Here is a 72,089-nt window from a genome sequence, read left to right on the forward strand (position 1 = left end):
CTAAGCTTCAATACTTGACGACCTCTGCTTCAGTTCTGGGTGTCAAGAATAATGCTAAATTGAGCAGTTCCAAAATTATGTATATAAATGAAAACATGGTTCGGACTAGGGTAAAACTAGATTGTGGTATGGGGTCGATGTGACCCATTCTTTCATCTTTATGGAATTACCAAGGGATGCAACTGGCCTGCGCCCCAATGTAAGGCCAACATTACTGCCTACGCCTCAGTCCATTGCAGTTTGACCTCCAGTTGACATATTGTGGCGTCTGCCATCTAGCCTATGGCCTCCTACAAACAAGCTATGAGCCTGATACTCGTTCATTGCTTTTTTTCTCAGCATTTGTGCTTCTGCCAGCAATGCAAAATGTAATAGACACCAAAGTGGCACAAGGGCTAAAGTCTATAGAGCTGACATACTCTACCCTGCCTGGATTAATAAGAGTGTTTGTAACTTTTACTAACTTTCGAATGTCAGCAGAAGAATGTTTTTGCAGTACATTCACTTGTCTACTAATATCAGTCTCCTAGAAACTCAAAGAGGAAGTCAAAAACTAAAATAGAAATAAGCTAAAACTAAGAAGAACAAGCATAATATTTTTTCAAGAAGCTAATAAGCTCTGTTATTCTACCTTCAAAGCCTCCACAGAAATATGCATGTTAAACAAACTCTGCAGTGATAGCCACCACAAAAATAAAATATCAAGTACAGACAGTAGCAGCATATGATTAAAAAAAATGCACAAAATACTCCCTATATCACTGTGTGGCAGCATACTAATACATAAATAACGATGGAGGTAAGGATCAGTATTTAATACCCTGCAAACATCTTTTACTGTGGAAAATAGGCCATTGGCACCCATAAAGTCTCTAAGATGGAGCATCATTTGTGTCTGTTGATAAGCCTTTTGCTTTTGGTCTCACCATCTCTAACAATAGATGAACTAATATTTCCCTTGTAGCACTATGTGGGCACAGGTTTAATAGAAGTCTTTGCAGCAGCCCTATAGATGGTAGATAATTTTTCTGCATCAGGTAAACAATAACAATATCAGGTAAACTGGAAGTAAGGTCATTAGCATGCCTAATGACTGAAGGATTTAAATTTTCAAATCTAGGAATAAAAAAATGCAGGTGGCACACTGCTGAGGTTCATAACTTTGGAAATCATAAAGCATAACAGATGTTCAGCATTGGTGATCAGTACTACATGTTATTACTATAATTCCAGGTATTATGAGTTACTCGATTGTCCAAAGAAACTCCAGCTTCAGCACACTAAGAAACGATATAGAATGCTCAGAGGGGAGGGGTAAAAATATGGAAAAATGGTCAAGATACAAACACTGATCTATTTGCTGCAGACACAGGGGCCATTCCAATGATCCGACTAAAGGGGCCTGTAGGATAACCATTGATTACATACTCTTCATCATCCTCCTGTATAGAATACACCTAAACCTACAGTATGCCATTATTTCAACACAGCCTACAATAGAAATTAAATAATGATTGCACAATCTACGTCTGGAATTAACTTTAGGTTCTATACACCATCATGTCATATCCTGAAATCATAGGACTAGTATCCAATGTCCATGAAGATTAACAAAAAATGCCAAACGCATCCAGGTAATGTCTCCAAGGGTGAACTAGAGCCTGTTGGAAGAATCAATTTTCAGTTGATTAAAGGCCAGAACAAGACTTCAGTTATTCTTTGTAAACAAATGCACCAAGAAGAATATTGACCTGAAAACTAAATAATGAGGATGACTTGATCCTCATGAATTTGAAGAATTGCAGTGTGCAGCAACCCTGCATTCAATTCTTTATTTTATAGCTGAGACTTCAGTTCAGTAGCACGGTTTAGAACAATTCCTAGTTGATCTCACGTTTCTGCAAATTAGCACGATCTCACAAGGTACTTTAGGGACACAGAAGAAGTTAAACACGTAAATCAACTCTGGCCAAAAGAATGTTACCTGCTTTGTTTACTCTACAGAGAATGTCAGATGTTTGTTAGATTCATTAATTTTGAAGCATCAAGTGCAATTATTTGGAAATATTCCTGTTTATGACAAGTATCCCAAGTTCCGTTGGCATGAGCTACATAAAAACTACAAAATGATCTGTGATGGCTTTATCTACAAGGTCATTTTCTATATGAATAGGGGAGCCTACTATGCACACCAGCTGGATAGAATGCAATAGAGTATATGGCTGCTGTGATTCCTCCAAATGGTGCTTTCTCAGATGCCTTCGTCTCTGGTGACTGTGCCCCTGCCTCTAATGCCTTTGCTTTAGCTGATGGGTAAATAACTGGTGCTTCGGTTTCGAATATTTTTTTCATGAACAGCAGAGAAACCTTGCCCCGTTAGAACATATTTATATCTCCAAATTCAGAAGTTGTATAATTTGAGGAATATTCACATGCCACTTTGTCTCATTGATTCACAACATTGTCGGATAGATCGCTGAAAGGAGAATTTACTGTGGTCTTGACACTGTGTATTCTTCATTACCTTCATAGGGTTCATTGAAACATGAGATTCAAACCCTAGTACAACATAAAAATCAATTGTTCAGGTTTCAGTTATTGTTTAGTTCCCTTAATTTTAGTTTTGGCATGAATTCCCTGTTATACCAATCGCAAAACACTACCACATTTATTCATTAATTTATCAGAGAGAGAAGTGGACAATCAATATAGAATAATTCACATGCCTCCTGGTAAAAATTCTGCAATCATTCACATTTGAATAAGCTCATGACAAGAGGAATTGATTAAAAAAAGAGGTTTATGAAATCCTTGAAAGTACAATACAATTACTGACAACATTGTTAACATACTAGTGATAGCATTGTTAGCATAATAACTCCTAGATAAACTTACAAGTAAAGATTCACACTATTGAACTGTTTGCAGGAGTTTCTCCACCATGATTTTTGGCTGAAGCCCACTCAAGCATTCTACATTCATAATAGCATTTGAAACAAGAATAACTGTCGAATGAGATGGAGCATTCACCTAAAATTGAATAAAAAAAACACAAGCTATTAAATGACACTAACTATTTTAATCCCAAATTGAAAAAAACATTAGCAGGTGAATGTTCCAGCAAAAATGTTTGTTGTAAGTCGAATTGTTGGATACGAAGAAAAGAAGGAAACCAATATATTCGAATAAATATATTTTCTGTATGATTGTAATTTGTATACCCTAATTGTATTATTAGACTGCTCAGTACATTATAATTATAATAGCTATGAATTTATTTGAAGGATCCATGGATGTTGTTCTTTTTTAGTACGTGTTGTCACAAGAAACATGGTATATGGTTAGCAATCTCAACAAAGGATCTCACTCTGCTGCTTCCAAGCATACACTAGGAAGATTCCCGTAGTACAGGCAACAAATGCATCTAGCCTGGAGGGTTTTCAATGGAAATGTTGAACCCTATTGTCGGTAGCATAGGTAAGAAAACATTTTTTTTATAGAAATTGTGGTCCCAAAAATCCAACGAGATGAAGAAATTCCACCAACCTTGAGAAGAATTTAGTTTGACCCATAAGTAATTAGAAAAAGAAACCTTGGTCACATCATACTCAAATCTTAGACCAGTGAGAGATGGATACGTGCATCCAAGAGTATACAGGAAAAGAAAAAGAAAACGCGGTAAGAATCAAATCCTTGAATGAAGGTAAAGACTAGAAAATGAGAAACCATTAAGAGGCTAAAATAGGGACGTCAACCATGTTACCTATGAGAAAATGCAGGAATCAGAGATAGAGCTTGGCGCCATCTTCGGATATGCCCAGAACAAGACGAGAAATGAGTTAGTATGAAAACCATGTACAGAAAATTATGCAGTTATACAAAAACCACCAAACCAAAAGATACAGTTGGTACCTGTATATTCGGCATAAAGAAATCAAAACCCATTTGTAAACACTGGAGATGAGGCCACCCCACAGTGCCAGAAACTTGTTTAAAATTAATCCAGCGCAAGGAGGAAGGATAGAATAACTTGATTTGACTATACACAACCTGTGCACAAATAAGAGCATGAAATAAGTTTTTATATCCAACCTGTGACTGAGCATTTTCAATCTCATTGTTAAAGGACAAAGCATAGCAAAATTAAAGGACAAGTTCAAAATACCATCAAAAGATGCAGAAAACATGAATTGGGCCAAAGGGCATCTTAGCTACTTGTTATGCATCCTTATTTTTGGTGAAAACCGCAGAAGTTAGTGAAAACAATAAGCCTCTCAACAAACTGAACATAGATATTCCTACAGAGTCGATGTTGCATTATTCAATTCGCCTATTTGCCCTTAATACTGCAGATTTTGGAGAGGGGAAAATGTAATTGTGTAAATTCTGGAGGGGAAACTGTAGCTGTGAACAACTTGTGTAGAATTTGGAGAAGGAGAACAATCGCTGAGAGTCTACCAAGTCATTAAAGTGACTTTTAAACACGATGATGGTCGAATAATGAATTGTAAACAATGCTTGGAATAAAAAATAAATTAGAAATGACCATGATAGACCATGTGGCCCTTTACAATTCACATGAGGGGCACCTGTCCTCACCGCTCTGACACCGTTCAATCTCCATAACCTAGTGTGTAAGCCTCAAGGACACCAGTTAATGTTGCGTTATGTTAATTTTCTTGGCATGTAGTGTGTGTCAAATTGAAATGACTTCTTAATTGGCGGATCCATGAGAGAGAACTGTCCAGTTTCATTTTGCATTAAAAAAATGCCCCAAAACCATGAAAATTGTTTGTCCCAGCGGGTCGCAGCTTGCTATGCTTCTGTTATCATCGCAACTAGGACCAGGTGACAGGAAATCAATCTTCCAGTATATCAAGCAAAGGTGACAGGAGCTCGATCATCCAGTGCAGGAGTAGAGTCAGTTGATATGGGAGTTATTGGAGGAGATTAAGAACCAGAGATGCATCCCCAAGGTTACAAGAATGCCTGTAGCAAGGCAGTGTTAACCCAGAAAAACTATTTGTAAATAGCAACAGGAAAAGTATGTTTTTTATGGTCATTTTAAGCAATTCGATCTTGGCAGTGTTTTTCTTCTGGGTTCTCCACAGTTTTTGTAATTTACAGACTCAAAGCACCATTTCTTGTTTTGATACATAGAGAACTTGCATTTTTAAATTTCTTGTTTTGATACATACAGAACTTGCATTTATGTTTGTTGGTGTTGTAAACAATAGGACATGAGAAAATTATGCAACTCGCAATTTAGACTTAGCAGCTATTGATCCCATCTTCTTTTCTGCTTTAGCTTCTATCGATCCCATTTTCTTTTCCGCTTTAGCTTCTGGCCATCCTTCAGATTCATGAAAGGAGAGGTAGCACAACTCATGATGCTGGTCCTGCTTAGTGCAAAAGAGGCATTTTTACGAATTCATTTGCAAGCAAGACTGTATTGCGAGGCATTTCTATGAATTCATTTGCAAGCGACATTGTATTGCCTGCTCCGATCCTGGTAGCCACTTCCACTGCTGTTGCTACATCCATTAGTGCACCTTCTTGAAACTCTCTTCCCCTAGGGAATTTCTGGATGCGCCTTCTTGAAACGCCCTTCGCCCTAGGGAATTTCTGGATTCTAGTTAAATTAACCTATGATTATCAAATTAGAATGGATTCTCAGAGGCAGTTACATGAACTAAATTTCAGTAATGTTGTAAAAAAACCAAATATTAGTAATATCATAAAAGAGTATTGAATAATAACCATATATTCAGTTATTTCCTAAAACATTGCGAAATTAGCACCTGAAATTCTGTTGATTGTGAAATTAGCACCTGAAATCGGTCTTCCCATTGCATATTTGCAGATTAGAAAGTACTAACGTAAATTTCAGTTCTGCTCACATAGCTTGTAGCGCAAGCAGGCGAGACCAAAGACGCGAGAGCAATTACGAGGAGATGAGAGTCCTTTGCTACTAATAACTGGTAATGGTGTACTCGGCTACTCGGAGACTGGTAATTTACAGATGTTGTACACCTAGTAATGAATGGTAATGGTGTACTCTAGCTAGAGAAAGACGCTGATACATTCTCCCAAGTAGAATGTTGCAGGGTGGTTGGGCGTTGCAATCAGCCACTTGGAGATAACAGAGTGTGGTTGCACATGCAATCAACCACCTCACAATCATCGATGAGAGAGTTGATCATAACATAACCTATGATAATTCTAACATTAATACCCTATATGATAATTCTAACATTAATACCCCTGAACTAATGCTAACATTAATTGACATTTCGAAAATATGAACCAAACAAATTCAACTTAATATATAGTTTTTGCCTCTTCCTCTCGAGAAGAGGCCAAATAAGATGATCAAAAAAAATTTAATATGGTCATTGTTAAAATTTAGTATGGTCAATACAATGCATTGTTAAAAGGTTTATGTTAATTATCACACGAATACGTAAAATAATGCTAAAACCACTGTAAAGTAATGCTAAAACAATCGTTTCCAATTACTATAGTCCCTGGTCATTGCCAGATGGCAAGGACTAATAATTGATAAACAAGATGGCAGGGACTAATAATTGATAAACAACTTTATTTGTAGACGTAAAGAGTATTTCCTTTCTATGAAATTGTAATGACCATACGCTTAAAACCTTTGTGGTTATGCCCTACTCATCATATTTAACCTTTGAATAATATAGTTTTAATCATGCCATCTCAATTACATTTTACACCATTCTGCTAAAGACCCTCGTTTTTCAGAATGATTTTCTGCTGAAGAGTTGATGTCGTAAAGAGAAATTGCTCAATGAGGAAATGTCTAATTTTTTTTGCTGACACCATGTTGTAGTTGTCAAACTCGTAAGTATATCAATACTATAATAATAATTAAAACTTTCAAAACATGTATGCACGGTAGATATAAACACGTTGTGGCAATGCATAACTTTTTATAATGTATAATTTCCTATGTTGATATAAAAATATAAAGTGCAAAACGATGCAATGAATAACTTTTTATAAGGTATAATTTTCTATGTTGATATAAAAATATAAAGTGCAAAACGATGCCCGATAAGTCTTAGAATTTTAGATATAAAAATATAAAGAGCAAAACGATGCCCGATAAGGTTTAGAATTTTAGTTATTTTAGGTTAGGTTGAATTTAAGTTAGTGTTATATTTAATGTTATAGGGAAGAACGATCTTCTCATGTGAGATATTGTAATAATTATGTAAATATTGTCAAGATTGTTGAGCCAGGAGCATGGAAAATTTTAGGGGCTAATGTTTGCTCAATGGATTAATTTCTATGATTTTTTCACAAAAAATATTGGTCAATTTCCAATTTTTATAAAAGATGATTCGCCCAAATTTTAAAATATAAATGTATTTTACCTTTAAAATCACCAACATTATATAGAGACTATATATAAAATCATTATAAATTTGAATAATTTTACAAATATATCAATAAACATTTTATAGTTTACATATTAGGGATTAGTAGGTTCGCCAATGTTTTTAAACTTCAAGAAGCTTTTCCATCTTATTTTTAAACTTCAAGAAAAATTTTCATCCTTAAAATTACCTCACTAATCCATAATATGTAAACTTTAAAATGTTTATTGATATATTTGTAAAATTATTCAAATTTATAATGATTTTATATATAGTCTCTATATAATGTTGCGATTTTTAAGGTAAAATACATTTATATTCTAAAATTTGAGGGAATCATCTTTTATTAAAATAGAAAATTGGCGAATATTTTTGTGGAAAAATCATGGAAATTCGCCGACTGGGCCAACATTAGCCCCTAAAATTTTCCATGGAGGTTCGTCAATGTTTTTAAACTTCAAGAAAATTTTCCATCCTTAAAATTTTCCTTAGCCAGGAAACTCTCTACAGCTCAATATGGGGTAGATCTCACATTCAAACGTTTAACATTTAACATATGAGGTAGATTTCACGTAAATGTAAACATTTAACATTTAATATTTTTAATCTAATACCGTCCATATTTAAAAACCAATCAAATTATTATTATGTTTAAACACAATATAAATTTAAAAGAGAAACAGGCTGCTTAAGAACACTCAAAGTAAAGCATGGTAAATAAATAAAAATATAAATAAATTGGAGGTATGGTAAATAAATAAAACCTCTTTTTATACTTATAGAGATATGGTAAATAAATAAAAATATAAATAAACTAGACGTATGGTAAATAAATAAAACTTGTTTTTTTATTTACTCCATAAATCTCTTTATATTTAAGAATACTCAAAAAAGAGATTTTATTTAAGTGAAGTCTATGGGCCAAATACCATTTTAATACCATGGGCTAAATACCATGGGCCAAATACCATACTTATAAAACAAGTATGGTAAATAAATGAATATAAAAGAGGGATAAATATGTATGCTAAATAAATAAAAATATATCAAATAAAATTAGAAATCAACATTTAATTATATACCAAGCCTATAAGCCAAATACCATGATAAATAAAAGAGGTATCATAAATAAATAAAAATATAAATAAACCACAGATATGGTAAATAAATAAAGTTATTTTTATATTTACTCCATAATCCTATTTATATTTAGGAAGGCTCAAAAAAAAAATTATTCAGGTGAAGACCAAATACCATGGGTCAAATTATTATTAATACCATGCCAAAAAAAAACATTAATAACTTCAATATTAATATTAAAAGATTATTATTATTATTATTATGAAATCTAATATTCATCTTAATATATTATGATATTATTGTTATTAAATTTAATAACTTTGGATTAATACAATATTAAATTTGTTATATTATAATATATTAATATATTATGATATATATTAACTCTAGATATATTGGAGGGAAGAACAACGACATAGATTCACAGACGTGGAGAGATAGGGGGAGTGACAAAGGAGGGATGGAGATAAACTGAAAGAGAGGGGAGAGGAGTGAGAGAGGAAGAGGGAGACACAAAGATGGAGGGGGAGAGAGAGAGAAGGAGAGAGGGAGGGAGATAGTGAGAGGATTGGAGGGTAGAGAGAGAGAGAGATGGGGAAAGAGAGAGGGAGGTAGGAGAGAAAGGGAGAGAGAGGAAGGACGAGAGAGAGGACTTTGGAGAGAGGAGGAGAGAAGGAGGGATAGATAGATGGATTTGAAAGGGGGGGAGGGACGGAAGAAGAAAGACATAGAGTGAGAAGTGGAGAGAGAGAGAGGGAGTGACAAGGAGAGATGGAGAGAGAGTTTGTATGCTTAGGGGTGAGATAAGGAGACAAAGAAAGAGAGATGGAGAGAAGGAGAGAGGGAGGGATATAGTAACATAATTGGAGAGAGAGAGAGGGAGAGTGATGGGGGAAGCGAGAGGATTGGAGGGAAAAGAGAGAGAGAGTGTGTGTGTGATGGGGGAAGAGAGAGGGAGGTAGGAGAGAAAGAGAAATAGAGGAAGGACGAAAGAGAGGACTTGAGAGAGAGGAGGAGAGAGGGAGGGATAAAGAGATGGAGTTGGAGGGGAAGAGAGGGAGGGAAGAAGAAAGACATAGAGAGTGAGAAGTGGAGAGAGAGAGAGAGAGGGAGGGAGTGACAAGGGAGAGAGAGAGGGAGGGAGTGACAAGGGAGAGATGGAGAGAGAGTGTGTATGTTTGGGGGTTAGATAAAGAGACAAAAAAGGAGAAGGGGGTAGAGAAGGAAAGAGGGAGGGCTATAGTAACAGAGTTGGAGGGTGAAGAGAGGGAGGTGGGAGAGAAAGGGAGAGAGAGGAAGGAAGAGAGAGGATGTAAGATAGTGGAGAGAGGGAGGGAAAGAGAGATGAAGCTGGAGGGGAGAGGGAGTTAATAAGAAAGACATAGAGAGAAAAAGGTGAAGAGAAAGAGGGAGTGATAAGGAAGATGGACAGAGAGGGAGAGAAGAAAACGGGAGGAAAGAGAGAGAAGTGAGGGAGAGGGAGAGAAGGGGAAGAGAGAGAGAGGGAGGGAGAGAAAGACGGAGGGATAGATAGATAGATTGGAGAAAGAGAGTGTATGTTTTGGGGGTGATATAGAGAGACAAAGGGAGATAGAGATATTGAAGGAAGCTGAAGAGAGGGAAGAAGAGAGAAATTGAGAGAGGGAGGGAGGGACAGAGGGATTGATAGATATGGAGCGAGAGAGTGTGTGTGTGTTTGGGGGGGGTGAGATAGAGAGACAAAGAAAGAGAGATGGAGGGAGATATAGATATCTAGGGGGGAGAGAGGGAAGAAGAGTACGTGCACTAGATGCATTGATTTCAGTGTAGATGGTGATTTCTAATCCTATTTGATTACTTGCACTAGCTGCACTACTTTTAGTGTAGATGTTGATTTCTAATGATATTTGATTGCTTGCACTAGATGCATTGATTTCAATGTAGATGATTTCTAATCCTATTTGATTGTTTGCACTAAATGCATTGATTTTAGTGTAGATGGTGATGTCTAATCCTATTTGATTACTTGCACTAGATGCATTGATTTCAATGTAGACAATTTCTAATCCTATTTGATTGCTTGCACTAAATGCATTGATTTGAATGTAGATGGATATTTCTAATCCTATTTGATTTCTTGCACTAAATGAGTTGATTTCAGTGTAGATGTTTGTTTCTAATCCTATTTTCTTACTTGCACTAGATGCATTGATTTGAGTGTAGATGTTGATTTCTAATCTGACTTGATTGCTTGCATTATATGCATTGATTTCAGCATAGAAGTTGTTTTCTAATCTTATTTGATTGTTTGCATTAGATGCATTGATTTCAATGTAGATGTTGATTTCTGATTCGATGTAATTGGATGTATGATGGTAAATTAATTTTAAAGTGATTAGATTAACAATGCGTATTGATTTCGGTGCAAACACAAAAAATTATTGGCAATGTACATTGATTTTTGTGTTATATTAATTCAGCCTATTAATATTGGAGAGCAAGAGAGACAAGGTATTTTTTTACTACAACAACTCAAGCTAAAGATTGAAATGGTTTACGATTTCAACTATCCTTTTCATATAATTGGTATGAAAAGATGACAAAACTAACAAGGGTGACAAGAAGAATAGTAGAAGAAAATATTTTGAGATTGATCACGATTTAATTGACTACATTCTTATTATTCACATTTTCTATCATTCAACACTATTACATTGTCACTTTGCATTCAAAAATTTTATTTCATCATTGTCATCATTAAAGTTATTAACAATATTTATTATCTCAACAAACTGAGGTAACTAAATAAATTTAAAATTAAAATGACCACATTAATCTCACACATACTTAGCATATTTAATATGATTATATTAATATTAGATGTATTTACATATTATTTATAAAATTAATCATATCTTCGATAGATTTTCCTTGGCCGCACATGACTGAACCCGGCCTAAATCCATCTTAACTCGGGGTCTATCAAGCGCCGAGAGGGATCAAATATCTCGAGGTGCAAACCTTTCCTCAAGTTTTGCACTCAAAAAAGAGGTTTGCACCTCAAGAGATTTGATCTCTCTCGGCGCTTAATAGATCCTGAGTTAAGATGGATCTAGGTTGGTTTTATGCTCAGAGGTGTTATTATATCTTAAAGAGAAATTGTTCAATGAGGAAATGTCTATTTTTTTGCTAACACTATGTTGTAGATGTCAAACTCATAGGTATATCAATACTATCATAATAATTAAAACTTTCAAACCATGTATGCACTGTAGATACAAACATGTTGTGACAATGTATAATTTCCTATAACACCATGTGTTGATATAAAAATATAAACTGTAAAACAATGCCCACCGAGACTTAGAATTTTAGTAATTTATGGGTATTATTTTTAAGTCTTTTTAAAAGGAGTAGTCGTGAAAAAGTGCAATGGCTTGCATAATTTTATTTGTTTAAGTAGCGCAACACATACCATGATATTGTAGTGCACAAATATAACCAATCTAGATCCATCTTAACTCCAAATATATCAAGCACCAAGAGGGATCAAATATATCAATGTGAAAACCTATGTTTTGAGTCCAAAACTTGAGGAAATGTTTCCACCTCGAGAGATTTGATCCCTCTAGATGCTTGATAGATCGGGAGTTAAGATGGATCTAGGATGGTTTAAAATGTGCATGGGGGGATTTAAAATATATAAACAATGGAAAAACCATGGGTTATATAAACAATGGAAAACCATGGGTTCTCAAAATCTGGAGCTCAAAAGACACCAATAATAAATTGATTTTATGGCCTAAATTTTACATGAACTATCATAATAACAATATTTATAAGCATTGGTTTATTATAATTTTTTAGTTTTTATTTTATTTTAAACCATTTTATTTTATTTTTATTTTTATGCAATTTGACCAAGTCAAAATGTTTACATAACATAAGAGGACAATACAACATCTCTTTCATACTAGGTTAGAGATCGCTTTAGTACAATTATTAAATTGCACAAATAAAGTTATCAAAATAGATTGCACAGGATAACAAATACATATAGTAAATTACTTATAACAAGACAAATTCATTAACAAAGTCACAAAAAATAATAATAGTAGTAGTAATTGTCCTGAGAAGCTCTCTACAACCTAGTATAGGCTCTCTACAAAGCAGTATAGAGGGAGATGTATAGGCGTAAGTGTTTATAAACATAAGCATTTAAAATCTAACATTTATCTATTGAGTTAATTAAAAAAAATAAAAAAGGTTAAAAGTAATATAGAGCCCATTATGGTGGAGATGTTGTAGCATGGTAAATGAGTGTAAACATTTAAATGTTGGCTCAAATAATAATAAAAAGTAATAAAACTTAATTGTGTATATTTTAATTTTGTTTTGCAAGGAAGCTTAGTCCCGGAAGTCAATCTAAAAAAATTGCTTAAATAATTATAATTTTCATTGGTCAATGGTAAATTAATAGTTGTGGATAATAAAAATCAATTTGTTTGAATTGTAATATTCTTTTTCAAAGAAGCTTAGTCTCTCCAAGTCAATTTAAAAAATTGCATAAATAATTATAACTTTAATTGGTCAACCGTTATTTGAAAAATTGCATAAATAATTTTAATTTTAATTGGTTTGTTAAATTAATAGTTGTGGATAGGCAAATCATCCTATAGTCTTGCTTCGGCATGAAATAATAAATTGAGATGCAAAGTGGATAATTAAATTGTTTGCTCAAACAAAATAACTTGCATAAATTTTGGCGGGTAGTAACCACTAGTAAGTCTACACATTTATAGTTTTACTTCTACATAAGTGCTAAGGAAAACATAAATAATGCTGGGGAAGTCATTTCACAATAAAAAAAAAAATTAAAATGTAAAATAAATTATACCTTACATATATTATTGATTACATAGAATGACAATTCTCAATCATATGGATGAAGAGGGGAGAGAGAGAGAGATGGAGGGGGGAGAGAGGGTGAGTAGGAGAAGGGAAGAGAGAGAGAGTGATGAGGAGGGGAGTGGGCGGGGGAGTTCGGGGATGGAGATGGAGTTGGAGGGGGTAGAGGGGGGGGCAAGAACAAAGATAAAGAGATATAGGTAGAAAGAGAGGGAGTGACAAGGGAGAGATGGAGAGAGAGGGAGAGAGAGAAGGTGAGAGGGAGAGATATAGTGATCGAGTTGGAGGGAAAAGAAAGAGAGAGTATGTGATGGGAGGAGAGAGGCAGAGAGGGAGATGGGAGAGAAAGGGAGAGAGAGGAAGGAAGAGAGAGAGGACTTGAGGGAGAGAGGGAGAGAAGGAACTAAATGGGGAGAGAGGGAGGGGAGGATCAAAGACATAGAGAGATAGAGGAACAATTTTTAGTGCAATCATCAAAACACTTACCTCATAATAGTCACATTACCAAGATTTTAAAAAATCATAAAATTAACTAAATTATATCTTTATTTTAAACAATCTTAGATCCATCTTACCTCTAGATCTATCAAGCACCAAGAGTGATCAAATCTATTGAGGTGCAAACATTTTCTCAAGTTTTACACTCAAACAAGAAGTTTACAACTTGAAAGATTTGATCCCTCTCGACGCTTATAGATCTGGAGTTAAGATAAATCCTTGATAAATCCAGAGTAAAAAGTTAAGATAAATCTGGAGTTAAGATGGAGCTAAGCTAGTAATTATCACCAAACAATTCCACAGCAAAAACAATTTGGCACAAAAAAAAAACTACATTTCTAAAAAAGGAAATAACTAATAACATAACATCACATTTTTCAATTTTACAAAATTATTTTTATTTTTTTTTACTATTTGTTGTAGAGACTTTCTTCCACCTAGTTGTCAAATTCTAACATGTTTATCCTATCAAATTTGTGCAATTTTTTTTTTCTGTGAATTGAAAACCTTCCCAAATAGTCAAGATAGTTTTCCTCACATTCATTAATACAATATTCAATCAAAAGCATACCGGAATGATGTAATGGATTGTGGAACGAGTGAATTGAAGTGAGAAGATGAGGGAACGATATGGTGAGACAGGTTGGACAGTGGGCTCGACATGTGGGTGGCATAACCTGCTAGTTTTATTTTGTATTGTTTGTTAGCATGAAGGATTCAACCAGTGGCCTGAATTGTTGTTTGGAATGGTTGAGAGGAAAAGGAGTTTGGCTTCACACAATGATCCATCATACGAAGTGATCCATTATGTCGACCGATCTCCTAAAGGAGGGAAATGAATTTGCAGAAGCTTGCATCTGATTTGCATTTGACTATTGAAATTTATATTGTCTGGAAGTAGTGTAAATGGAGGTTGCCAAAAGGAGCGGTTGTTCTGAACTGGCAATTGGGGTGACAGTACAGAAACTCTGCGGTGCGGTGTATTGATTTTGTGGTGCAACTGTGTTCTTAACCCCTCGACTGGGCAACTCTCCTTCTTCTGTTATGGTGGCGTGATCCCTTCCTCTGTTATCTGTAACTTTACTTTTGACCTGCCCTTTGAATGCCATGCAGGTGAGTTTTTAAGCTCTCCCCTTATCTTCCCCATCCGCCCGAGCCATTTCAAGATAACGCATATTGAACCTGCTATCACTATTGAATCAGTGGTTATCACTATTGAACCTACGAGAACTCGAGACAATTTTAGGATTGTCTTGGTGGTGATCCAAATCTGCAGTGATCACTAGTGAATTGGCTATAATCTGTAGCGACTTTAGAGTTGTCTCTATGGCGACCCATAGCTATGGTGATCATTATCGAATTGAAAACAATCCACAATGATTTTGGGGTTGTCTGTATGGAAATTCATATATGTGGGGATGGTATGCATTGAGGAGAGGCAAAATCGGTTGTTCGTGGAAACTAAATCAACATTAGGCATTTTCCCATTACTCTTATATGGTCTTGCAACACTCGCAAAGCATTTTTTCAACCGCAATACCAAAACCAATTGATGAATTTTAAAGGAAGGCTTCCATGGATTTAGAAGAACTAGTGGATTATTCTAGTGACCCTTACGAAGGAAGGAAAATTTGGGTAGAGACAGCTGGGAAAACTATGGTTGGAAACCATTCAGAATAATTTAGGTTGGGAGGGACGAGGTATCAACATCTCTTTTTTTTTCAAGATAAAAGCAAAGGTGGTTCTCTAATTTCTGTCTTCATCTAGTATGGAAATTTTTTTGTTTCAGTAGGTCATCATCTATAATCAGAGGAAGAAGAAAGTGGAGCTTTCTAGGCAGCATGGAAGTAAATTCCCTCAGAAGTAGTGTTAAAAAAGGAATCGCTTTTGCCTCCCCTTTAGCCCTCGAAGGAGAAGATGCAATAAACAAAACATCGCCACTCGAAGGTGGATGGAGGACATTAAACTCAAAACCAATTGTGATATGTCAAAACCCTAGTATGGAAGAAGTGGAAGGAGGAGGGTGCATTTAGAAGGTGACATTACAGATCTAAAGGTCATGAATTTGGAAATAAGCTCAAGACATTTTTAGAATCTAATGTTATTTTGATACACTGGTAACATGTCAATGGCATGAGTGCTAATGAACATCGACTTTTGTGAGGATCTAACAGAGGCCATGATAGTCGGCACACTCACTTGGGAGAGTAGACAAATTTTAGATTATGAAGGTTTTCCATTCATATGCCATAGATTCCACCAATATGGGAATCTTTTGAAGATCTATGATCTACGCTTCACAAATAAAATAAATATTCCTCCGAAGAGAAGGGCCACTCCAAAGGTCAAACTTTCTCGCTACCCTATTAGTGCATCAGACGCTTGGGACCAAGGGGCTCATTGAATGAAGGAAAATGAGGAGAATCCCAAGGGGTGCAGTATCAACAAGGTGGGAAACGACAAAGGGAAAGAGAAGATGGATGAGCACAAAGAAGAAGGATGTATTCAAAATCACAAATGCTTGGGACAAAGTGGCTCAAGGAATGAAGGGAAAAAATGAGGACAATCCCAAGGGGTGCAATATCGAAAAGGTGGGTAATGACAAAGGAAAAGATAAGATGGATGAGAGAAAAGGACACAGCAAAGAGGACCATAAAGAACCAAGAAAGCATGTGAAATCCTCTACAGTGGATGCTCCTTGCACCTATTACCTTAAGTTCCTTGTCGAAAATTCCAAATTCTACTTTGGACAATGATGATATAGTCCCATACGCATTGACTACCCTAGCATCTTGATAGTTGCATATACTTATTGCAGCACAATGGCCATGTCCCATGAGTAATCTATGAATCCCACCCCCTATTGTCTCTAGTGAAGGAGAAAATTTGCTAGACTTAGAAGATTGTAGTGGCTTATAACTTGACATTGATAATTATTACAGTAGGGGATGACAATAAAAATAGAGGGCTAGGGAAAGTTCCAAAGACTCCAACATATGGCAAGGGAAGGGGAAGAAAATCACACATCTGGAAAGAAAATGAGAGAACTAAAATAAGATAGTAGTAGGAAGAAAAATGAACATTGATGGGGCCGCTTAGAGAAGCAATGACCCTAGATGGGGTCATCCCATGACAATGCAATATTTCAATTGTAGGGGTTTCGCTGGCCCTTCAAAGAAACTAGCTCTCCAAAGGAATGTGGAGTTAAACAATTCATACATACTCCAATAGATGCATGGGCAAGGGGTGAAATTCCAAAACGCTTGAAGTCATGTTTAGTGGATGTAGATTCATAGGTTTAGACGTTAGGGGAAGATCAAGAGGACTAGCCATGGGGTTGAATTGAGACACATTAAAGATATAGTTATCTCGAGTGTTGAGTTTGGGCTAGGTGCAAAGCTTTTCTATAAATAAATAGGATATCACATTCTAGTGGTCAACATTTACAACCTATATAATGACAAATTTCTTCTAGGACTCACTATTTCAAAAACGCTTCATCTTTAAGGAAAACCTAGTCTTAGGAGGGCACTTGAAATTTTTGTTAGGAGATGCAAAATTTTGGGGACCCCATGGAAGAAGAGATACCCTAGAGAACTATTTAATTAGTTAATGGATCATAAATTACTAGATATAGATATGGTAAGACCAATATCCACCTAGAGGAACAAAACAATTGGAGAAGAGAGAGTAGCCAAAAGGCTTGATAGGTTCCTATTTGCAAAAGAGCTAGTGGAAAAGGTAAGCCTTGTTCAATAATATGTTGGATATGGAGGGGAATCAAACCATTATCCAATACTCATGGAATTAAAAGGAGGAATTCAAAAACCATTCGACCCCTTCAAGTTCAACTCCTTCTGGCTAAAGGATGATAAATTCTAGGAGATCATTAAATTGAATTGGATCACCTTTGACTCTCAAATAGATGGATCTACAACAAAGAAATATGTGAACAATCTCAAGATATGTAAGAAGGTTGTGACTAGATGGGAAAGTTTAAAGTGTAAAATGATGATCAAGATCTTAAGGACATTGAAGAAAAGTTAAGGTTCTATGACTCAAAGGAAGGGGGATTCAAGTCAATCATCCAAGGAACAACTCTTCATGTTGGAATTGAAAAGGAAAAAATTATTGGGTGAAAAAAAGGAACCCTAGAGGCTGAAGAGCAAGGCAATATGGCTAGAATGCATAGATGAGAACTCGAAGTTTTTCCAGGTTTATGCAAAAGGGTGGAAGTCAAGCGATATTATTTGGAGCATGAAGGACCCATAAAACAATGAGGTAAATTCCTTTAAAGGACGTGCAAATATTAATTGTAAGCAAGTCTAGGATGTTTTGTAGTGGTATTTATAATGTATGTACCTGGTAACTCCAAGAATTGGAGTGTGTAATGTAAGCTTGATGAGGCACGTATACCCCCATAAAGTTCGTGGTAATCTTAAACCACTTTGTACTTGCAGTGTTGGTTTGTAACCACGTGTGAGAGTGAAGTGGACAGGGAATCATGTAGGCATGGTTTTGGGTCAGCCGACAAAACCCTTAGCATGGTTGAGGGTGAGCCAAGAAAACCTTGGGCATGGTTAAGTTGGGTTTGTGGTGAGCCTTGGTGGCAGAGTTGAGCCTTCATGGCTATGTGGAGCCTTCTTGGCTAAATTGAGTGCCTTGGTGGCAGAGTTGAGCCTCCATGGATGTGTTGAGCCTTCATGGTTGAATTGAGTGCCTTGGTGACAGAGTTGAGCCTTCGTGGTTGTGTTGAGACTTGGTGGTTGAGTTGAGCCTTGGTGGCTGAGAGCCCTTGTTGGCATGGTTGAGGGTAATCTGATAAAAATGTTTATGGGTAATCCGATAAAACCCATGATGATGATGGAAGGGGATTTGCAGGTACAGGTACATGTATGCAGTTATAATGGTTGACAAAACCATGTATGCGAAGGGCATCCTAGTAGACTGGCGGTTGCAGTGGTTGGCACCCATGCATTCCGGTGGATGGTTGCTCCTTTATATGGACGTCAACATATTCTTTTGTTATGTTTGACCACAACTAGACTTTGCAGATTGAGATCAAGACAAGTAGTCATTAAGGGGGTGACTTGGAAATTGTAATTCCTACTTGTCTCAGTTGTGATTCATTCTATCTATAGGAGTCTATTCCTATTCCTTAGGGTTGTTATATCTAGATGTTCCTAGATTGGTGTGTGGTTGAGATATTCTCTCAACCAAGTGATTGTGTGTCCACAATAGTCTACCTATATTAAGACAGCACTAAATGTATTTATATGTAACCTTATTTGATGTGAATATATAATAAAAGTGTGCATTCTCAAAATTTAACTAGTGACGCAAGACATACCATGATATTCTAGTGCACGAATACAACCAATCTAGATCCATCTTAACTCCAAAACTATCAAGTACCAAGAGGGATCAAATATCTCAATATGCAAACCTCCTTTTTTAGTCCAATACTTGAGGAAATGTTTACACCTTGAGAGATTTCATCCCTCTCAATACTTGATAGATCCAAAGTTAAGATGGATCTAGGCAGTTTAAAATATGTGTGTGTGTGTATGTGTTTTTAAATATATAAACAATGGAAAAACCATGGGTTGTCAAAATCTAGAGCTCAAAAATCCGTCAACCATAAATTGACTCTATGGCCTCAATTTTACATGAGCGATCATAATAACAACATTTATAAGCATTAGTTTATTATGATTTTTTAATTTTTATTTTATTTTAAATAATTTTATTTTATTTTTTATTTTTATTTTATAATAATTTGACCAAGCCAAAATGTTTACATAACATAACATGAAATTACAACATCTCTTCCATACTAGGTTAGAGATGGGCATGACACAATTATTAAATTGCACAAATACAATTATCAAAATATATTGCACAAGATAACAAGTACAAATTATAACAAGACAAATCCATTAACAAAGTCAAGGAAACTTATAAGAATAGTTGTCTAACAAAGTCACTAAAAATAATAAGAATAAGAATTGTCCTGAGAGGTGCTCTACAACACAGTATAGGGGAAGATGTGTAGGTGTAAATGTTTATAAACATAAACATTTAAAATTTAACATTTATATGTTAGCTTAACTTAAAAAAAAAAAAAAAAGGTTAGAAGTAATATAAAGCCCGGTATGGGGAAGATGTAGCATCGGTAAATGAATGTAAGCCTTTAAATGTTGGCTCAAATAATAATAAATAATAAAATTCTATTTTTTATATTGTAATTTTATTTTGCAAGGAAGCTTAGGCCTCCAAGTCAAGTTAGAAAATTGCATAAATAATTATAACTTTCATTGATCAATGCTAAATTAATAGTTGTGGATAGGCAAATCATCCTATAGTCTTGTTTTGGCAAGAACTAATAAATTGAGATGTGAAGTGGATAAGTAAATTGCTTACACAAAAGAACTTGCATAAATTTTGTTGGGTAGTAACCACTAGTAAGTCTACACATTTACAGTTTTACTAGTAAGTATATTTATTTACATGTCATTCTTATCCTTTTTTTATGCAAAGACTTGGTTAGATTATGGTGGGAAGTAATTAATGGTAAAGCTTAAAAATAAACTTAATACTTACAATAAACTTACAATATAACAAAAAAATTAACCATGGATATTATTAGCTTGTTAATAGGTTTTGTTAGAATACCATGGCTTATCAATACCACATGTCCAAAAATCATAACTCATTTCACAATAAATAAATAAATAAAATGTAAAATATATCTTAAATATTATTGATTACACAGAGTGACAATTCTCAATCATATGGATGGAGAGGGCGGAGAGAGGGTGGAAGAAAGAAGGAGAGAGGGAGGGAGATAGTGACAAGGTTCGAGAGAGAGAGAATGGGAGGGAGAGAATGAGAGAGGGGTGGAGAGAGAGATGGAGTTGGAAGGGGGGAGAGGGGAAGGGAAGAACAAAAACATAGAGAGATAGAGATAGAAAGAGAGGGAGTGACAAGGGAGAAAGGAGAGGAGGTAAACATAGATGCACGGTGGAGAGAAGGAGAGAGCGAGAGAGATAGTGATCGAGTTGGAGGGTTGTTATGAAGAATTTGGTATCAACATATAAATACTAATTCCCTAGATAAGTAGCCATATCTAGAACAACAGTTTAAAGCACTTTAACCTTTTTCTATAAACAATAGATAAGACAAAGAGAATGAGAGGACCTACTTGTACTTTTGCTTTCCTCTTGTCTCCTTTGTATCGATCCCATCGCTCCTTCCCGTACTTAACACGCTTGAGAAGAACCTGTAAACATCAATAGAAGACAAAGAACCAATCAAAGCAAAATATCTATTGATTACAAGTAGATGGAATTAGATACATTCACACATATAAGCATTACATATCAAGATAAACATATGGAAAAAGGTGCAATACTTTATTGAATAGAAGGAAGGATTACAACCATAAAGCCTGATTCGAAGTCACTCCTCCAGCTTTGGTTCCATCCACATCACATCATAAGCATGAAAATCTGGCAGCATAACGACACTTACAATAGTCTCAATTCTCAAACTAACAAGTATCTCCTTACAATCATCAAAGTCCAACCCTTGATCACTTAGATGAGTGCTCAATTTATAGGAAGATGGAGGAGGTTTTGTCATCAATGAGGGTATTGAATGGCCTTCCATTCTTAGAATTAGTTTCCATGGAGGAAGGGATGATAGGATAGGAGGTTACTTAACTCATTCCCTATCCAATTTCGAGCTCATAGGAGATGATAAGTGTAAGAATCTTATAAATGGCTCCAGAAGATAAGAATATTACCATAACCCTATGTGAATTTCACTCAATCTCACCCAGCATAGGTCAAAGTGGGCCTAAGTGCTCTACAGAGCACCCTTGCATGGGCCTACCTGTGCTGGTCCCTCTAGGAGTCATTTCAGGATTCCTTCAAGCCATGAAACTATCAGGGAAGGAGGCATTCAAAGTGTTGACTTGTCTAGGGCATGTAGCAACTGAATTAGGGTTTGATGAGCCCTAATATTACTGATCTGCATGATGGGAGTGATATGCCCAAATGGATCTGTAACAGCTGCCCCTAAAGCATGAAGTTGAAAAATGTTAATGTCGAGTGAAATGATTTACAATGTGATGAGAAGGTTTCGAAGTGGATGGTGACCTGCATCAATTACAATACATAATATCATGATATTTTGATTTTTTCATGAATTGTTGAGGGAAGGCATACCCATGCTCATCATATCAACTTTCATTACAAGTACATAGATAGTCGTCTACGGATATAGACCCATGATATGATGACCATCAATGTGAAGCCATTGTACAGATGATTTGGTACATTTCCTGAAATCGCAGCCCGGATGGATGAAACTAGATTCGGAGTCTTTTATCTCATTCAATCATTTGCTCAAGTACGAGTCTAACGATGTGAATATGTGATTTGAAGTCGAACATGGGAAGACACTGTCTGATTACCAGCCAATGATGCAAGTCGTTAACGGACGCGAGAGAAATCATTGATAATGATACTGATCCTCAAGGTACTGCAGTACATTCTGCATGGTGTGAATAGATGTTTTGATGTCGAACACCATACAAAGTCTTTCAGTCGAAGGCCAGTGATGTCAACTTGTCACCGAAAGTGAGAAACTTGCCATTCATGTATGCAAGCCTCAAGGTACTGAAAGGGTGTTTCTAAGTCAACTTCTTGGATAATGTGTTGATGCCGACAAGAAGTGACTCGTCGCAGGAGGGCCTTGATGTATCCCACATCAACGACATGAAACGAGTGTAATGATTTTGGAGATGGAATTTGACTGACGACACAAGGTTCAGGAATGGCGATCATGAAAATGAAGGTTTATGGTATTGCAAAGGATGAAATTTGACTGAATGACTTCTCTTGAACATGTCGGCGACACCGAAATGAATTGGTAGCATTGACCCAAAAAAAAGTGATGGATGGTATGATAATTATCAAGCTAATAACCCAACCCAAATAGTCACTGTGATGAAGTGAAAGTGTCATGTTCAGGAGCGACCTTCTACCAAAAGTGGTTTACTCCTTTTTCCATTTTCCCCAGTCATTGCTGACTGGTACCTCTTTATTTTTATCAAGCTTGAGGAGGATAACATATGCTTGTTGTCTAATTCCACCCTTCCGATGAATCCATTGTTATGTGATGTTTTAACGAGTCTAGAGAAGGTGAAACTCGGTCTTGTCTAGATGGACAAGTTTGTCGCTATTTTATGTTTTAACAAGTTTAACGACAAAGATAACTCGATCCTTTTCATGTTTAGAGAGTTTGAAAAGGGACGAAAGGAAAACTCCACAAGTTATTTTTCATAGATTTGTCTCTCAAGTCCGAAAAAGCGTAAAACAATACAAGAGATAACCTAAAGACCATGTTCGGTCAATGTATTCCTTTTTCGTAAATAATCTATCTCAGCTCGAAAAAGGGTTAAACTTATACTGAGTAGATGTTGTTTCCAATCCGTTAACGAGCTGAAAAGGACAAGTGCTCGGTAATATTTTCATATTTCGAGAGTCTGAAAAGAGCTTGAAGAGGACTCCACTAAGAGGAACAAGTGGTGTCTAGGATAGCAACTGGTTCCAGTGATGTTGGAAGTTTTCAAAACATGTTGATTAATGTGAAAAGGTCGACTAATAAGACCAATCATTACAACTGTTCCTCAAAAAGGTAAAACAACCAAGTGAAAGTGTATGATCGACCAAGCATATAGTGACGATGGAAAGAGAAAAACCAAGACTGATAGAATGGCAATCATGAGGGTTAAATTGGAAATGGGTTCATTTTTACACAAGCTTGAAACGAAAAACTATGCTTGGATTCAGTTTCATTTTTAGACAAGCTTGAAATGAAGAACTATGATTGAACTCAGTTTCATTTTAACACAAGCTTGAAATGAAGAACTATGCTTGAATTCAGTTTCGTTTTTACACAAGCTTGAATCATGAAAAACTATGCTTGAGATTAGTTTACATGCCCCCAACATGATGACTCGATTCTAGGTGCATGCCCCCCAAGCTTCATTACATTCACCTAAGTAGACTACTCATGGCTATCAGGTGGATGGAATGAAGGTTCATTTACAAGATCAAGTGAAAGACTTGACTGGGATTTTACGAGATCTAATCAAAGACTCGAATTGGAACTTTGCTCCAGGGGACCTTGTTTCATTTTTTAATGAGCTTGACACAAGACAAGGAACTCTGCTCAGATTCCTTGTTTCATTTTTTAACGAGCTTGACACAAGACAAGGAACTATGCTCATGGACCTGTTTCATTTTTTTAAGAGGTTTACACAGTAAAAGAACTATCCTCATATTCCTTGTTTCATTTTTTAACGAGCTTGACACAAGACAAGGAACTATGCTCATACCCTTTGTTTCATTTTTTAACGAGGTTGACACAAGACCAAGAACTATCCTCATAGTCCTTGTTTCATTTTTTAATGAGGTTGACACAAGACAAAGAACTATCCTCATATTCCTTGTTTCATTTTTTAATGAGGTTGACACAAGACAAAGAAATATCCTCATATTCCTTGATCATGACCCATAAGAGGTCATGACTTCCAAGAGGTTCTCATCAGATGGGAGAACAATGCTCTGGAAGGGATTCATAGCAAGGAATCCATTAGAGAGATCTGGTTCCAATGCCCCTAGTACATAATGTACAACATCGCGGAATTGATCATCAGTTGATGTAGGCATGGAACGGCTTGCCACATAATTGACCTATCGCAGGGAAGATACCATTGGGACAAAAGGACCATTTAGGGAAGATGGTTGACTGGAAGCCATATTTGGACCAGGAAATGAAAGTTGGTAAACAGTGACAATTCTGCCTTCCTACAGGCAACAAATCACTCGAAAGAGTGTTGAAACAATAGCTCCCATGTCATAAACATAGTTGCGCCTAAGAAGTAAATTATAATCTAAAATGCTTGGGACTGCCATCACATTGATATAAACAATTTTTCCTCCCAAAGTAATAGGCAATTGATGAAGGATCCCTAATGGTTGACTGGTTCCTTTGTTAAAAGTCAACAGATTCTGGGTAACATGCACAAGTGGCAGTGAACTGAGCGCTTTCCAAGCAGTGGAGGAAAGGATACTCACAGATGCACCTTCATATATAATAATGTTGGGTACAATCATATTACAAACCTGTACTATGATCTGGAAAGGCACATAAGAAGGGAGACGACATCCTACGAGTCGATTCCAATCAAAGGAAGTGACTAGACTACTTGGAGGGGATACCGTAGAAATGGGAGTATTATCCCCTTGTGTTACGAGAACCGGAGGATTTTCCTCCCGTCTTGATGGAACAGGAGGGTTGCCTTCAAGCTCATTGGAATCTGAAGAAATGAAAAGAACATGAGTGGTATCATATTCACTCTCTTCGGGAAAGGTACGATTAATTGAAGGTGAAATTGGGTCAAATGTTTCCTCGACTTGTTGATTTGGGTAGGGTATAGACTCATAGGATTCACTTTTAGAGAGAGTGGGTTTGACCAATGGTTGATTTGAGTCAATCAATTCATCAACTAGTGAAGGATTAAGGGAGAGTCTCCTGTAACCAGATGGAAGTCGATGCGGTGAAGCAAGACGGTTATCCAACACTTTTTTGGCTTCATCCAAATAGGGACAAAGGTGAATGGGGTGATTCCCTTCACATAACCTACTGGGAAACTTAACTTTACCCTTCTTTCCATGAACTTTACTACCACTAGTTGATGGTGTGTCACCGGCATGATCTCCAAAAGTTGATGGCACAGGATGATGCGAACGGGAAGACCATTCTTCTAAGATTTGAGGAGTACCAGAACAATTTAGAAGAAGATGGTCTCCCGTACAAAGTTTGCAAGGATATCAAATTTTGCGGGGCTTATCGGACGGTTTCTCATCAGAAGTTGCATTCAAAGCAATGGTTGCTTGGTTGCCCCCTTGCTGAATTTTCTTCTTCTTCTTCTTCTTCTTCCCTTCTTCTTCTTAGCCACCTGGTTACTAGTGTCAATACTTTCACCAGTCGAAGAGGAAGAAGGGGAGGAACAAACAATCGAGGAAGAAGGCAAAGGGTCAACTTTGTTATCAACTGGAGGTTGATTTTGTCCAGTTGGAGGAGTACTCAATGGCGAAGAAATCACGACATTTTGAACCAAGGAGGTTGAAAACAACCATACTGGTAGGCCAATGGTAAATCCTGGTAGGGATAATGTAGCCATATAAGGAGCACCAATATTTCCAAAGGATGAAAAGGACTAGGATTCCCATCAAAAGGAATTCCTCGATTGGTGGACTCTGAATTTGTCGCCATATATCTCAACCTAAGATCAACTAAGGAGTGAGCGTGGAGGATGTTCTCTACAGTCAATTAAATTTATTTTAATCAAAGTAACATAACAAAACAAAAGAGGGATAAACTAGGCAAAAGGATTACCATGTCACTGTGAACTGCAGAATACCTCCCGGCGAACCGAGAAGTATGGGCAAACAAACTCCCCGAATGTTGTGTTCGGTGTATCACAGTGTACAAGGCGGCGGACTCGGTTACCTAAGGATGGATAGAAACCTAGTGTTTTCCTCCCATATATACCCAAAAATACGTGGAGGCCCAATCCGTATTAGCGTTCTCTAATACAAAACCGCACAATGAGAGCATTCCCATATACTTTATGTACTATAACAACGCCCTATATACCCGAAGGTACGTGGATGAGCTACGATATACTCACGTACGTGGAATGAGGTATCACACTCGGGCTGTATTGCAGACACGTTAGGGACAGCTACTATGTTTTACAACACCGGAACACGTATCTAGCCTAGAACCTCTAAATGTTATGCGTTAAGTTACAATGCTCCATTAGGTCAATTCAGAGGAATTTTAAGTTGATCTTCTTTAGAATTTATCTTTCAAGGTCCACACGTGATGTATGTTTGCAATTCCTAGAATGCAACTATCATGAGAAACAAACTTTTCATTTAATTTGAACAATGAAAACCTTAGTTAGTATGGATAGAGCAATCAAATCTTTGGCAAAGAGCAAAGAGCACAATCTAATGCAATTTCCCTAAACTATTCCTATGAGCACACACAAACTTTTCAATGCACGATGCATGTTTTTCTTTTCAATTCCCTTAATTTTATTATGAACAAAAGGAAACTAATGCACATACAACCAATCAATCTTTTTACAAGAACGAAGACTTTACGACAATTCTCTTTCGAAGGAAAAGAAGACTTTTACGACACTTTCTTTCGAACAAATATTAATCAACTATAATCTAACTTTGACAATGAATCGATAATGACAAAGAAATCATTTAAGAAACATTAATCAATCAAAGCCAAAGTAGGGCTAGAAAAGGAAATACAATCTTGATTTCAGAGACATAACAATCATTGATCTTTCAGCAAACCACTTCAGAAGGAAATTTGGAAAAAATCAAGCCAAAGGTAGAATTTTTGGCTTAAGGAGGATTAGCGCAGCCCTGAATGGGAGACAGTGCACTACAGAGCACTGTCTCTAAGCCAAGGGTGCTCTACAAAGCACTGTCCCCTGACCAAGGGTGCTCTGGTTACAACACATTCCTAGAATAGATATTTTAGTGTAAATTTTGACCAAAAACACTTCAAAAAGGTTGAAACAAGATCAATGCAGGCAAGTAAAGTCTACCAGGGTGTACTAGGATGTGGATAAGCTACTTGGAACGATGATTGTCCCCAGTGGAGTCGCCAATTTTTTATGAAGAATTTGGTATCTACGGATAAATACTAATTCCCTAAATAAGTAGCCATATCTAGAACAACGGTTTAAATCACTTTAACCTATTTCTATAAACAATAGATAAGACAAAGAGAATGAGAGGACCTACTTTTACTTTCACTTTCCTCTTGTCTCCTTTATATCGATCCTATCACTCCTTCCTGTACTTAACACGCTTGAGAAGTACCTGTAAACATCAACAGAAGGCAAAGAATCAATCAAAGCAAATGATCTATTGATTACAAGTAAATGGAATCAGATACATTCACACATATAAGCATCACATATCAAGATAAACATATGGAAAAGGGTGCAAATACTTTATTGAATAGAAGGAAGGATTAAAACCATGAAGCCTGATTCGAAGTCACTCCTCCAGCTTTGGTTCCATCCACATCACATCGTAAGCATGACAATCCGGCAACATAACGACACTTACAATAGTCTCAATTCTCAAACTAACATTATCTCCTTACAATCATCAAAGTCCATCCCTTGATCACTTAGATGAGTGCTCAATTTATAGAAAGATGGAGGAGGCTTTGTCATCAATGAGGGTATTGAATGGCCTTCCATTCTTAGAATTAGTTTCCATGGAGGAAGGGATGAGAGGATAGGAGGTTACTTAACTCATTCCCTATCCAATTTCAAGTTCATAGGAGATGATAAGTGTGGGACTATTCTAGATGGCTTGAGAAGATAAGAATATTCCCAGAACCCTATGTGAATTTTGCTCAATCTCGCCCAACGTAGGTCAAAGTGGGATTAAGTGCTCTGCAGAGCACCCTTGCATGGGCCTAAGTGCTCTGCAAAGCACCCTTGCATGGGCCTACCTGTGCTGGTCCCTCTAGGAGTCATTTCAGGATGTCTTCAAGCCATGAAACTGTCAGGGAAGGAGGCATTCAAAGTGTTGACTTGTCTAGGGCATGTAGCAACTGAATTAGGGTTTGATGAGCCCTAATATTACTAATCTGGATGATGGAAGTGATGTGCCCAAATGGATTTGTAACAAGGGCAAAAAAAGAAAGAGAGTGTGACGGGAGGAGAAAGGCAGAGAGAGGTGGGAGAGGAAGGAAGATAAAGAGGACTTGAGGGAGAGAGGGAGATATGGAACTAGTGGGGGAGAGAGAGGGAGGGAAGAACAAAGACATGTGGAGAGAGATGGGGTGACAAGGGAGAGATCTTAATGCAATCACCAAAACACTTACCTCAGAATAATCACATTACCAAGGTTTTAAAAAATCATAAAATTAAATAAATTATAACTTTATTTTAAACCAACTTAGATCTATCTTAACTTTGGATCTATCAAGTGTGAGTGATCAAATCTCTCGAGGTGCAGACATTTCCTCAAGTGTTGCACTCAGGTTTGCACCTTGAGAGATTTCATCCCTCTTGGTAAATCTCTCGAGGTGCAAACCTTTCCTCAAGTTTTGCACTCAGGATTGCACTTTGAGAGATTTCATCCCTCTTGGCGCTTGAAAATTTTCATCCCAACTAGGAAAAATATGGTTGGAAACTATTTAGAATAATTTAGGTTGGGAGGGACGAGGTATCAGCATCTCTTTTTTTTCAAGATAAAAGTAAACATGGTTCTCTGATTTCCCTATCTTCATCTGGTATGGAATTTTTTTTTGTTTCACTAAGTCATTATCTATAATCAGAGGTAGAAGAAAGTGGAGCTTTCTAGGCAACATGGAAGTAGGTTCCTTTAGAAGTAGTGTTAAAAAAAGAGTCGCTTTTTCCTCCCCTTTAGCCCTCAAAGGAGAAGATGCAATAAACAAAACTTCGCCACTCGAAGGTGGATGGAGCACATTAAACTCAAAACCAGTTGTGATATGTCAAAACCCTGATATGGAAGAAGTGGAAGGAGGTGAGGTGCATTTAGAAGGTGACATTACAAATCCAAAGATCATGAATTTGGAAATAAGCTCAAGACATTTTTCGAATATAATATGTCATTTCGAGAGACTGGTAACATGTCAATGGCATGAGTGCTAATGAACATCGACTTATGTGAGGAACTAACAGAGGCCATGATAGTCGGCAAACTCACTTGGGAGAATAGACAAATTTTAGATTATGAATGTTTTCCATTAATATGCCATAGATTCCACCAATATGGGAATCTTTTGAAGATTTATGATCTACACTTCACAAATAAAAGAAATATTCCTCCAGAGAGAAGGGCCACTCCAAAGGTCAGACTTTCTCCCTACTCTATTAGTGCATCAAATTGTTGGCATTATGACACAGGTTGGCTCTATGGCACTAGTGTGGCACAGGTGTTGTCCTTGATGGCAACTCTCTTTGGTGACAAATCTCAGTTCAAGCTCTCAGAATGAAGGAAAAGATATATACGCAGGTTCACCCAGACGAAGGCGCGTATACACGCGGGTTAAACGTTACAAAGGCGCGTATGTGTATACATGCACTTTCACGCAAGGAAAAGCGCGTACATGTTGGATAACTTACTTTTGGTCCATGGTATTTAGTCCTTGGTAATTGAACCTATGGTTTTGGGCCATGGTATCTCGTCAAGAGTGTTGATCCCAAGTATTGGGTCCATGGTATTGTTTTGTTATGGTTTTGGACCGTGGTATTGTGGAAGGCCTAAGACTATAAAAGAGGAAGGAGATCATTTGGCAAAGCATGATCTGAATTATTGAATATCTGATAAAGTGTTAGATCTGAAATATTGGTGATTGGGTTTTGGTCAGATCTGGATCTGAATAAAGGAGGAACCTAAGCGCAAAGAGAAGGATAAGTTCTATTGATGGGTCATAATCTTAAGGCTTGAATAATAGTATCTTTGTATGATTTTGATCTGTTATATGTGGCGCATGCTTTATCTATAAATCTGGTAATCTGAGTTAATTAATGTCTGAATATTTGAAAGAGTGAATTATCCTCTATAGATCTGTATGCAGGTTCAGTGAAGCGAAGACGCGTATACACGCTGGTTCTGTGAGTAAAAACAGTGTATACGCAGGTTGGTCCAAACACAGAAGCATATGCACGCATGTTTCTGGTTATTGAAGTAGAGTACATTTGTTGAGTTGTGTTCTAGTTGCTTCTGTTTGCTGCTGCAGTGTTCTAGGTTCAGAATTGGGTTATTGTGTTCTGGGTATAGCTGTCAGAGAAGTGTCTACTTGATTCAGTTCTAATTGGTGAAAAGGAGATTGTTTGATACAGAAATTCTTGATGGTTGATTGATGTTCATGGATCCAATCTGAAAATTTATGAAACGTGGTCCCTGGAAGAAAGAGAAGGTTACAGCCTTCTGTAGGTCAGCACCTACGTACTAGTATCTTGGCTAGTGCAAGAGCTAAGGGGGTTGTAGCTCCCTTTCAGGAGAAGCTGGAGAACGAGAGAGGGTTGTAGCTCTCTGCAGGTTGCAGTCTGCATACTGGTAAAGGACTGCACCAGTACAGAATCATTGTAAAAAGAAGTTTCTAATTAAAAGGAAGATAGAGATGAATTGCAGTAGGTGGTTTTCACCCACATTGGGTTTCCACCTTATATCTTGTGTTCTTAGTCTACTGCTCTGCTTCACTGTTTCTAGACACTTTAGATGATTCTAATACACAGATTAATGATCAACATCTGTAAGATAAATAAATTATAAGTTTGCATAGTATACGCGGGTTTCCTTATACGTAGTTGCGTATATACACGGTTTTCACTAACTGAAGTAGTGTATATTATCTGGATTTGAAAAAGAAAATAATTGACTTGATAATACTGATTCACCCCCCCCCCTCTCAGTATTATTTCCAACACAGATGCTTTGGACCGAGGGGCTCAATGAATGAAGGAAAAAAATGAGGACAATCCTAAGGGGTGCAGTATCAACAAGGTGGGAAATGACAAAGGGAAAGAGAAGATGGATGAGCACAAAGAAGAAGGATGTATTCAAAATCAAAAACGCTTGGGACAAAGTGGCTCGAGAAATGCAGGAAAAAAATGAGGATAATCCCAAGGGGTGCAATATCGACAAGGTGGGCAATGAAAAAGGCAAAGATAATATGGATGAGAAAAAAGGACACAACAAAGAGGACCATAAGGAACCAAGAAAGCATGTGAAATCCTCTACAGTGGATACTCCTTGCACCTATTACCTTAAATTCCTTGTCGAAAATTCCAAATTCTACTTTGGACAATGAGGGTATAGTCTGATATGCATTGACTACCCTAGCATCTTGATAGTTACCTATACTAATTGTAACACATTGCCCATGTCCCATGAGTAATCTAGGAATCCCATCCCCTATTGTCTCTAGTGAAGGAGAACCTTTGATAGACTTAGAAGATTGTAGTGGCTTATAACTTGACGTCAAGAATTATTACACTAGGGGATGACAATAAAAATAGAGGGCTAGGGAAAGTTCCAAAGACTCCAACATATGGCAAGGGAAGGAGAATAAAATCACACATCTGGAAAGAAAATGAGAGAACTGAAATAAGATGGTAGTAGGAAGAAAAATGACCATTTATGGGGCCGCTTAGAGAAGCAGTGACCCTAGATGTGGTCATCCCATGAAAATGCAATATTTCAATTGTAGGGGTTTGGCTAGCCCTTCAAAGAAACTAGCTCTCCAAAGGAATGTGGAGTTAAACAAATCGTACATACTCTAAGAGATGCATGTCAAAGGGGTGAAATTCACAACTCTTGAGGTCATGTTCAGTGGATGGAGATTCATAGGTTTAGATGTTAGGGGAAGATCAAAAGGACTAGCCATGGGTTGGAATTGAGACACATTAAAGATATAGCTATCTTGAGTGTTTAGTTTGGGCTATGTGCAAAGCTTTTCTATAAATAATTCGGATACCACATTCTAGTGGTCAACATTTACAACCTATATAATGACAAATTTCTTCTAGGACTCGTTATTTCAAAAATGGTTCATCTTTAAGGAAAACCTAGTCTTAGGAGGGGACTTGAATTTTTTGTTAGGAGATGCAAAAGTTTGGGGACCCCATGCAAGAAGAGATACCCTAAAGGACTACTTCATTATTTAGTGGATCATAAATTACTAGATATAGATATGGTAAGACCAAAATCCACCTAGAGGAAGAAAATAATTGGAGAAGAGAGAGTAGCCAAAAGGCTTGATAGATTCTTATTTGCAAAAGAGCTAGTGGAAAAGGTAAGCCTTGTTCAATAATATGTTGGATATGGAGGGGAATCAGACCATTATCCAATATTCATGGAATTGAAAGGAGGAAGTCAAAAACCAGTGAACCCCTTCAAGTTCAACTCCCCCTGGCTAAAGGATGAGGAATTCTAGGAGATCATTAGATTGAATTGGATCCCCTTCGACTCTCAAATAGATGGATCTACAACAAAGAAATCTGTGAACAATCTCAAGATATGTAAGAAAGTTTTGACTAGATGGGAATATTTAAAGTGTAAAATGATGATCAAGAGCTTAAGGACATTGAAGAAAAGCTAAGGTTCTATGACTCAGAGGAAGGGGGATTCATGTCAGTCATCCAAGGAACAACTCTTCATGTTGGAATTGAAAAGGCAAAAACTATTGGGTGAAAAAAAGGAACCCTAGAGGCTGAAGAGAAAGGCAATATCGTTGGAATGCATAGATGGGAACTCGAAATTTTTCCAAGCTTATGACAAAGGGTGGAAGTCAAGCGATATTATTTGGAGCATGAAGGACCCATAAAACAATGAGGTAAATTCCTTTAAAAGACTCGCAAATATTGGTAAGCCATTGATGGCAAAGGAGAAAGAAGCCTAAATTGACATTTGACAATGCAAATACGACCCGATTCATTTTGTGCTGAAGAAATCATAGACAGACTCTTTGTTAGAGATAATGGAGAATATCTTAGAATAGTGAATTGGTTCACAGTACCTTAGGATAGGAATTAGCTTCTATTTCCTAGGGTATGGTTCTAACTTCCCTAAATCCATGATTGCTATATAATGTGTGATGTACATGGACAATGCAGAGCGTTTTGCAGAGCCAGACTCTCCTGGTTTAGACTCTCTATCGTAGAGCTGACCAATGGATATTTTTTATTAATACAAACATCACTTTTTAACATGGTATCAAAGTAACAGGGCTGAGAAACCTGTTCACTGAGTGAAGGATTTACTTGATGCGCCTGAGGTGAAATCGTCGCATGGTTTGGGGGAAAAATTGCGTTGATCGCACTGTGATACTTCCCGCATTTTATTTTGGACGACTGTCATGAATCCGTGTTGGATAATCACGTTGAACGTCGCAAATCCGTGTTGGCTAATTGCGTTGACTGTGCAAACAAAAAAAAATGAGGTTACGTCTTGGCGATGGCTGCCGAGAGAAGACTGCATGGAGGCCTAGGTCTGCCGAGAGAAGGCTACGATGACCCTATATGTGGTTCCTCACATGGCTATTGTGGAGAGTGCACAGTGTGGTAGAGACTTTCTGGAAGGCCGCGTGGAGAGGGCGCGCAAACTGCAATGGATCAGCCAATACTAGAGGCTGTTGAAAATACCTGAATTTGACTCGTGGAGATCAGTGATTTTTGTCTTTGACATAGATCTGGGGTAGATCTAACATATATATATTTTTTACCTGTCAATTTTTTTTTTAATCACCAAAATGAATAATCAAATGATTGAAGCATACTTGAATGAGCATACCAAGCTCAATGGCTCCAATTATGCGAATTGGAAATTCAAGATGTAGACTCTGCTAAAAGTGCAAAGTGCTTAGACGATTGCAAATGGGGATGAGCAGAAGCCAACAGCTAGATCAGCATCGATCCCAGATTAGGAGAAGCGAGAAGGTAAAGCAAGGACGTTGCTAAAGATGTCAGTGAAAGACTACATCATACCACATATCAAAGAATGTAAATCAGCAAGCGAAATCTGGGGAATTTTGAAGGATTTGTATGAGATCAAGAATACAAATCGTCTTCTATTCCTAAAGAGCAAGGTGTTATCCCTGAAGATGGAGGAGAATGAAATAGTTTCTTCCTTCATAACAAGGATCAAAGATCTGAAGAAAAAATTGGCAGACATTGGTGATACAGTTGCAAACACAAATCTAGTAACCATTACCATGAATGGTGTGATCAATGACTACCAAATGTTTATCACTGGGATAAATGCGAGGGAGAAGATCCCAAAGTTTGAAGAACTAACAGGAATGTTAATGCAAGAAGAAGAAAGAAGATTGACTCTGAAGCCCTAGAGTGCAAATCTTGCGTTGATGGCGAAAAAGAACTTCTTCAAAGAAAAAGAAATCTGCAACAACAAAATGGAGGAAACTCACAGAAAAGACCAAATTAGACTCAAGGTATGCATTCGAATAGAAACAACTCTGAAATTAAATGTTTTTATTGCGGCAAATTTGGTCATATCGCTAGGGAGTGCAGGAAGAAGAAATATCATGAACAACAGCAGAAGCAGAAAAGACATTCAGGTCATCTCGCAAATGATAATCATGAACAGAACTTCAGATTGTTCATGGCAAACTTTGATGAGAATTTTGATGTAGAAATCTGGTATGTAGATTTGGGAGCATCAACACATATGACGGGGAATAAGCAATGGTTTGAAGATTTTAAAGAAATCAACGATGGAGCACAAATCTACCTAGGTGATGATAGAAGTCATCAAATCAAAGGGTGTGGGAAAATTTCTATCATTTTACCTAATGGTATTGTAAGACAAATCCATAATGTCATGTATGTGCCCGGTGTAACAAAGAACTTGATTTCTGTATCAATGATTATAGATCAAGATCTCAAAGTTGAATTTTTTAAATCTAACTGTTATATTAAAGATCTATTAGATGGCATGAAGACTATTGCTACATGAATTCGAACAGGAGGTCTGTACAAATTGGATGTAAGACCAGCACCAGTTCGAGCTTTGACAGCAGCAAGTTTGACTACAGAAGAGTTGTGGCATCAGAGAATTGGTCATATCAAATACAATGATTTGATGTTACTTCAGAAAAAGGAAATGGTAAGAGATCTTCCTATGTTAAAACAAGTGCATAATGATTGTGATGCTTGTACATTATGAAAGATGCATAGAGATAAATTCCTTGTTCGAGTAGAGAAGAAACAGAGACACATAATTGAATTAGTGCACATAGATCTTTGTGGACCCATGCAAACAAAGTCATTATGAGGTGCATTGTATTTTTTACTGTTTATTGATGACTGCACAAAGTTTTCTTGGGTATATTTTTTGAGTAAGAAAAGTCACACATTTGAATACTTTAAGCAAATCAGAAACATGATTGAAAAGCAAACAGGGAAGCATATAAAAATTCTCCGCTCCAATCAAAAGGGAGAATATAGGAAGGATGAACTTATCAAGTATTGTAAATACCATGGGATATTACAGAAATTCACAGTACCCCATACTCCTTAGCAGAATGGAGTAACGGAAAGAAAGAACAGAACATTGGTGGAATGTGCTAGGAGCATGTTAAAAGGTAAGGATAATTCGAATGGTTTTTGGGCTGAAGCATTGAATACTGCAGTTTATTTGAAAAATAGGAGTCCTACGAAGAGTCTTGAGTTAAAACTCCCTATGAAGCATTGTATGGATTTAAACCTGCAGTAAAACATTTAAGAGTTTTTGGGTCTAAAGCATTTTCCCATATTCCAAAGGAAGACAGAAGAAAACTAGATTCAAAAGCCATCAAATGTACCTTTATAGGGTATTGTTCACAATATAAATCTTATAAATTATTTAATCTCTCTACTCACAAGATTTTCGTTAGTAGAGATATCATATTCCATGAGCAAGATCATGAAGAATCTGAAAAGTGCAATGAGGAATGGTATATTCCGTTCTTGGTGGAAGAAGGAAGTGAGAAATCAGGTGACGGAAATGAGCAGCAGCAGATGTAGCAACAACAGCAACAACAGCAGCAGCAGTAGGAAGGAAAAGAATATGATGTAGCTATCAAGCCAAGTCTAGAAAATGATGATTAGACAAGGTTTGAAGCTACCCCACCACTCAGGAGATCAGGTAGGAAAGCTAAGTTGCCAACAGGATATAGGGAAAATGCTTTCATAACTAGTATGATGTATGTAGTTGAACCTTCTAGTTATAAGGAAGCAAATGAATGTAGTGAATGGAGAACAGCTATGGAACAGGAATATGAATCTATAATCAGGAACAACACTTGGGAGCTGGTTGAAATTCCTAAATGAAAAAAAAACCATAGGTTGTAAATGGTTGTATAAACCAAAGATTAATGCAGATGGAACCATAGATAAACTAAAAGCTAGATTGGTAGCAAAGGGGTATTCACAAAAAGAAGGCACTGACTATGAAGAAACCTTTGCCCCTATAGCTAAACTAAATACCATCATAATGTTGATTGCTTTAGCTACTAAGAAACATTGGATGATTCACCAACTAGATGTAAAGTCTGCATTTTTTAAATGGAGAATTGAAAGAGGAGGTTTATTTAGAGAAACCTAGGGGTTTGTCCAGAAAGGGAAAGAAAATTTAGTCTGTAGATTAAAGAAATCTCTTTATGGACTAAAGTAAGTACCTAGGTCCTCGTATGAAAAGATTGATTCATTTTTTCTGCAACTTGGCTACAACATAAGCAAAAACAACCCTAATCTGTATACCATGAAAGATGAACAGGGGCGCATAGTGTTGATTTCTTTGTATGTAGATGATTTAATTATTACAGGTGATTCTATTGCTCTAATCAAAGAAATCAAGCAACAAATGTCACAGGTGTTCGAAATGAAATACCTTGGTGAATTAAGATATTGTTTGGGTCCTGAGATCTGGAGAGATTCAGGACAAACTTTTCTATCCCAAGGTAAGTATGTCAAAGGTCTACTGGAAAAATTCAGGATGGATCAATGTAAGGCTACAGTAGTACCATTACAGTGGAACATTAAACTTCAGAGTGAGGATGGCTCTAAAGAGGCGGATTCGACACTTTATAGACATCTGGTTGGGAGCCTAATCTACTTGGCCACTACTGGACCAGATTTGGCTTATGCAGTCAGTGTGCTAAGTCAATATATGTCCAAGCCACTTGAGAGTCATTGGAATGCAGCAAAATGTGAATTAAGGTATCTACAAGGTACTATAGACTATGGTTTTATTTATATTGATTCCTTTGATGTTAGATTGACAGGATTTACAGATTCCGACTAGGTTGAAAATGTAGACGACCGCAGATCCATAATAGGCTATGCATTCAGCATTAGATCCAGGGTGATTACATGGAGCAGCAAGAAACAGAACACAGTTTCCTTATCTTCAGCGGAAGCAGAGTATCAAGTTATGTGTGCAGCAATGTGTGAGGTAGTTTGGTTGCGGAGACTTCTCCAGGATGTCGGGGAAGAACAGAAAGATGCAATAGCAATCAGATGCAAAAATCAGAATTTAATCAAACTTGGTAATAATTCAGTGTTTCACAAGAACAATAAACACATTGATACACAATTCCACTTTGTCAGGGAGAAATTACAATCAAAAGAAATCCATCTTGTATATTGTAATACATGTGATAATGTTGCAGACATTTTCACTAAGCCTCTTAGTAAAATTAAGTTTGAAATGTTTAGGGAGATGTTAGGCACATTATTGAACCCCTTCTCCATTAAGGGGAAGTGTTAGAGATAACGGAGAATATCTTAGAATAGTGAATTGGTTCATGGTACCTCAAGATAGGAATTAGTTTCTATTTCCCAGAGTATGGTTCTAACTTCCCTAAATCCATGATTTCTATATAATGTGTGATGTACATGGACAATGCAGAGCGTTCTGCAGAGCCAGACTCTCTTGGTTTAGACTCTCTGTCGTAGAGCTGACCAGTGGATATTTTTTATTAATACAAGCATCGCTTTTTAACACTCTTAAGGTACAAAGGTCCCATAGTGGTCCAATGCTTCAATGGAGATAACGTTAAGTACATTTAATAAAAGATCCGCAAAACACATGATGTTCTGCTAAGCTGCTTAAATCAAAACATGTTAGATTGAAATATTTTCGTAGCAATTGTTGCAGGTCAAGAAAAGAATGGCCATATTTAGAGGCACGGGAATGGTTGTAGCAACATTATTACAATGACTTTTGCTATGATGGAAAGCAGACACCAAATTAGCACTGAGATACTTCAAATGGTATCAGAGAGAACATGGTGTCAAGCACACTGTCGAATTATATTGCACTTCGTCGCACATTTTCACCAGGGCCAAGAGACATGGCACTGTCCAAAACCATTCAACGGTTGTTTTTTCCATATGCTTTGCCAAAACCCATAATCCATGTCCATTGAATCCCACAATTGTGGATATACTTATTGCTCTTTTGAGAATCTAGAAATGGACTGTGGTTCCATCAATGGATGCTCTTTTGCGTAATTGATAAATATTCCAGGAAAATTTGGGTAGAGACAGCTAGGAAAACTATGGTTGGAAACCATTCAGAATAATTTAGATTGGGAGGGATGAAGTATCAACATCTCTTTTTTTTCAAGATAAAAGCAAAGGTGGTTCTCTTATTTTCTTTTCTTTATCTGGTATGGAAATTTTTTTTGTTTCACTAGGTCATCACCTGTAATCAGAGGTAGAAGAAAGTGGAACTTTCTAGGCAGCATGGAAGTAAATTCCCTTAGAGGTAGTGTTAAAAAAGGAGTCGCTTTTGCCTCCCCTTTAGCCCTCGAATGATCCGGATTTAAACAGGAACGCAACAAATTACAGAGATAACCATAAACACAGAGATGTAGTGGAAATAATACTTTATTTCATTAATGTAAAATACTAAAATATGCTTACAAACAGAAATGGAAATAAACCAGCTAGGGCGATGGTAGCTTGTCTTTGAGAAGAGATGTGGCGGCTACATGCCTCTGAACTGTGTTACAATGAGGCTCAAAGGCCTATTTATTGTTGAGAAACAATGTAAAACCCTAAACATCCAAAAACCTAACCCTAGAAGATGAAACGCCAAATTGTGGGCCCCGTTTGGGTGAATTGGTACATCAACTTCCTAGGGTCGTAACTTTGGCACCCGATCTTCATTTGACGCATACAATAGCTCGTTAGAAAGATCTATTCGAGCACTACAACTTTGGGAAGAGTAATATTAGTTCATGGACCCATGTTGCTCCCAGATTTTCCAAAAAATATCATTTAGGGCCTCAAAACGGCTCCGGAATTCAGGACCTGAAAAAACTACTAAAAATAGTAAATTGTGCTACAAATAAGGAAACTGAAAAATTGACAGAGACAGTTGTGGGGGTCCAAGTTGGATAGGTGGGTGGACACCAACATCCACCTGAATCATTGAAGGAGAAGATGCAATAAACAAAACATCGCCACTCGAAAGTGGATGGAGGACATTAAACTTAAAACCAGTTGTGATGTGTCAAAACCCTAGTATGGAAGAAGTGGAAGGAGGTGGGGTGCATTTAGAAGGTGACATTACAGATCCAAAGGTCATGAATTTGAAATAAGCTCAAGACATTTTTAGAATCTAATATGTCATTTCAAGAGACTGGTAACATGTCAATGGCATGAGTGTTAATGAACATCGACTTCTGTGAGGATTTAACAGAGGCCATGATAGTCGGCAAACTCATTTGGGAGAATAGACAAATTTTAGATTATGAAGGTTTTCCATTCATATGCCATAGATTCCACCAATATGGGAATCTTTTGAAGATCTATGAACTACACTTCACAAATAAAATAAATATTCCTCCGAAGAGAAGGTCCACTCCAAAGGTCAGACTTTCTCCCTACTCTATTAGTGCATCAGATGCCTAGGACCAAGGGGCTCAATGAATGAAGGAAAAAAATGAGGCAATCCAAGGGGTGAAATATCAACAAGGTGGGAAATGACAAAGGGAAAGAGAAGATGGATGAGCACAAAGGAGAAGGATGTATTCAAATCATAAACGCTTGGGACAAAGTGGCTCAAGGAACGAAGGAAAAAAATGAGGACAATCCCAAGGGTGCAATATCTACAAAGTGGGCAATGACAAAGGTAAAGATGAGATGGATGAGAAAAAAGGACACAGCAAAGAGGACCATAAGTAACCAAGAAAGCATGTGAAATCCTCTACAGTGGATACTCCTTGCACCTATTACCTTAAATTCCTTGTCGAAAATTCCAAATTCTACTTTGGACAATGAGGGTATAGTCCCATATGCATTGACTACGCTAGCATCTTGATAGTTACCTATACTTATTGCAACACAATGCCCATGTCCCATGAGTAATCTAGGAATCCCACCCCCTATTGTCTCTAGTGAAGGAGAACCTTTGATAGACTTAGAAGATTGTAGTGGCTTATAACTTGACATCGAGAATTATTACACTAGGGGATGACAATAAAAATAGAGGGCTAGGGAAAGTTCCAAAGACTCCAACATATGGCAAGGGAAGGGGAAGAAAATCACACATCTGGAAAGAAAATGAGAGAACTGAAATAAGATGGTAGTAGGAAGAAAAATGACCATTGATGGGGCCGCTTGAGAAGCAGACGCCAAATTAGCACTGAGATACTTCAAATGGTAACGGAGAGAACATGGTGTCAAGCACACTGTCGATTATATTTCACATTTTCACCGGGGCCAAGAGACATGGCAATGCCCAAAGCCACTCAATGGCTGCTTTTTTCCATATGCTTTGCCAAAACCCATAATCCATGTCCATTGAATCCCGCAATTGTGGATATACTTATTGCACCTTTGAGAATCTAGAAATGGACTATGGTTCCATCAATGGATTCTCTTTTGCGTAATTGGAAAATCCTCCAGGAAATATTTTTTTAGGCGTAGTATCTGTGCTGTAATTACCAAAAACATTCCCAAGGTAAACAAGAAGAAACCAACGAAAGTCGTTTTAAGGCAGCCCCAATCATTTATAAAACAAATTTAATAAATAAAAAAATATATGCACAAGTTGGCTTCAAGAATTACAGTTTGGGTTCACTAATGTATGACAGTTTGGCCCTATTTTTGTGATAACTCATCCTACATATAGGAGAACCTTTTCTATAAATAGAATTTCGGGATACATTCCAGAAGTGCTAAAAACATTATTGTTATAAATAGCATTTCAGGATACATTCCAATGTTAGTTAGTCCCTGAACTAAAATTGAGAATTAAAATTCGAATTTGATCTTAGCAACTATTTGAAAAATAATTAATTTATTTATCTTGAGTTAATTAGTTAGAGAAAATCAAACATGAAGTCTATGTGAAGACATGCAATAGTTTTCCCTTTGATTGAGGAAGTTATCCCTTAATTAAAGTGATCAGGATGAGTTGTACTTTGAGTTGTAATTAGTTAGCTCAGTTAATTGAGTTAAGTCCAATTAGATTAGTTCCAATAGTTTGTGGAACTGATTGTGAGTTCAGTTAGTTAATGCATGCATGCATGTAACGATTGTACTTCAGATAACTGAATATTCTCTCATAAATAACTCATGCATGTCAGTTCAATCAGAGACCCAGTTGAGATCAGAGGATGGGACAGTGTACTATCAGTTGCAGGAATATTCCATTGAGGATATCTCTTGCATGCAGAAGGAATTCATTCCTTGGAGATTGCGCAGTTACTTTTGAGTTTGGTGAGTTGTGCGAGAGGTGAATTCACACAGGTGGCAGCCAGAGGACCCATGAGAAACTACGCAAGAAAATAGGAGGCTTGGAGGACTAAGGGAAGGCATATGTTGTGTCTATTTAGTCTATGAGCAACATTGAGGGATTGTACTGAGAGCTGGATAGCTTGTGAGCTAAAGCTTTGTGTAATCTGGAGATATTTCCACTTGTATGATAATACAGATAGCGGGGCTTTTTGGTTGAGGCTTTCCCCAGAGTATTCTTATGTGTTCGTGTGTGATTGATTTCTCATTCTCTATTATATGTGTTCTATTTGATCTTGCTCAAAATAGATTAAGATTCCGCAAGTTTATTTGTAGAAGTAGATCAAGTATTTTGCTTCAATATATTGCATTATCTGGTGATCTACAATGGGAAATTCTACAAATGCATTTATTTTAGTGTATATGGTGATTTCTAATACCATTTGATTACTTGCACTAGATGCATTGATTTCAATGTAAATGTTGATTTCTGATTATATTTGATTTCTTGCACTAGATGCATTGATTTCAATGTAGATGATTTCTAATCCTATTTGATTGTTTGCTCTAAATGCATTGATTTCAGTGTAGATGGTGATTTCTAATCCTATTTGATTTCTTGCACTAAATGCAATGATTTCAGTGTATATGTTGGTTTCTAATCCTACTTTCTTACTTGCACTAGATGCATTGATTTGAGTATAGATGTTGATTTCTAATCTTACTTGATTGCTTGCATTATATGCATTGATTTCAGTGTAGAAGTTTTTTTCTAATATTATTTGATTGTTTGCATTAGATGCATTGATTTCAATGTAGATGTTGATTTCTAATTCGATGTAGTTAGATGTATGATGGTACATTAATTTTAAAGTGATTAGATTAACAATGCACATTGATTTCAGCGTAAGCACAAAAAATTATTGGCAATGTACATTGATTTTTGTGTTATAATAATTCAACCTACTAATATTGGAGAGCAAGAGAGACAAGGTATGTCGTTTACTACAACTCGAGCTAAGGATTTAAATGGTTTACGATTTCAACTTTCCTTTTCATATAGTCGATATGAAAAGATGACAAAACTAAACAAATTTAAAATTAAAATGACTAGATTAATCTCAGACATATTTAGCATATTTAAAATGATTATATTAATATTAGATGTATTTACATTATTGATAAAATCAATCATATCTTCGATAGATTTTCCTTGGTTGCACACGGCTGAAGCCTAAATCCATCTTAGCTCAGGGTCTATCAAGCGCCGAGAGGGATCAAATCTCTCAAGGTGCAAACCTTTCCTCAAGTTTTGCACTCAAAAAAGAGGTTTGCACCTCAAGAGGTATGATCTCTCTCGGCACTTACTAGATCCAGAGTTAAGATGGATCTAGGTTGGTTTTATGCTCAGAGGTGTTATGATATCATAAAGAGAAATTGTTCAATGAGGAAATGTCTATTTTTTTATAACACTATGTTGTAGATGTCAAACTCATAGGTATATCAATACTATCATAATAATTAAAACTTTCAAACCATGTATGCACTGTAGATACAAACAAGTTGTGACAATGTATAATTTCTTATAACACCATGTGTTGATATAAAAATATAAATTACAAAATTATGCCCACTGAGACTTAGAATTTTAGTAATTTTATGGGTATTATATTTAAGTCTTTTAAAAAGGAGTAGTCCTGAAAAAGTGCAATGGCTTGCATAATTTTTTTTTTTAAGTAGCGCAACGTATACCATGATATTGTAATGCACAAATACAACCAATCTAGATTCATCTTAACTCCAAATATATCAAGCACCAAGAGGAATCAAATATCTCAATGTGCAAACCTATTTTTGAGTCCAAAACTTGAGGAAATGTTTGCATCTCGAGAGATTTGATCCCTCTAGATGCTTGATAGATCCAAAGTTAAGATGGATCTAGGATGGTTTAAAATTTGTGTGGAGCTTAAAAATATATAAACAATGGAAAAACAATGTGTTGTCAAAATCTGGAGCTCAAAAGACACCAACAATAAATTGACTTTATGGCCTCAATTTTACATGAACTACCATAATAACAACATTTATAAGCATTAGTTTATTATAATTTTTTATTTTTTATTGTATTCTAAATAATTTTATTTTAATTTTTTCTATCTAATTTGACCAAGTCAAAATCTTTACATAACATACAAGGACATTACAACATCTCTTTCATACTAGGTTAGAAATATCAAAATAGATTACACGGGATAACAAATACATATAGTAAATTACTTATAACAAGACAAATTCATTAACAAAGTCACAAAAAATAATAATAATAATAGTAATTTTCGTGAGAGGCTATGTCTCTTTCATAATAGGTTAGAGATATCAAAATAGATTGCACAAGATAACAAATACATATAGTAAATTACTTATAATGAGATAAATTCATTAACAAAGTCACAAAAAATAATAATAATAATAGTGATTGTCCTCTCTTTTATACTAGGTTAGAGATATCAAAATAGATTGCACAAGATAACAAATACATATAGTAAATTACTTATAACAAGATAAATTCATTAACAAAGTCACAAAAAATAATAATAATAAACTCTCTACAATGCAGTATAGGCTCTCTACAAAGCAGTGTAGAGGGAGATGTATAGGCATAAAATTTAAAATTTATATGTTGGGTTAATTAAAAAAATAAAAAGGTTAAAAGTAATATTTATATGTTGGGTTAAGTATAAATAAATAAAAAGGTTAAAAGTAATATAGAGACCAATATGGGGGAGATGTTGTAGCATGGTAAATGAGTGTAAACATTTAAATGTTCACTCAAATAATAATAAAATGTAATAAAAATCAATTGTGTATATTGCAATTTTGTTTTGCAACGAAGCTGAGTCCCCCAAGTCAATCTAAAAAATTGCTTAAATAATTATAATTTTCATTGGTCAATGCTAAATTAATAGTTATGGATAATAAAAATCAATTTGTTTAAATTGTAATTTTGTTCTGCAAAGAAGCTTAGTCCCTCAAGTCAATTTAAAAAATTGCATAAATAATTATAACTTTAATTGGTTAAGTGTTATTTAAAAAATTGCATAAATAATTATAACTTTAATTGGTTAGTGTTAAATTAATAGTTGTGGATAGGCAAATCATCCTATAGTCTTGCTTATTTGCTCAAGAAAAAGAATTTGCATAAATTTTGGTGGGTAGTAACCACTAGTAAACCTTCACATTTATAGTTTTACTCCTACATAAGTGCCAAGGAAAACATAAATAATGGTGGGGAAGTAATTGATGGTAAAGTTTAAAAATAAACTTAATACTTACAATATAGCAAAATTTTTAACCTTGAATATTATTAACTTGTAAACGCTAATCAATACCACATGCCCAAAAACCATAACTCGTTTCACAGTAAAAAAAATTAAAATGTAAAATATATTATACCTTGCATATATTATTGATTACATAGAATGACAATTCTCAATCATATGGATGGAGAGGGGAGAGAAAGATGAAGGGGGGAGAGGGGGGAGAGAGAAGGGGAGAGAGAGGGAGATAGTAAGAGAGATTGAGGGTGGAGAGAGAGCGAGAGAGAGGGTGATGAGGAGGAGAGAGGGGGGACGGGAATGGAGATGGAGTTGGAGGGGGAAGAGGGGGAGAGAAGAACAAAGAAAGAGAGATAGAGGTAGAAAGAGAGGGGGGGCGGGAATGGAGATGGAGTTGGAGGGGGGAGAGGGGGAGGCAAGAACAAAGACAAAGAGATAGAAGTAGAAAGAGAGGGAGACAGATATGGAGGTTGGAGAGAAGGGAGAGAGAGAGGAGAGAGGGAGAGATATAGTGATCGAGTTGGAGGGCAAAGAAAGAGAGAGAGTGTGATGGGAGGAGAGAGACAGAGAGGGAGGTGGGAGAGGAAGGAAGAGAGAGAGGACTTGAGGGAGAGAGGGAGAGATGGAACTAAAGGGGGAGAGGGAGGGGGCAAGAACAAAGACATAGAGAGGTAGAGGTGGACAGGGGGGTGACAAGGGACATATTTTAGTGCAATCATCAAAACACTTACCTCATAATAGTCACATTACCAAGATTTTAAAAGATCATAAGATTAATTAATTATACCTTTATTTTAAACCATAGTAGATCCATCTTAACTTTGGATCTATCAAGCACCAAGAGTGATCAAATCTCTTGAGGTGCAAACATTTTCTCAAGTTTTGCACTCAAAAAAGAAGTTTGCACCTTGAGAGATTTGATCCCTCTCAACACTTGAGAGGTCAGGTGTTAAGATAGATCCTTGATAGATCTAGAGTAAAGAGTTAAGATAGATCTTTGATAAATCTAGAGTTAAGATTAAGCTAAAACATAATTATCACCAAACAATTCTACACCAAAAACAATTTGGCACAAAAAAATCTACATTTCTAAAAATATTAAATAACTAGCCAAATATCATCCCATTTTTCAATTTTACAAAATTATTTTTTTTTTTAATATTTATAGTATAGACTTTCTTCCACCTAGTTGTCAAATTCTAACATGTTTATCCTATCAAATTTGTGCAACTTTTTTTTTATGTGAATTGAAAACCTTCCCAAATAGTCAAGATAGTTTTTCCTCACATTCATTAATACAATATTTAATAGATCAATCAAAAGCAGACCAGAATGATGCGATGGATTGTGGAACGAGTGAATTGAAGTGAGAAGATGAGGGAACGATGTGGTGAGACAAGTTGGACCGTGAGCTTGACATGTGGGTGGCATGACCCGCTGGTTTTATTTTGTATTGTTTGTTAGCACGAAGGGTTCAACAGGTGGCCTGAATTGTTGTTGGGAATGGTTGAGAGGAAAAGGAGTTTGGCTTCGCATAGTGATCTGTTGGAAGTTTAACAACGAATTATGTAAATTTGAGTAAAAATGTAACTAGTTAGTTTTAAACCGAAATAGCAGTTATGTAACGGAGGAGGCTTGTATAAAACTAGTGAATTCCCGAGAAATGTAATCACGTAGAATCATTGTTGAATTAATAGAGATTCCAATCCCTTGCCCCATGGATGTTTCCTTGACACCCTGTCAAGGTTTTACCACGTAAATCCTGTGCGTTTATGCGTGTGTTTGAATTCAGTTTTTCAAATTTGTTATATGCTTTTCTTGGTCAATTTATAACTGAATGTGTGTAGTTTATTTCCTCATTATTTCCCCTATTCAAACAACAAATGGTATCAGAGCTTTTGATTTTTTGAAGAGAAGGAGTTTGGAATGGGAGGCCAGTGTCTACCTGCATTGAATCTGGGTGCGTGGAGGAGGCCTTGTAATGTTACGTGCTGCCAGAGCAGCCTGCCGTAGTTGTGCATGTGCGTGAAGGAGAGGTTCACCTGCGTGGAAGGGCCATAGAACCAGGCAGAGCCTGCGTGGAAGATTTGCCTGTGTGCTACCTGCGTGGAAGATTTGCTCTGCGTGTCTGTGCCCTGCGTGGACCAGTTGCTCTGCGTGAAGCTCATTGTGATCTCTGCGTGAGAAGGACTGTCTCTGCATGAAGGTGTTGGCTATCTCAGCCGCCAAACCCTCTGCTGTTGATGCTGTCAGACCTGCAGCGTGAGGAGGAAGCGAATCTGTTGCCTGCGTGGAAGAGCCATCGAACCAGGCAGAGCCTGCGTGTGGAAGAGGCAAGAGCTATTGCCCAGCGAAGAGGAAGACCCTCTGCTCTGCATGTTGTGATCAGCAAACGTGGATCCGGTCTGTGTGCAAGGAAAATTAGCTTCTAGACCGGCGTGGAAGAGGCAAGAGCTGTTGTCTAGGGAAGAGGAAGACCCTCTGCCCTACGTGCTGCCAAAACCTGTTCAGCAAAGGTGGATCCGGGTATTTTTTTGAAAGAAATTTTTTTCTCGGAAAGTTATGAAAATAAAGATTTTAAATTCTAAAGATAAAGGAGTGGATGTGTGAAAAAAAAAAAAAAATGAATCGAAGGAAAGAGAAAAGTTATTTTTTTTCCGAAGGTTTTTTTTTTTTAATAAATTGAAGGAAAGGAAAAAAAGTTCCTTTTTAAAGGGTTTTTCTATTTAAAAGGAAAGGAGAAAAAGTTCCTTTTTTTAAGGGTTTTTCTATTTAAAAGGAAAGGAGAAAAAGTTTTTTTTTCAAAGGGTTTTTTCTATTTAAATTGAAAAAAAAATTCTTGGAGAAATAAGGAAATATAACCCTTGACAAATGAACACGGGGGGACGAGAGCTCGACAGAAACGATTAATCATGGTTTCAGTATGGTGCAGGTATTCGTTGCTAATGGAGGGCACAAGAGGAGGGAGCTCGACTCCCTCCTACAAAGACGCAGCAGCTGGCAGAGGCAAAACACAGATCACCAGCAGCAAAAGTTTTGCAGATGGCAGGAACAAAGACAAGGAAAAGGAAATAGAAAGAAACAAAACCAAGGAAAATAGTGGCACAAAGGACATGGAGGAAGAAGACAAAAATCAGGGTGCAAGAGACAAAAAACAAACGGGACCCTGCAGACCAAAAGCAGAAATCACTCCTAGAATAATATTAAATGATCCTGCTCTGCAGGCGCACAGGGAACACATGGGAACCTACGCCATTATCTGTAAATTCATGGGACTCTGGCCCACTGAAAAAAGCTTTATAGATGTGGATCAAGTATCACTGGAAACCCAAAGGAAGCATTGACCTACATCTTGGGTCAAAGGGATTCTTCACAGTAATGTTCTCAAACATCGAAGACAAAGACAGAATATTTGAAGGAGGACCCTACTTTTATGCAATAGCCAATCTCTATATGAGGCCTTGGAAGATGAACTTTGTTCCAGAGTGAGAAACATTCACTTCAGTCCCTGTTTGGATAAGGCTTTATTCTCTGCCTCTGGATTATTGGAAAACAGAATCGCTTACTGCAATTGGCAATAAATTAGGATGTTTCATCAAAACTTCTAAAGCCACAAGAAGGGGAATATACCTCCTTTGCCAGAATATGTGTGGAAATGGATCTATCAGGTGCTCTTCCGGAGGAAGTAATCTTGGAAGTTTTTGATGAAGAATGGGTGCAGGCAGTGGACTACGAGCATATCCCATTCAGATGCCGTAGATGCCATGAGCATGGACATTTGTTCAGAGACTGCCCTCTTAGTAAAACAGAGAATAGAGGGAAGCCTAATATAATGAAGGAGACTTAAAGCTTTCAGAAAGTGGCAAGTAAAGGGAAAGTGGGAAAAAAGGGGCCAAAGCAACAGCACAACGAGGCGCAGAAGAACAGTCAGAACAAGTTTCAAGTGATGGAAGAGAATGAAGAAATCACAAGAGAAAACCAATCTCAGAAGAAAGGTCCTAATGAAGAAGAAAAGGAAGAAGACAGCGAACATTCTCAAGATATTGGTTATCCAAAAGAGCCAATGACGATTGAAACAGAAATGGAGATGGGCCAGGAAATGACCCAAAGTGAAATAGATCTAGAAGATCAGGAACTACTGGAAATACTTGATAAGGAGAACCTGGATCTAGAAGGTTTCTTGATGCAGGGAACCAAGGGAGGAATTGACTCTCTGCCCCAAGAAGAATGCAACAGAATACAACAATTGTTTTCATGGAAAGCTCAGGAAAGAGGGTTGGAGAAAGATAAAAACATTCATAAGCAAGAGAACCGAGGTGTGAAAAATATGAAAGCAACTCCAGGATTAGCGACTAGAAATCCAGGAAAGAAAAGGGGCAGAAAAAAGCAAAACGAGCTCCTGATAGAGTGTGGAAAGCTAATGATAGATTCGGGTAAGATGAAAGACCTAACTAGTTACTCCTTTACAAATCTTTAATTATGAATTTCATATCTTGGAACATCAGAGGTCTAGGTAGCAAAAGAAAAAAAAGAATGCTAAGTAATAGAATGAAACTAGCAGGGTCGGACGTCATCTTCATTCAAGAAACAAAATTCTCTATTCAGAAATTAAAACAGATCCACAGTAAATGGCTTAACAGATTTGAGTTTCTAGAGGTTAAAGCAGAGAACACAGAGGGAGGTATCCTAACTCTATGGGACCCACTAAAAATCAGCATAATAGATGCGGAGGCATCTAGAAATTACTTATCAATAATTTTTCAACCAGTTGGGGTGTCGGATACCTTCCTGGTCACCAACGTTTATGGGCCTCAGAGGATAGATGAGAAACTCAGGTTTCTTGAATCACTGGTTGATCTTAGAAGTAGACATGAAGAAATTCCTTGGGTCATGGGAGGAGATTTTAACATGATTAAATCTCTTTCGGTAAAAAAAAAAAAGGGGTACTAGACTGCTAAGTAAGGATTCAATAGCATTCCAAACCTTCACAGATGATATGAAACTAGTGGACTATGAAATGCACAATGGTCATTTCACATGGAACAATAAAAAAGGAGGGAAGGCACAGGTAGCCTCCAAATTAGACAGGTTTTTGTTATCAGAGGAGCTCATGCTCAGAAATAGAGAAATTACTGCTAGTGTTGTCCCCTTTGGTGGCTCGAATCACTGGCCGATTCAATTAGAAATCAAGGGGATTGATTCTCCCAGGAATAGACCCTTCAGATTTGAGAATATTTGGCTCTCCCACCCAAATTTCATCAACAATATAGAAAAATGGTGGTCCTAAGATTTTCAGATACAGGGCACTATGATCCGGATCTTGAGGGGAGGCCCCCAAGATCTAAAATATTGAGATGGATCTTGGGGTAGAGATCCCCAAGATCTGAAAGATTGAATTGCCATAAAAAAAAAAAAGAGGGAGAATGCCCAATAAACAAAACCACAAAGAAACTTTTTATTAAAAACCCAAATGGAAATAAACTAGCTAGGGCGATGGTAGCTTATCTTTGAGAAGAGATGTGTGGCTACATGCCTCTGAACTGTAAAGGCTACATTGTGGCGGACATTCTGTCCTTTTACAAAATGTGACTTGTTACTTATAGTATTTTTCAGTTACAATACCACGGGTCAATTCCATGGGTGAATGAATACCATGGGTAGATTTTACAATACCACGGGCGGATGCCATTTACAATACCATGGGTAAATTCCATGGGTTGATGAATAATATGGGTGGATGAGTACCATGGGTTGATGCCATTTTCCATTCGGATCATTCCTCCCTCCTTAAGAAGCAATGGTCCCCATTGCGTAAAGTTCCCTCCTGCGAAGCCTTTGTGGAATATGAAGAGCCACTGAAGATAAGGGTTTTATGTGGTTAACCCAAAACCCTGATAAACGAAGATCCGAGGATAGAGATACCCTGTAATGCTTGTGACCAACTGTGATTCTGACAGTGTGCAGCCTAGAAAATGGACTTCGATGACAAGGATTTTATGCGGTTGACCCATATAACCATGATGTTGGTTGCTGATGAATGTGAAGCAGGTGCCTACTAAAGTGGGGTGGGAGGGCACGTCTCCAATGGAAACCCACTCCGAATGCTGCTCCAAAGTTAAAATGGACATAACTCGGCCAATATAACTCAGAATATTTATTATAACCTGTTTTTAGAAGCAGAGGGATCATTTTCCATCTTCCCATGAGTTGGAAATCCCTATCTGGACACTCTGAGATCTCAGATTCGCGCTGCAACAGTTCCGCCGTCACAAAAATTCTGATAAAATAGTTGATTTTAAATCATCGATATCTCTCAATGATCCGAATGGAAAATGGCATCAACCCATGGTACTCATCCACCCATATTATTCATCGACCCATGGAATTTACCCATGGTATTGTAAATGGCATCCGCCCGTGGTATTGTAAAATCTACCCATGGTATTCATTCACCCATGGAATTGACCCGTGGTATTGTAACTGAAAAATACTATAAGTAACAAGTCACATTTTGTAAAAGGACAGAATGTCCGCCACAATGTAGCCTTTACAGTTCAGAGGCATGTAGCCACACATCTCTTCTCAAAGATAAGCTACCATCGCCCTAGCTAGTTTATTTCCATTTGGGTTTTTAATAAAAAGTTTCTTTGTGGTTTTGTTTATTGGGCATTCTCCTCTTTTTTTTTTATGGCAATTCAATCTTTCAGATCTTGGGGATCTCTACCCCAAGATCCATCTCAATATTTTAGATCTTGGGGGCCTCCCCTCAAGATCCGGATCAGTGGTATCAGAGCAGGTTATGATTCCATGGGAATGAGGGTTTGATGCATATTTCAGTTTCAAATTTTGCAGCAATATTCAACAAACTTCAGGCATTTGCTACAACCTCCACAGAGCACTTTCTTGGGTCAAGCAGGAAGAATTTTTCTTTTCTCATTTTTTTGCAAGATTTTTTTTTGGGCGGCGACTTTGAAAATCAGATCTGAAACATTGGGTACAAAATTTACAAAAAAAAATACCATATTTGGATTCCTCTCTGAAAATCACCCAATTTCAAAAAAAAAAATGGTCGAATCGGAGTTCGGATGTGGGAGATATCGATGATTTAAAATCAGCTATTTTATCAGAATTTTTGTGACGGCGGAATTGTTGCAGCGCGAATCTGAGATCTCAGAGTGTCCAGATAGGGATTTCCAACTCATGGGAAGATGCAAAATGATCCCTCTGCTTCTAAAAACAAGTTATAATAAATATTCTGAGTTATATTGGCCGAGTTATGTCCATTTTAACTTTGGAGCAGCATTCGGAGTGGGTTTCCATTGGAGACGTGCCCTCCCACCCCACTTTAGTAGGCACCTGCTTCACATTCATCAGTTTCAACATAGCAGCATTCGGCTTAGGTTATTTGGAGACGTGTCCTCCCACCCCAGGCTATGTAGGCACCTGCTACTTCATCAGCAACCAACATCATGGTTATGGGTCAACCGCATAAAATCCTTGTCATCGAAGTCCATTTTCTAGGCCGCACACTGTCAGAATCACAGTTGGTCACAAGCATTACAGGGTATCTCTATCCTCGGATCTTCGTTTATCAGGGTTTTGGGTTAACCACATAAAACCCTTATCTTCAGTGGCTCTTCATATTCCACAAAGGCTTCGCAGGAGGGAACTTTACGCAATGGGGACCATTGCTTCTTAAGGAGGGAGGAATGATCTGAATGGAAAATGGCATCAACCCATGGTACTCATCCACCCATATTATTCATCGACCCATGGAATTTACCCATGGTATTGTAAATGGCATCCGCCCGTGGTATTGTAAAATCTACCCATGGTATTCATTCACCCATGGAATTGACCCGTGGTATTGTAACTGAAAAATACTATAAGTAACAAGTCACATTTTGTAAAAGGACAGAATGTCCGCCACAATGTAGCCTTTACAGTTCAGAGGCATGTAGCCACACATCTCTTCTCAAAGATAAGCTACCATCGCCCTAGCTAGTTTATTTCCATTTGGGTTTTTAATAACAAGTTTCTTTGTGGTTTTGTTTATTGGGCATTCTCCTCTTTTTTTTTATGGCAATTCAATCTTTCAGATCTTGGGGATCTCTACCCCAAGATCCATCTCAATATTTTAGATCTTGGGGGCCTCCCCTCAAGATCCGGATCACACTATGATGTTCATCCTCCATAAAAGACTCAAGCACATAAAACTCTGGCTCAAAGAATGGAACAAGAAGGAGTTTGGCAACATTTTTGTGGATAAAAAATCAGTGGAAATCAAACTTCAAGAACTCAATCAAGCACTGATCATGGATGGTTTTGATAAATTCAAAAGTGAACAAGCTGATAAATACCATCATGAATGGGAGACATTATGAAAACAAGAGGAAATCTTTTGGAAACAAAAGTCTCGAATTCAGTGGCTCAAAGAGGGTGAACGTAATACCAGATTTTTCCATAGATCCACCATGGCCAATAGAGCTCACAATAGAATCTCTTCAATATTGAATGAAAATGGAGAGCTTCAGACCTCCCATAAGGGTATCAAAACAGTGTTGGTGCAGCGTTTCAGAGGTATCACTAAGGAAAATAATATAAACAGAGAGCAAGGCATCAAGGAAATTACAAAAAACATCCCTAAGCTGGTGTCTAGAGAGGAAAATTTTAACCTGAATAAACCAATAACTGAAGAAGAGGTCAGTGAAGTTATTAAAGACATGCAGAATAACAAAGCTCTAGGACCAGATGGTTTCAATGTGGACTTTTTTAAGGCATGCTGGAACATTGTCAAACAGGATATTCTGAATGTGGTGGAGGACTCCAGAAGGAACAGGACTATTCTTAAGGCCCTCAATACCTCCTTCATCTCCCTGATTCCCAAACAGGATTCAGCCTTCACTGCTGACAAGTTCAGACCCATTGCTTTATGCAATGTGGTTTATAAAATTATATCCAAGGTGCTGGCTAGTAGACTCAAACATGTACTTCCTTCTTTAATTTCAGGGGAACAATCTCGTTATGTGGAAGGCAGACAGATTCTAAACAACATTATTCAAGCTCATGAAGTAGTTCACACGCTAACCAACAAGAAACAGGCTGGTATAATCATGTAATTAGACATTGCCAAAGCGTACGACAAGCTGAACTGGATCTATGTCAAGAAGGTCCTTTCTGCTTTTGAGTTTGATCACAACTGGATCAGATGGGTTATGGCTCTGGTTACTTCTTCCAGCTTTTCGATTTTAGTGAATGGTTCGCCCTCAAGAATCTTCACTCCTTCTAGAGGTCTCAGGCAGGGAGACCCCCTCTCTCCCTTTCTCTTCATCATCATGATGGAAGGACTAGTCAGGTCCATTCAACAGGCCAAAGTTGTGGGAATAATTAAGAGCCTTCAGTTAACGGAGAATGGGTAGGCAATGACTCACCAACAATTTGTGGATGACACTATGCTGCAAGGAATTCCTACAGTCAAAGAAGCCTTGGCTTACAAAAAATTCCTAATTGACTTTTCCTTGGCGTCAGGTATGGAAGTCAATCTCTCCAAATCTAAAATATTTTTCTTTAATACTAACATTGCCTTTCAGAGAAATATCTCCAGAATTCTGGGTTTCCAAAGGGATTCTCTACCTTCAAAATATTTGGGAATTCCCCTCACCGTTAAACCACTGTACAAAAGCATTTTGGAACCGGTGCTCAACAAGATGCAAGACAAAGTTAAAAAATGGACTATCAGATCGTTGAACCTTGTTGGCAGATTGATTCTGGTCAAGGCCGTTCTGCAATCTATCCCTGTGATCTTTTTATAAACCCTCCCAACCCCCAAAGGAGTGTTACAGCAATTCAGCAATATTCAGAGAGATTTCCTTTGGGGAAAAGAGGAAACAAGGAAGAAATGGGCTCTGGTTTCTTGGGAAAAAAATCTGCAAACCCAAGAGTCACGAGGGCCTAGGCTTAGATGATCAGGAAGTTCTAAGCAAAGCTTTGGGATCCAAGCTCTAGTGGAGATGGGTTAAAGAACCTGAAGCTCAATGGGCCATGACCTGGAAGGAAAAATATGCAAGCTCATGGCAAAATAAAGATCTTATAAGAATGTCGGGGAACATAAAAGGCTCCTACATCTGGAATAAAGCCTGGGAAAACAGAAGCCTAGTTCAAAACAACAGTTTCTGGGAGATTAGAGAAGGATACCTAGCGCTCTTCTGGGAAGATAAATGGCAACAAGAACCAATGCTGTTAAAAGAGGATTTTATGAGCCTCAAACAAGAAACTGACTCCCAGGGATTAATCAAAGTTAAAGATTTCTGGAATCTTCCCCACGACACTGGAAAATGGAGAAACTGGAGAATCATAGAATGCAAAGAAGAGAGTCCTATTAAAACAAAAACAGAGGCACTTATGGGTATTTTAAAACAAATGAAAATCTTGGTATCAGAGGGACAGGATCAGTTAACATGGGGCCTCAATAAAGAAGGCACCTTTAATCTAAGGGAACAAAGAGGATTATCCTAAACCTTGATTCCTGTGTTCCGGACAAATCCTAGCAACAACTTTGGAGCCATCAAGGGTGGATGAAAATCAAGCTATTTATGTGGTTAGTCCATCACAAGAAAATCTTAATTTGGGACAATATTAGAAAAAGGGGAGTTATTGGGCCCTCTAGATGTCAGCTATGTGAAACCCAAGAGGAAACAATGGAACACATTCTCAATAGCTACACATTCACCACCTGGTTGTGGGATTCCTTTGCCACAATTTTCCATCAGACAGACAGAGATAAAGAAAGTATTATTAACACCCTAAACAAGTGGAGAATGAACTTTTCAGAAAATGAGCTCCTTAATTTGGCCTGGGCCTTCACGCCAAGCTTCATTATCTGGAATGTTTGGAAAGAAAGGAATAAAAGAATTTTCAAGGGTGAACAAACTAGCCCTCTTCACCTGTTGGACCTGATCCTGAAACAAATTAAGGAGACAGTTAGCACCACTGTCCGCAATTATTCCAAGAATCCTCCTACTAATTATGAGTTGAAAACTCTCATGCAACTGGGTTTGCATGAGCTCATTGCCCATGAACAATGTAGAAAGGAAAAATATATGGATACGGAAAAGAATTTATAGCATCCTCCACCGAAAGGTTTTCTAAAATGCAATATTGATGGTGCTTCAAAAGGCAACCCAAGAACCGCTGGTTACGGAGGTGTTTTAAGAGATGAAAAAGAAAACATCATATTTGTTTTCCACTGCCATTTAGGGTTAGCCACCAACAATATGGCTGAATTAATGGCTTTGGAACATTGTTTAGAGCTTCTGAAACTGAGACATAGCTCCAATGTCATTGTTGAAGCAGATTCAGAGATCTCTATCAATGCGGTCAAGAGAATCAGTTGTGGAACAGCACCAGAAAAGGTCTCGAAACACTGGAGACTAATTCAGGTGTATCAGAGAATTCAAAATCATCTTCTGAGTCTTTGAACTGTTAGTTTTAACCATGTTCGAAGAAAAGCCAATAAGTTAGCGAATACTCTGGCCAATCAAGGTGTGATAAATTCAGAGTGTAGAACTGAGTGGAATTGGCAGGAGACACCTCAGAGCAGATTTAAAGCACTCTGCAATGAGCAAGCAGCAGAGGACAAAGAGATTTTCAATTACTGGGCCAAAGTAAATTGTATGGAATGAAGGTTTCTAAGCACATTCATTCTCAGTTCTTTAGTTGTTTCCTGAATGAAGGGCAAGCTCAAACCGATCACTCTGCACCGGGGTGTGAGTTGTCCTTTCTCCTTACTTCTTCGATTCGTATCTCTGAGGCTTTTTCTCAATCCGCGACAGTCTCGGAAACCAGTTCTAAGGTGGGTTTGTTGAGTCTTGAAAATGTCATTCATTTCCATTTCACTTTCACTATTATGTCCATTATATCACCTCCATTTCACTACTATGTCATCACATTCATCCCACTTTCATTATCATTGGGCCACCTTTATGTTTTTCCAATCTTTATTATTTCTAAGCCTTTTAAGTGAATTTGTGGTTAAACATTAGAAAATAATGTGCATATGCTTATACCTAACAAATGGGTTGAGATTGTTGACATGTGTAGGTTGAAAGGAGGCTTCTAGAAGACCCTTATGTGGCACCCCAAGGCCAAATTCGAATTTGAGTGAAAAGAATCATGGGATCATGAAGATATGTGTCACATCTCCTAATTGTATTGTAACTCTAAAAAGACATGTGTCTTATCAGTTCCTATTTTGATTAGGACTCTAGAGGTAGAGGGAGAGATTCATGAACTATCATTAATGAGATGACTCTCATCTTTTTGTATAAATAAGAGATCTCTCTCCTTCATTTGTTAGTCTTTTTAGTCCCTAGTTCTTAAGTTTGTAGTTCTTCCTTGATGGCTTTTGAAAGATTTGGAGAACTTTGTTGTACTTTGTACTTTTGAAGAATTTGAATAAAGCTTTGATGTTCTCAACATGGAAGGAGATGTGAAGTAGATGTCATGGAGCATATTAGAATGTAAGGTAGAGTAGATTTCATTTTGTAAATATTTCTTTGTAGAATGTAAGGTAGAGTAGATTTCATTTTGTAAATATTGCTTTGATTTGATTTGATTGCTTTCAAGTTTGATAGATTAGATTTTTCATTCATGCAATTTTAATTCATGCAAGTGTGTTCAATTTTGCTTTGATTTCATAGGTGGCAGAGGGCCCCTGCCTTGTATAGTTGTCATTTAATTTTGTTATGCTTATGTATATTAGCTGTACATAAATTGCTTTCAAGTTGATTGTACATTAGTGATGCACATAGCCTTTTAATGACTAGTGACATGATAGAATCATCTTGTCCTTTTGCTGAAGCAGCAAGGATACTGGGTCTCATAGTCACTAGCTCATTGTTTGGTTATTGCATTTTATTTTGATTGAACTAATGACATGATAGAATCGTCTTGTCCTTTTGCTGAAGCAGCAAGGATACTGGGTCTCATAGTCATTAGCTCATTGTTTGGTTCTTGCACTTTATTTTGATTGAACTAGTTGTATATTTACACTTTTGTTTAAATACTAACTCCATCAATAACATGTTTTAAGTTCTTTTGAAGTGCTAAGTTTTGGAAGTTACCATTAAGGACATAGGCCTTGTCTTGAAATATTTATCCATACTTGTCCTTTAAAAGTATTCTTAAGACCTTAGAATAGGATTTCCATTTGCATTAAACACTTTAGAAAACCAACAAGAACAAAACCCCAAAAACAACATAAACTATAAAACAACGAAGTAAGAGAAAGGTTAACTAAGCACATATAGTGCACCACACTTCATCAGTTTACGATATCCGGATTGATAATTTATGTAGAGCAATTTAAGACATTAAATTGACTAGACATTTTTGGCGCCGTTGCCGAGGAAGTGTAATTAGGAGACCTTATTTCTTACATCTAAAAAAAAAAATTAACAATTCTTGAGTATGCTCTCCTCCTGCACTTCGTGTGATCTGGAGGATCAGAAAAAAGGATTGTTAAGTAAAAAAAATAATAATAATAATAATTCTTGAGTATGCTCTCCTCCTGCACTTTGTGTGATCTGAAGGATCAGAAAAAGAATTGTTATGTAAAAAAAAAAAAAAAAGGAGACAAAATAAACTTCAACATTTCAATTGATTCAATAAAAAAAAAAAATGAAACTCAACTGCTTTGATAGGTTCAAATTGTCCAAACTTGTCTGGTTATGGTTTGTAGTGGTTTTCAAAACACTGTATCCTATTCTAATAAGGTTTTGCAACTTAGCTGCGGAAACTACCCTGATTCCGCAGCTAGCTGAGAATTCCGCAGTTGTTTCAAGGTTTAGCAGGTTACAGGCATCCAATGAAAAAACCGACCACATGGGCATCTCCAGAATTGTCCCAACATGGATCTTATCCTAGTCACCCAGCTCAGATCGATGAAAAATCAGCCTAATACCTCAGTCAAAGTCTTGTTTTTAGCATGCTTTTCTTGAAGTATTTGTTGCCTGAAATTGAAAATCATTAATTCTTTTTATAAAATTTTACAATTTCAGAGAAGAAAAAAGAAAGAAAAACAATCTATGGCTATCTTCAATCCTATCTTTCATTGTGGCCTTAATAAAAAAAAATTAAAAAAAAAAAACGAAAAAGAAACAAAAAAATCTGCAAAATCCTTTTCTAGTTGTCTGCCAAACATTTGTGAGAAAATCAGTGGCCTTCCTTGTATACCAGTTAGTTTGTAGGTATTTATGGTGCAGGACTTTTGCAACAAAATTGTGAATGAAAAAAAAAAGACTCTAAAAACCAAGCTGCTGTTCATTTCCATGGTATTATTGATATATATCCAGAGACATGGAAGATCTTACAGCTACTGCGTTAGAGGCAAATCTTCAATGGCGTCTTCCTGAAAGTGAACAAAACAACTATGAATATGTTGCAAAAGGAGTGAAACATATGTGCTTTATGACTATCCCAATTTGAAGAATATTAGAGCGCCGATTTAGATGAATAGAAAGATAAATACGCAGAGGATTCCTCTGACAGACAACGTTGTTATTGAACAGGTTTTGGGGTCAGTTTGGAATCACTTGTACTAAAAGCTAAGTGAAGTTTCCAGCTACTCCAGACTTATTAGGATTATGTGCATTCCAAAATACATTGCCCAGTACTTCATTCCTGTTATCGTACCTGTGTAATACACTTGACAGTAAAACTCAGAAAAATTTCAAACTTCAAATGTTCGATTTGCCCAAACAGAAACGAATTTCAAGAAAATAAAACATGGGTTTTTTTTCCAGGTGGGTTAATTAGATAACCCAGAAACCGTTTGAAGAAATCTGTGGCGGTCTGGGAGAAATCGTCGGTTCTTTGGAGCCCATTTTTGTCTGTCGCGCGTGAAAAAAAAAAACAGAACTTTCAATTAAATGAGCGGACAGTGATTTAATTCGGCTCTGTGCTGGCACCTACTCTACCTATCCCACGTCTTCTACCCTTTTCCACCATGTCTTCTGCCCTTCTGTCACCCGTTTGCAATCCAACACATGTTTAATAACAGTCTGAATTGAACATGGCACGCTTTGGTTGTGTGAGATAACACGTCTTCCGCCACCCGTCTTCCATTTTTAACTCAAACTCGCCCACGTCTCCCACCATGCCTCATAACTTCCGTCTTTTACTCATACTTCATTATGCCAAGGTGGATGTCGTGGTTTGTTTGGTTGAATCCGTGAATGGTTTCTTCAGGCAGTTTCATGTTACATATGTGGACACTGTGTCAAACCTTCTCCATTCCCCGCTAACACAACTGTTATCACTTCACGTGCTTTTGCTGAAAAGTTAATTCGTCAACACCTTAACTTTCTTTTGGCTGATGCTATAAACTATTAATGTCACACACAAACAATCTGAATCAGTGTTCAATTGATTTTTATTGTATGAATATCAAAAGGCATGCGATGATATAAAATCCGTCAGCACATGAAACAAAATGCAGCAAAAGAGTAAGTACCTTGGTTTGCTCCATATGCCACTGCAATTCACAGGGTTCCTACATGCAAACAATGAAGAAGATAACTTTAAACTGATGGTTTACTGTTGCAGCCATTTTCCGCAGCTAGCTCAACTTTCCGCAGTTGGCTCAACTTTCCGCAGCTAGCTCAACTTTCCGCAGTTGACCCAACTTTCCGCAGCTGGCTCAACTTTCCGCAGTTGTTTTGTTAAACTCTAGGTTGCAGATGTCATCAAGCAAAACAAGCCACATGGGTAGCTAGGAGAATGTCAGTACATGGATGATGTCCTATTCATTCGGTCAAATTTGATGAAAAAGACCCCGGTCAAAGGGAAGTAAAGTTGAGTGTTATCACTAAGTCGCCACACTGAGTCGCCACACTGAGTCGCTGCATGTCAAGAAAAAATAATAATTTTGAATCAATGAAATGAATAAACTATTTTGCTCACTTTTCTGAAGGTATTGATTAATTTTGGACTGATGATGAAAAATGAATGGCTAACTTTGTATCCAATATTTTTAGCTACAGAACCGTGCACATTCCGCAGCTAAAGTCCAATTTCGCAGCTGTTCTCCAATTTCGCAGCCAGAAAAACCTCATTGTTCAAATCAACCTAACTTTTTCATACAAAATCAGATTTTGATGACTTAAGTACCATTGGAAAGATCTCAACAAGATCTACACAATGAGAAAACCATCATTAGAGTTTGAAATGGCAAATAATGTAATAAATTGCTGAAAGGAAGCAACATTCAACTTGGGGCACCAACTCCAAAGAAGGTATAAATTCTTTTGATTTTTCCTTTGAGAACTTGTTTCATTAATACAAATTCTTTGTTTTGTGTGTAAATATCATAACTAGAGAGATTGATCACCTCTCTCCTTTGATAATCTTACATTCCATTGCAGAAGAAGTATTAGTTTTTTTGCAGGTTCCAGGAGGAAGGACAAATGACTACAAGAAAATGGTGTCTCTCTAAGAGACCAATTTGTTTTATAAGAGGATGATCAGCAACAAAGAGGAAATATGTTGATGCAAAATCAGATCCAAACACTTGAAAAACTTTCAGATACTATTGTCTCCATCACATCCATCCATCACATCCATACCTCGTAATAAACCATTCATCTCATTTTCCTCCATATTTTCCATTTTCATTCACATAAACTTTCCATCTTTTTTTGTCCATTCATAACCCACAAATAAAAGCAAGAGGCTCATTCACATGCTTATTGCCATTTCCATTTCTGTTCTCCATTGCCATTTTCCATTTTCATCTTCCATTCCTTGTCATTTTCATTCCGCAAATAAGCCCTGCTTCAATGCAAATTATTGAGTCCATAGTCCTTTGAGTCTAAGTTCTTTGTAAAAACACCTTGAGGCTTGCATGCCTTAATGGCAAGTCCTCATGCTGACAAACAATGGGAATACATTAATGTCCCTTGTTCGTCAGATCTTCTAGGTGACTCGACTTCAGCAAATTCATTTGTACCTAGCAAGATGTGTTTGGGCATCTTGACTCTCATTGTCATCAATGGTGAGAGTTCTCGTGTTGACTAGTGGCATCCATTAATGGCCACAAAGCCAATAATTTCCTACTATGTTCGACATCAGAACATCTTTTCACATAGTAGGAATTGTGCCAATGAGTTTTGAAGACATGAAGACTATTATTTTCAGCATTTTGGAGCAGATTCAGCAAGTTTTAGTAGAAGCAATAAAAAGTCATCTTATCTCTCTATCCATGACTCCTCTTGTTCAGCCACTTGAAAAAGAATATGATCAGAAATTTTCAGCCACTACACATACAACTCATCCATTCCAAAGGGTAAGTGAAGGTACAGCATTTTCTAACTTTTGACCATAGAATTCCATAAAAAGCTAGAATGATAATTGTTGGAAAATCATTTCTCCTCCTCATTTCATAAAATTGCCAATACCATCAGTGGGGGGGGAATACATTCATATTCATATCTTTCCATGTCCATATCATATTCATGAGCTCACATACTTCCAACATATATTAATTATTACATTGCTATTATGAGCATACAATGGTTTTTGAAAAAATGCTTAAAGGATAAATTGGATACAAACAAAATCATGGTTGTCACACAAGAACCAACCATCATGCAATCCAATAAAGATATACATTGCAACAATAATCAAAATATCATTATGCAAAGTTCAAAGATCAAAATAGAAGGCAACAAAAAAAAAATGGTTGTAACACAAGAACCAACCATGTTGCAATTCAAGTGAAACACTTTGCAAACATGAAGTTATCAAATGATATCATGCAAAGTTAAGCCAAAGCTCAAGGATCAAAAGAGTTAATGTAATATATATATTGCATGAGGACATGCAATAGCTTCAGTTGGGGGGTATGTTGAGTCTTGAAAATGTCATTCATTTCCATTTCACTTTCACTATTATGTCCATTATATCACCTCCATTTCACCTCCATTTCACTACTATGTCACCACATTCATCCCACTTTCATTATCATTGGACCACCTTTATGTTTTTCCAATCTTTATTATTTCTAAGCCTTTTAAGTGAATTTGTGGTTAAACATTAGAAAATAATGTGCATATGCTTATACCTAACAAATGGGTTGAGATTGTTGACATGTGTAGGTTGAAAGGAGGCTTCTAGAAGACCCTTATGTGGCACCCCAAGGCCAAATTCGAATTTGAGTGGAAAGAATCATGGGATCATGAGGATATGTGTCACATCTCCTAATTGTATTGTAACTCTAAAAAGACATGTGTCTTATCAGTTCCTATTTTGATTAGGACTCTAGAGGTAGAGGGAGAGATTCATGGACTATCATTAATGAGATGACTCTCATCTTTTTGTATAAATAGGAGATCTCTCTCCTTCATTTGTTAGTCTTTTTAGTCCCTAGTTCTTAAGTTTGTAGTTCTTCCTTGATGGCTTTTGAAAGCTTTGGAGAACTTTGTTGTACTTTGTACTTTTGAAGAATTTGAATAAAGCTTTGATGTTCTCAACATGGAATGAGATGTGAAGTAGATGTCATGGAGCATATTAGAATGTAAGGTAGAGTAGATTTCATATTAGAATGTAAGGTAGAGTAGATTTCATTTTGTAAATATTGCTTTGTAGAATGTAAGGTAGAGTAGATTTCATTTTGTAAATATTGCTTTGATTTGATTTGACTGCTTTCAAGTTTGATAGATTAGATTTTTCATTCATGCAATTTTAATTCATGCAAGTGTGTTCAATTTTGCTTTGATTTCATAGGTGGCAGAGGGCCCCTGCCTTGTATAGTTGTCATTTAATTTTACATTTAATTTTGTTATGCTTATGTATATTAGTTGTACATAAATTGCTTTCAAGTTGATTGTAGATTAGTGATGCACATAGCCTTTTAATGACTAATGACATGATAGAATCATCTTGTCCTTTTGCTGAAGCAGCAAGGATACTGGGTCTCATAGTCACTAGCTCATTGTTTGGTTATTGCATTTTATTTTGATTGAACTAATGACATGATAGAATCATCTTGTCCTTTTGCTGAAGCAGCAAGGATACTGGGTCTCATAGTCATTAGCTCATTGTTTGGTTCTTGCACTTTATTTTGATTGAACTAGTTGTATATTTACACTTTTGTTTAAATACTAACTCCATCAATAACATGTTTTAAGTTCTTTTGAAGTGCTAAGTTTTGGAAGTTACCATTAAGGACATAGGCCTTGTCTTGAAATCTTTATCCATACTAGTCCTTTAAAAGTATTCTTAAGACCTTAGAATAGGATTTCCATTTGCATTAAACACTTTAGAAAACCAACAAGAACAAAACCCCAAAAACAACATAAACTATAAAACAACGAAGTAAGAGAAAGGTTAACTAAGCACATATAGTGCACCACACTTCATCAGTTTACGATACCCGGATTGATAATTTATGTAGAGCAATTTAAGACATTAAATTGACTAGACAGGGCTCACGCAAGCAGGGTGGATGGTTCTTTCGGATGGCAGTTATTTCCTTACATTTCGCTCACGGAGGAGAAAACCAGACACATGGTGCTTTCCGGGTGATCGTTGGGCTTCGACGCAGTAAATGGTATTGGGATTATGGGAGCGATTCCACTGGGCTCCTGACGCATGGCAAGGGGTGGTCAAAAATACCACCTTCCATCGCGCCTTATCTTTCGATCAGCTAGGCGTTGCGATATTGTCCAGTGTCGTCCGATCTCGCTGTAGGAATCAATGGTCAGGTTTGGGAGTGCAGCTTTGTGGGGCCTACAGTACTGTCACACCTTTCGAAACCTTGTTTTTGAAGTTTGCGGTGTTATATTTTTGGTCAAACTTCCTTTGTTCTAAACTTGGGAATGATTTGTAAGGTTAGCTTTGTTCTTGTTGGGAGGAAGGTCATTCCAGATCAAAATCACTGGTTTTCCTGTGTCCTTGAAGCGTAATTTCTTTTTGTAAACGTTGTAACTTTATTTTTTGGATAATGAAATAGAAGGATGTTCTCTTGCTTTAGCAAAAAAAAGAAATAAGGAAATATAACCCTAGTTGAAAAAAAAAAATATCTTTCATTGGAGAAATAAGGAAATATAAACCCTAGCTGAAAAGACTAAAACCCTAGGAGAAGAACAAAATGGCCAAGATATCGAATGCAAAATTCGAGGTGGAGAAATTCACCGGAAAGAGCAATTTTCTCTTTGGAAACTAAAGGTTAGGGATCTGCTTGTGCAACAAGGGTTGCACAAGGCATTGAATGGGGCAACTAAGAAACCTGCAACCATGACTACTTCAAACTGGGAGGACTTGGATGCCCGAGCTCTCAGTACCATCCGGTTATGCCTGGCGGATGAAGTTCTCTTCAATATTGTTGAAGAGACTACAGCTTCAGGATTGTGGGAAAAACTGGAAAAACTCTATATGACAAAGCTATTAACCAACAGAATTTATCTGAAAAGACAGTTATACAATGTTCGAATGAAAGAAGGTTCAAAAGTTGCAGAACATTTGAATGTTTTTTAATACACTTATATGTCAATTAACAGATATGGAAGTTAAAATTCAAGAAGAAGATAAAGCCATAACTTTGTTGTGTTCTTTGCCCGAATCATGGGATCACTTCGTAACTTCAATCAACTTGCGCACTGTTGATTCTTTGAAGTTTGAATCAATCGTAGGATCTCTCATGTCTAAAGAAGTACAAAGAAAATCCAGTACTAAAACAGTTGCATCAGAAGCCATGGTAGCTAGAGGACACTCAAAAGAGAGAGGAGAAAAACCAAGGGGGTCTTCCATATCTAAATCGAAGGGAAAGAATTGTAAGGCAAAATGTTGGCACTGCAATAAAATTGGACACTTGAAGAAAGACTGTTGGAAACAGAAAGAATCTGATAACCCGAAGAAGGAAGCGAATCAGATCGATTCAGGTATGATAGACGAAGTTTTATCAACTGAAGAATTATGTATGATAGACAAAGTTTTATCAACTGAAGAATTATGTATGATAGATGAAACTTCACCTGAATGTAATGTCTCTCAGGGTTTAGAAAGTTGGTTGTTAGACTCTGGTGCTTCTCACATGTGCCCACATAGAAACTGGTTTAATTCATATGAAAATTTAAACAGTAGTTCTGTGGTTATGGGTAATAATGTGTCATGTCAAACTGTTGGGATGGGAAATATCAGGATTAAGATGTGTGATAACACAGTTAGAACATTAACTAGTGTTAGACATGTACCTGATTTGAAAGGAAAATTGATTTCTTTGGGAGTGTTGGATTCAGATGGTTATAAGTTTACAGGTGAGGATGGCGTCTTGAAAGTCTCTAGAGGAGCCCTAGTGGTTATGAAAGCAGAAAAGGTCGGAAATCTTTACAGGTTAAAAGGAAGTACTCGGGTCAGTGAAGCAGCGGTTGCATCAAAAAAGGAAGAAGCAGGTACTCGTCTATGGCATCGGCGATTAGGTCATATGAGTGAGAAAGGTCTTCAGATACTGATGAAACGTAAATCTCTTCCCGATCTGAAATCCTTGAAGTTAGATTTCTGTAAACATTGTGTGTATGGAAAACAGTGTAAACAGAGATTTAAAGTTGGAAATCATAATAGTAAAGATATTTTAGACTATATTCATTCTGATCTGTGGGGACCATCCCCTGTTGTGTCATATGGAGGTGCTCTATATTTTTTAACATTTATTGATGATTTCTCCCGTAAAGTTTGGGTCTTTATGCTAAAAAAGAAAACTGATGTATTCAATGTCTTTAAACAATTTAAAGCAATGGTAGAGAAAATAACAGGAAAATCTATTAAATGTTTAAGAACTGACAATGGTGGTGAGTTCACTTCAATTGAATTTGAACAATACTGTAAGGATGAGGGAATTATTAGACACAAAACTGTTGTTTATACTCCTCAACAAAATGGTGTTGCTGAGCGTATGAATCAGACTCTTATGGAAAGAGCCAGAAGTATGATCAGCAATGCTAACTTGGAAAAGGAGTTGTGGGCATAAGCAGTATCTATTGCTTGTTATTTAGTTAATAGATCACCTTTAGTAGCAATTAATTGTAAAATTCCTGAAGAAGTTTGGACAGGTCGGTCTTGTGATTATTCACATTTGAGGATATTTGGTTGTGATGCTTATTCTCTTATTCCTAAAAATCAGCGTTCAAAATTAGATCCAAAATCGAAGTGTTATGTCTTTGTTGGGTATGACTATGCAGTGAAAGGATACAGGTTGTGGGATCCTACATTGCGGAAGATAGTCATTAGTCGAGATGTAACATTTGATGAATCTTCTCTTTTAAAATCAAATGTTGAAAGAATTGAACAGGAACAGGTATCGCCAAATCAACAAGTTCAATTGGAGGCTAGACCTTTCGGTGTCAGTCAAAAAGAAGGAGAGACATCTGGAGAAAAAGGTGTTAAAGACACAAAGGAAGTCGTTGAAGCTTCTGAACCAGTTCAAGTTTCTAAACCAGTTCAGCGACCAGTGACTCTAAGGTCTACAAGGGAAAGAAAAACTCCCAAAAGGTATGAAGATTCTGCTTCATCTTTTGCTTTGATTACTGAAGATGGGGAACCCTCTTGTTATCAGGAAGCAGTAGATGATACAGATAGCAAAAAATGGAAAACAGTTATCGAAGAAGAAATGGATTCCTTAGCCAAGAACAATACTTGGGATCTTGTAGAGCTTTCTGAATGGAGAAGTGTTGTTGGATGCAAGTGGGTCTTCAAACTGAAACGGAAAGTTGCTGGAAGTATCGAAAGGTATAAGGCGAGACTGGTAGCAAAAGGGTATTCTCAAGTTGAAGGTATAGACTTTCATGAGATTTTTTCTCCAGTTGTAAAACTTGTTATGTTGGCAGTAACTACGTTACTTAATCTTGAGTTAGAACAGTTAGATGTTAAAACAGCTTTTCTACATGGTGATTTGAATTAAGAGATATATATGGAACAGCCAAAAGGTTTTGTACAAGGTCACAGCAGAAGATTAGTTTGCAAGCTCAGGAAATCATTGTATGGTCTGAGGCAGTCTCCCAGACAATGGTACAAGAAGTTTGATTCCTTCATGGTGAGCCAGAACTTTATAAAAAGTGAGTATGATCATTGTGTATACTTCAAAAGTTTCAATGGCATATTCATTATCTTAGCTTTATATGTTGACGATATGCTTATTGCAAGCAAAAGCATGGAAGAGATCAACTGGTTAAAGACTTAGCTCTCTAGGACGTTTGATATGAAGAATCTTGGAGCAGCGAAACATATCTTGGGCATGGAGATACACAGACACAGGAAAAATGGTAAGCTTTGGTTATCATAACAGAAGTATGTGGAGAAAGTACTTGAAAAGTTCTCTATGAACAATGTGAAACCTATTAATGTTCCACTAGCTTCCCTTTTTAAGCTTTCTTCGGTTTTGAGTCCTAAAGCTGATGAAGAAAAGCAATATATGTCTCATGTACCATATGCAAATGTTGTAGGCAACTTAATGTACGCGATGGTATCTACAAGACCTGACATTTCACATGCAGTTGGAGTTGTCAACAGGTTCATGGCAAATCCAGGTAAAGAACATTGGCAGGCAGTGAAATGGGTGCTTCGATATCTAAGAGGCACAAGTGACCATTGCATCGTCTTTAATGGTAGTGAAGGATCAGTCTCGGATATGTAGATGCTGACTATGCAGGTGATTTGGACAAAAAAAGATCTACTACAGGTTATGCCTTTACTCTTGCAGGTGGAGCAATTAGTTGTATGTCAAAGCTTCAAGAAACAGTTGCGTTGTCCACTACCGAAGCTGAATATATAGCTGCTTCAGATGCCAGTAAAGAAGCAATCTGGTTAAAGGGTCTGCTCAATGAGATTGGAAGGACGCAGGAGAAAGTGAATGTACTTTGTGACAATCAAAGTGCTATTCACTTGGCTACAAATCCTGCTTATCACAGCAGAACCAAGCACATTGACGTAAGGTATCATTTTCTGATACATGTGATCGATAGCGGAAAAGTAGCTCTTCAAAAGGTCCATATGCAAGAGAATTGTATAGACATATTCACAAAGCCAGTTACGGTAGAGAAGCTGCGATGGTGTTTAGCTTGCATCTAATTTGCATTCGACTGTTGAAGTTTATGTTTTCTGGAAGTAGTGGAAATGGAGGTTGCCAAAAGGAGTGGTTGTTCTGAACTAGAAATTGGGGTGACAATACAGAAACTCTGCGGTGCAGTGTATTGATTTTGTGGTGCAACTGTGTTCTTAACCCCTCGACTGGGCAGCTCTTCTTCCTCTGTTATGGTGGCGTGATCCCTTCCTCTGTTATCTGTAACCCTAATTTTGACCTGCCCTTTGAATCCCATGCAGGTGAGTTTTTAAGCTCTCCCCTTATCTTCCCCATCTGCGTTGCCATTTCAAGATAACGCATACGAACTCTAGACTCTGGTGGCGTATGAACTCTGGGCTCTGTGGCGCATCTTATAAACTATGCGGTGTGGTGCAACTTTTATAATGCATTTTATGAACTCTGAACTCTATGGTGCCCCTCATGAACTCTACGGTATGGTGCAACTATTATGAGCACTATGGTGCATCTTTTGAACTCTGCGGTCTGACGGTCCGGAGATCTCAATTGTTTTGACCTTTTTCTTTGGCCATAAGGTTTGAAGATATTCTCTAAATCTCCGTCTCCAGACTTTTGAACTCTTCGGTCTGATTGTCCTGAGATGTCAATTGTTTTGATTTGATTTTGTTTTCGAGTTGTTTTTACTATTGAAGTGTTTTATGGGTTTTTCCAGGTACTGAATTATATATAGGTAAAAAAATTAGTTTAAATAACTCAAATCAAGATTTCACTTCAAATTTGTCCACAAAATTTCACTTCAAATTTTTTCACTATATTCAGACAGAAAATTCAAAAAGTTCCAATAAAAATAACTTCTTTTTCTTTAGCCCTAAAATTGCAATATATTTTCTAAATCTGGATTTCCTGACTTTGAACTCTACTGTCTGACTGTCCCGAGATGTCAATTGTTTTGACTTTTTTCTTTGGCCATAAAATTTCAAGATATATTCTGAAGCTGCAATCAACATAAAGACTCCCATAAAACTTGCGTCTGCATATATCCTGTATTCAATATATATTATATTGAACCTGTTATCACAATTGAATCAATGGCTATCACTATTGAACTTACGACAACTGGAGACAATTTTAGGATTGTCTTGGTGGTGATCCAAATCTGCAGTGAGCACTAGTGAATTGGCTATAATCTGTAGCGACTTTAGGGTTGTCTCTATGGCAACCCATAGCTGTGGTGATCATTCTCGAACCGTAGACAATCCACAATTATTTTGGGGTTGTCTATATGGCAACTCATATATGTGGGGATGGTATGCATTGAGGAGAGGCAAAATCGGCTGTTCGTGGAAGCTAAATCGGCATTAGGCATTTTCCCATTACTCTTATATGGTCTCGCAATACTCGCAAAGCATTTTTCCAACCGCAATACCAAAACCAATTGATGAATTTTAAAGGAAGGCTTCCATCGATTTAGAAGGACTAGTGTATTATTCTAGTGACCCTTATGAAGGCAGGAAAATTTGGGTAGAGACAGCTGGGAAAACTATGGCTGGAAACCATTCAGAATAATTTAGGTTGGGACGGACGAGGTAGCACCATCTCTCTTTTTTTTCAAGATAAAAGCAAAGGTGGTTCTCTGATTTTCTTGTCTTCCTCCAGTATGGAAAGTTTTTTTGTTTCACTAATCATCATCTATAATCAGAGGTAGAAGAAAGTGGAGCTTTCTAGGCAGCATGGAAGTAAATTCCCTCAGAAGTAGTGTTAAAAAGGGAATCGCTTTTGCCTCCCCTTTAGCCCTCGAAGGAGAAGATGCAATCAACAAAACATCGCCACTCGAAGGTGGATGGAGGACATTAAACTCAAAACCAATTGTGATATGTCAAAACCCTAGTATGGAAGAAGTGGAAGGAGGAGGGTGCATTTAGAAGGTGACATTACAGATCCAAAGGTCATGAATTTGGAAATAAGCTCAAGACATTTTTAGAATCTAATGTCATTTCGATACACTGGTAACATGTCAATGGCATGAGTGCTAATGAACATCGACTTTTGTGAGGATCTAACAGAGGCCATGATAGTCGGCAAACTCACTTACAAATTTTAGATTAGGAAGGTTTTCCATTCATATGCCATAGATTCCACCAATATGGGAATCTTTTGAAGATCTATGATCTACACTTCACAAATAAAAGAAAGAGAGAAGGTCCACTCCAAAGGTCAGACTTTCTCCCTACTCTATTAGTGCATCAGAAGCTTGAGACCAAGGGGCTCAATGAATGAAGGAAAAAAATGAGGACAATCCCAAGGGGTGCAGTATCAATAAGGTGGGAAACGATAAAGGGAAAGAGAAGATGGATGAGCACAAAGGAGACGGATGTATTCAAATCACA

The sequence above is a fragment of the Pinus tabuliformis genome, chromosome 6 (assembly GCF_031772625.1).
Source record: "Pinus tabuliformis cultivar Carrire ecotype Pingquan chromosome 6, CPIR1, whole genome shotgun sequence".
NCBI classification, from domain to species: domain Eukaryota; kingdom Viridiplantae; phylum Streptophyta; class Pinopsida; order Pinales; family Pinaceae; genus Pinus; species Pinus tabuliformis.